General features: G+C 39.2%; 5 protein-coding genes and 1 long non-coding RNA gene across 7 annotated transcripts; 3 read left to right on the top strand and 3 right to left on the bottom strand.

The window, feature by feature from the left end:
• Nucleotides 1-11,743: 11,743 nt before the first annotated feature.
• On the bottom strand, nt 11,744-13,372 carry LOC111323525 (juxtaposed with another zinc finger protein 1). The gene has a single exon (XM_022926903.2). The coding sequence runs from the start codon at nt 13,301-13,303 to the stop codon at nt 12,623-12,625; it is 681 nt and encodes a 226-aa protein (XP_022782638.2). The 5' UTR covers nt 13,304-13,372; the 3' UTR covers nt 11,744-12,622.
• Nucleotides 13,373-14,761: 1,389 nt separating this feature from the next.
• Nucleotides 14,762-18,168, bottom strand: LOC111323458 (heme transporter hrg1-A). The gene is made up of 2 exons (XM_022926804.2): nt 17,830-18,168; nt 14,762-15,894 (listed from the first exon to the last, which is right to left on the bottom strand). The coding sequence occupies exons 1-2, from the start codon at nt 18,164-18,166 to the stop codon at nt 15,746-15,748; spliced, it is 486 nt and encodes a 161-aa protein (XP_022782539.1). The 5' UTR covers nt 18,167-18,168; the 3' UTR covers nt 14,762-15,745.
• Nucleotides 18,169-18,288: 120 nt separating this feature from the next.
• Nucleotides 18,289-22,469, bottom strand: LOC111323459 (heme transporter hrg1-A). Of its 2 annotated transcripts, none has more exons than XM_088741676.1 (2): nt 21,920-22,469; nt 18,289-18,423 (listed from the first exon to the last, which is right to left on the bottom strand). In XM_088741676.1, the coding sequence occupies exons 1-2, from the start codon at nt 22,254-22,256 to the stop codon at nt 18,350-18,352; spliced, it is 411 nt and encodes a 136-aa protein (XP_088597802.1). In that variant the 5' UTR covers nt 22,257-22,469; the 3' UTR covers nt 18,289-18,349. The 2 variants fall into 2 exon arrangements, with proteins under 2 accessions (XP_088597802.1, XP_022782540.2); XM_022926805.2 differs by lacking the exon at nt 18,289-18,423 and adding an exon at nt 19,762-20,171 and having other exon boundaries at nt 21,920-22,427.
• A 579-nt stretch (nt 22,470-23,048) lies between these two features.
• Nucleotides 23,049-43,918, top strand: LOC111323456 (putative ATP-dependent RNA helicase DDX46). The gene is made up of 40 exons (XM_088741675.1): nt 23,049-23,208; nt 23,940-24,022; nt 24,405-24,878; nt 25,034-25,103; nt 25,435-25,491; nt 26,046-26,095; nt 26,556-26,739; nt 27,169-27,205; nt 27,977-28,032; nt 28,344-28,400; nt 28,589-28,684; nt 29,229-29,276; nt 29,474-29,548; nt 30,196-30,292; nt 30,552-30,672; nt 31,045-31,118; nt 31,696-31,797; nt 32,776-32,897; nt 33,238-33,316; nt 33,657-33,739; nt 34,353-34,466; nt 35,218-35,268; nt 35,385-35,451; nt 35,713-35,808; nt 36,357-36,421; nt 37,048-37,151; nt 37,933-37,995; nt 38,092-38,113; nt 38,502-38,579; nt 38,893-38,935; nt 39,261-39,322; nt 39,507-39,566; nt 39,840-39,939; nt 40,047-40,111; nt 40,732-40,797; nt 41,349-41,522; nt 41,643-41,712; nt 42,082-42,132; nt 42,432-42,505; nt 42,880-43,918. The coding sequence occupies exons 2-40, from the start codon at nt 24,006-24,008 to the stop codon at nt 42,925-42,927; spliced, it is 3,372 nt and encodes a 1,123-aa protein (XP_088597801.1). The 5' UTR covers nt 23,049-23,208; nt 23,940-24,005; the 3' UTR covers nt 42,928-43,918.
• A 1,152-nt stretch (nt 43,919-45,070) lies between these two features.
• Nucleotides 45,071-46,020, top strand: LOC148718394 (uncharacterized). The gene is made up of 2 exons (XR_015994200.1): nt 45,071-45,264; nt 45,698-46,020. It is a non-coding gene; the product is annotated as an uncharacterized LOC148718394 (long non-coding RNA).
• Nucleotides 46,021-50,369: 4,349 nt separating this feature from the next.
• On the top strand, nt 50,370-58,075 carry LOC111323489 (uncharacterized). Its single transcript, XM_022926855.2, has 7 exons — nt 50,370-50,585; nt 50,690-50,974; nt 52,512-52,696; nt 53,509-53,764; nt 54,418-54,519; nt 55,351-56,144; nt 56,772-58,075. The coding sequence occupies exons 1-7, from the start codon at nt 50,546-50,548 to the stop codon at nt 56,958-56,960; spliced, it is 1,851 nt and encodes a 616-aa protein (XP_022782590.1). The 5' UTR covers nt 50,370-50,545; the 3' UTR covers nt 56,961-58,075.
• The last annotated feature ends 12,401 nt before the right edge of the window (nt 58,076-70,476 follow it).

The raw sequence follows: 70,476 nt of genomic DNA, 5'->3' as shown, positions 1-70,476 counted from the left end.
AGCTCATTTTAATCGGTAAATTTTATTGATAGTAGTTTTATATATTCTTACTTGTTTATATTATCTTGTATTATATATTTTATCAATTAAATATTATTTGTAATTAGCTAAATTTCTATTTATATTTGTAATCTTTTTTTTTTTTTTTTTTTTTTTTTTAATATATTAATGATTCTATTGTATTTGCATTTATATATTTATTGTAATTAAGAGGACCACAAGTTTATTAGTGTTTGTGCACTATCACGTGCTATCCTCAATAAATAAAGTCTTATTATTATTATTATCGTCGAATAATCCCCGAGACGAAGTCGAGGGGATTATTCCACAATATTCACCGAACCTGAGGCGAATAATTGTTTAAGTCTAATTTCAGAGCTGAACAACAGAGAAATTTCTAAAATCATAACATTTTAGTAACATTTATTAACATTTTATTTTAACATTTCAATATAAACCGCGTGGAGCGGTTTGTATAACGTCATATAAGGAACCGCTCGACCAATCAGATTGCTGGAAACTCTTTGCTCAGCTCTGAAATTATACTAAAATGGCAATAGTAGTATGATAATAATTATTAAAAACTGGATCACTGTATAATGCAACTCAAGACAGTTTATTCAGTGGCTTAGCCATTATGGTATATGAGCCAACACACCATAATCTAATATCTGTACTTGTAACATCCGGTTTCTTCTTACAGAATAAAGTCGAGAAGATTTGTCTAATATCATGGGTGCGTTTTTTTTTTTTAATAAAACAATTATTCCACTCGCGCTTGTTGGATTTGAGATGATTATAGCCAACGAGGCGCTACGCGCCTCGTTGGCTATCTATCATCTCATATCCAGCGCGCACTCGTGGAATAATCGTCCAAAATCGGAAAACGGCCACCAGTGTACAAAATCCCAAATCAGACACCTAGAGTCCAAAATCCTAAATCGGCCACTAGCATCCAAAATCCCAAGTCGGCCACTAACGTCCGAAGTCGGAAATCGGCCACTATTGTCCAAAATCGGAAATCAGCCACTAGTGTCAAAAATCAGAATTCAGCCACTAGTGTAAAAATCCAAAATCGGCCACTAGTGTCCAAAATCAGAAATCAGCCACTAGTGTCAAAAATCAGAAATCAGCCACTAGTGTAAAAATCCAAAATCGGCCACTAGTGTCCAAAATCCCTAATCGGCCACTAGTGTCCAAAATCGTAAATCGGCCAGTAGTGTACAAAATCCCTAATTGGCCACTAGTGTCCAAAATCCCTAATCGGCCGCTAGTGTCCAAAATCCCTAATCGGCCACTAGTGTCCAAAATCGTAAATCGGCCGCTAGTGTCCAAAATTCCTAATCGGCCACTAGTGTCCAAAATCGTAAATCGGCCCCTAGTGTCCAAAATCCCTAATAGGCCACTAGTGTCCAAAATCGTAAATCGGCCACTAGTGTCCAAAATCCCAAATCGGCTACTAGTGTTTCAAGCACTATCCTTAAATTATTTTGAGGTGTTTATCGTTTTTTGTGGTATTCCTAAACAATCAATAAGCAGAATCGGGAAATAATGTGCTAATTCCGAGTATCAATCGAAGCGATTCGAAACTGCTCTGAAACAACCTAGCTTGCTCCAAATGCCAGTAAATTGCTGTGAGAGGCCGCTATAAGAAAATTCTGCCTCAAACACAATTAAGGTAAATATACAAAATGCACAGAGTTAAACGTCCTATAAACGTTTGTTTAAAACGCGGATAAACCTGCGACGCTTTCGAGTTTCATCAGTTTCTTGGCACACTTCAGTTCGTCTCCTTCGACGCAGATTTGACTCTTAACAATCCTTCGACTTTCGACTTAACCCGCGCGGCGTCAGCGTTTGACGGTGAAGGTCATATCCTTCTTCTCCGTTTAACAAACGAGGAGGGGGAGCAGAGATTATTTTTGCCTCTTGCGTAAAGACTAGCGCTGTTTCTCCTCCACAAAATGCCATTCCTCTTTGCCGCATTTGGTCCAAAAACGGCTTCACAGCTCTTCTGCTAGTGCTCTCTTCTCTTCTGTCTTGAATTCGGTGGTTGGAATATCCCTCACTGCTAGCTTGGCAAAGCGAAATACAGTATTCTTGGTGGTTGTTTTTGGTTCTGTGAGTTGCTTGATTGGTAATGCCAAAGTTAATTTAGATCATTACTACTTTTGTTACGTGGCATCCTTTCTATCACGTTTTGCCCTTCAATTTGTTTTTCACTTTATTTAATCTTGGGTGAGCTCATCTCGTCAAGTCTGCTGGTCCTACCAAATTGGACATCTGGACACGCGATTTCTTATTTGTTTGCTGTTTTGTAAGCGCCAGGCGCCACCCCGTGTAGGGGAATGGAACTAGATTAAAGTTATGAGGACATGGAATTAATAATGTCTGAAGTGTGTTTTTAAACCGGGACTTAAAGAAGAATTTCCCACGCCTAGGAATCTCCACATCATCGTCTCCCAAACAGTCTACAGGGCCGCGAAGCTGGCCTATTCGAGGGTCACTGAGATCTTCACGCGGTCGTATTCTTTCAGATCGCTGAATATGTATTTCCCCTCTCTCGAACTTTTAACGTATCCCACTGACTACCTAACAGGTACACAGCGAGAGGTCGCCTCTTCCACAAAGCTCAACGAAAACATCTGAACTTTTATCAGAGGGAATTTCCTGTGTTAAACATGAAGACAGGTCTCTGCTGGTAGCGATGGATTTCCTCTCTGGGTAAGCGAGTCCTGAATTCAAGACTCGTTTCTCTATTCAGTCTGAAAATGTGAATATTTGGGTGTTCTGAACCTTTGGTTTTGCTTAACTTCACTTTGTGATTGGTCCAGGAAACCTAAACTACTCTCTTAACCAATCATATGTAAAGGTAAAACCAATCACGACTTGCCAATCACCCGTGTTTTCCAACGCTTTAGGGAATTTACTTGTTTTTGTTTGTAAAGCGTTCTACTTGGCAATTAGTGACTAGTAATTTGTTTTGGGGTGTATAGGTGATGAAAAGTGTGTTGCCCTAACAAAGCAAACCATTACTGACCATTTTCATTGGTGGAAAGATGTCGGCATCCGTCAGAAGGTGACAAGAGTCTGATAATAGGGAAATCAATAAATAATTTTGAAAAGAAGGACGCAAACACAGCCCCAAACCTTTTCGCTTCAAAATTAGAATCGTTTTTAATTTCAAATTGAAAACAGGAATTAGCTCAAAGTTTATTAGACCTTTATACCATTTGGCTTTAAATTTGTTGTCATTCTAAGCAACAGACCACACTTTCAATCGTCTATCGGCGTAAACTGTAACCCACTTCTTTATATAACCTAGTCGTATATTACTCGACTCTGGCCCGTGATTTACAAGCCTTTTCTCAATATCCTAAGAGGGGTATTGTGCCGATAGCCCGATAGAAAGCGCGGCATATTGCTTTTGTAAAATAAAAAACACATAAATAAAGGAAAAAACAGCATGTGTTAACCGATGCGATAAACGATAACTTTTTAACCAATCTTGGCCCTCGTTGTAATTCAGTTACTTTCGAATTCGCGATAATTCACTGACTTTGGCACCTGTCTAATTTTTCGGCAAAACACAGAAATCTTAAAGAAAAAAAAAGTTCAAACATTTGCATGGAAAGATGACCTGGACATGAAAGCCATCAAAATGCATTCCAAAGCCAATCAGAAAGCGTGTTTGTTGTTGTTTTTCTACGAAAGTTTAGTGCGGAAGTGCGTGGTGATTTTAGGAGGTGTATGTTGATTTGATTGAGTGTTGTCTGTGTCTGGCTAAAAACAATAGAAAATTGAACAACAGAGCAATAGAAATTCACCGTTAGCCGTAGAATGCCAAAATTTTGACCGTTGGCCGTGAAATGGCCGAATTTTAAATCTTACAGGTTCCGGAAGATGTAAAATGTAACAGGTCGATATACAGGATTGACGATAATAGAGAGAACAAGTTTATTTTAAATATTTAATATTAATAATGTTAATAAAGTTTATTTTAAATCTTACAGGTTCCGGAAGATGCAAAATGTAACAGGTCGATATACAGGATTGACGATAAAAGAGAGAACAAGTTTATTTTAAATATTTAATATTAATAATATTAATAAATAATATTAATAATATTAATAATATTAATAATAATATTAATAATATTAATAAAGTTTATTTTAAATCTTACAGGTTCCGGAAGATGTAAAATGTAACAGGTCGATATACAGGATTGACGATAATAGAGAGAACAAGTTTATTCATACACAACTTCTTGTATCCTCGTTCAGAGCTTAAACTAAGATAATTCCAGCGATAGAATTGCATTACGTAACGAGTTAAAAACTAAAAACGGGAAAAAGCAACGAAGTGTAACAGTAAACCGAAAGAAATTTTTGATGAACGAAAGAGCAGCACTGGACATTTAGCAGACAATCAATAAAAATATTTTGTGCTGTTTTGCTGATGACACGGAAGTATGTTCATTATGTATGATTCATTGTAGGCGTGATAAATCCCAAAGGGTTACTAGGCTCTTCAAGATTTTGTAATTTAAGCAATCGCCACTCGAAGGCAAGGGGTGGGAGTTAGTATGCCGCATCCTATTATTTTTGGTCTACACATTCCATATCCCGCTAATTCTTGTGGTTTGTATTCCTGTTATTTCAGGTCGATATCCCGGAATTTCTATTCTAAATATCCTGCATCTCCTTAATTTTTTTCTTTGAGTATCTAGTATTCCTGTAAGTTTTTGCCCCAATATCCCGTATCCAGATAACCTCTAATACAGCCACGTAAGAGGCCAATATATTACTGCCAAGCAACTTTATTAAGATTGGTAAAAATGGCTAGATAGTGGCCCAATTCTTTACTTTTGCGTTGATGAAGGCGAAGTCTATAAAAACGCAAAAAAGGGACAGGGCTGATATCCAGCTATCCTAGTCAATAAATGATCTATTATATGGGAAAAGGATTTAGCCGAAAAAAGAGTAAAAAACGACCTGGAAGACTGGAATGTCTGAGGGAGGGAGTGGAATGTCTTCAGATTACTCAGGACATAGAAATGAAGGCTCAATATAACGATGCCAAGGGTCTTCTACGCCTTTTCTCAACAAACAAGCAGTTGCTAAGAGGGACAAGGGATGGAAGTTAACTAAAGGAGGCAAGCAAGTAACAGGAGAGGGGAGGGTGGGTAAGTGAGTCACCTAATCAAGCAGGAGATAATGTACAGAGATACAAAATGTGAATTGTCATCAACCCTTTACTCCCTAACATCAGTTTGCATATTCTCCATACTGTTCTCCATACATTTTCTAAGGTGCCAGCAAGGAGAACTTGTGTAACCATCAAGAGCTTCTTTAGTAGGTGATCATTTCATGATCTTAAGGGCCCTAGTCAGCCACGCCCATGTTTATGTTTACATACGGAAATTCTGACGTTGCATGTCCAAAAATTTACCTGCAAATCTTTTACGTAATAGTTCAACTAACTCTCACTAATAAATTTTCACTCGAAAGAAGGCTAGTTGCGCCGATGCAATGCGATCTGAAAACGACAGTAAAAATTTCTGAATATCGATGGCATCGAAAATGGCCGATTTCACTGATTCCGCGCGCAATGCATTAAGGGTGACTAGGGTCCTTTAATATTTTATCCAGGGGTGAAATTGTTAGGAGAAATTAGATGCTATTCAATTGTATTGGTGAAAGGGTTAATCTGTAGTGTTTTGGTTGAGTAGGCAAGATATGGTAGTCAAAGAAGAGGCAGGGAAGAGATTAGGGTATGGGTACTGGGAAACTCTCACCCTTCTACCCTATAACTGATAGTGGGAAAGGGGCACAGGAATGCTTACTGCAAAGGGGTCTCATTCAGGCTCACAAATTGTAAAAAAGTTTGCAGATTTATCAAGGTAGAAGAAAGGGAATGAAAATTTATCACAAAGTGTTTGACAGGGTCTATTGAATTGTTCCAACTTTCTTTTAACCTTAAGCCCCTACCATCAGTTTGTGCGGCCTTTTGGGACAACGGGTCAGGGGTCTAGATTCGAGACCTGCCCTGCCAGATCAATGCATTGCATTCCTGGATAAGACACTTTAGTTTCACAGTTGCTTCTTGCTGCAGCAGAGTATAAATGGGTACTGGTCAGGGAAGCCAGATGACTTGCTAAGAGGGGACCTTGCATCTTGCATCCTGTCCAGGGGGGAGTAGAAACACTCCTAATTACTTCACACTATGGGAACAGGATAAGCTCTGGCTGGATGGTCCTCTTAGATTGAGTACAGACTTTATCCAGGAAGATTTCTTCAGGGAAAAATTGAGTTCACTCAAATGTGGTTTTACTGTATAACAACACACGTTTAATGGCAGAAGGTATAAATTTCTTATACCCCTGCACTGCCAGGGCACTCTGATTGGCTTAGTTTCAGAGCATCTCCTCTTACAGACTTATGACACCCTCTTACTCTTAAATAGCGAGCTTAAGATCCGACGACGGCAAACATCTTGGACGGTAAGCGGAAGTGAAGTTACCGCCAGAATTACTTCCGTTTGCCGTCGTTGTGAGGTTTCCCGCCATAGCGGCCTTGTCTGTGACGCGAAGAAAGCCACTTTGCCGTCGCGGTTAAAACGGGAGTAAACCTTAGCAAAATAACGCCATTTTAGCTTACTTTGGGCGAAAATTGTTGGCAATTTTAACAGTTTATTGTTATGAGAGGATGTCTGTGAAATGGCTGAGCAAAAATAAACGATTTGTTCATGGAAATTTTAAATAATTCGTTTGCCTTTCTCATAAATAGTTCGTCACTAAAACTAGCTCGATGTCAATCAACCAACCCAGTAAGTTTTACAATCTCACTATTACTCTTTATTTCGATGGAAAATTCGTAGACTAGTTCGGACATAAATTGATGGCCATGATATTATTCCAGGAGTCTTTTCTGGAGTCTAACCGATCACCGTGAACTATGGTTCGTCTGAGAAAATTTTCATAGTCAACAGTTTCGGTAACGTTTTTCAGCCACAAAAAAACGTACTTGATTAAGCGTGAAAAGTTTGCTTCAGGAAATTGGTTTAACATTTATCATCATGATAAGATTATACCTGTATTATGCTGCTTTGCATACATGTCTATGCAGTGATTCAGACTTTTCCTGTGTTTAAAAAGGTCACTTACGAGTACCAACGAGGGTACGCTAATCTTCTCAACAAAAGAGAGGGGCATTCAATTCCATCGCAAAGAGCCCCTTGTTCACATGTATACGAATCAAGTAGCCCCATTACGTCTGCGAGAGTAGGTATGTCCCTTTTTCGGTAACGAATTTCTGCCAAGCACTCACTTCCGTCGAGTCCTTCTTAGTCAAAATGTTTGAATTCTGGTAGGGATAATCGAGATTAATTGAAATGCCATTCACCAGTAAAAATTCATCTTCTGAATGTCACCATCATCGAAACTTTCGATCAACAATCCACGAACCTTTCTATAGGTAGCCATTGCTTTTCCTAAACTTCGAAGAGGAAAGCGAGTCAAGCCGCCGTCGCGCGCTTTATCTTAAGGCGATTTTTCGTGCCATTGCAACCGCGATCTCTCTGCAAGCCCCCTCGACCAAGTCTGCCGTCCCAATGTCTGCCGTCGTCGGATCTTAAGCTCGTTAATGTGTCAGGTGTGACAGTGACAATACCCCTGTCACTTTCATAAGATAAAAACAATGCAACCTTTGTTTACCCCAATGCAGGCCATGACAGGTAAGGACAGGCTGTGACAGTGACAATACCCCTGTCACACTCATAAGATAGAAACAATGCAACCTTTGTTTACCCCGGTGCAGACCATGACAGGTAAGGACAGGCCATAACAGTGACGATACCCCTGTCACACTCATAGGATAAAAACAATGCAACCTTTGTTTACCCCAATGCAGGCCATGACAGGTAAGGACAGGCTGTGACAGTGACAATACCCCTGTCACACTCATAGGATAAAAACAATGCAACCTTTGTTTACCCCAATGCAGACCATGACAGGTAAGGACAGGCTGTGACAGTGACGATACCCCTGTGACACTCATAGGATAAAAACAATGCAACCTTTGTTTACCCCAATGTAGGTCATGACAGGTAAGGACAGGCTGTGACAGTGACGATACCCCTGTCACACTCATAGGATAAAAACAATGCAATCTTTGTTTACCCCAATGCAGACCATGACAGGTAAGGACAGGCCGTGACAGTGACGATACTCCTGTGACACTCATAGGATAAAAACAATGCAACCTTTGTTTACCCCAATGCAGGTCATGACAGGTAAGGACAGGTTGTGACAGTGACGATACCCCTGTCATACTCATAGGATAAAAACAATGCAACCTTTGTTTAACCCAACGCAGGCCAAGACAGGTAAGGGTAGACAAAAAGCGTTGTTTTGGTCAATGGCTTAACCACTGAATCCAATTTTTTTTCAAATGTTTCAAAATCCCTTTGGTTCTGTCTGTTGCCACGAGCAGACATCTTTCCAATCTTTAGTGTCCAGTGTGTTCACAACCAAATTCAAGAAAAAGTTTTCTATTTAGAACTTCCTCTCCAGGTGCAATCCTAATGACATGATTCATGAAAAAATCACATGATTAACAAAAAACCAAACCAAGTTTATGCTGAAATTGTGATTATTTTTGCATCAAAATGTGGGCAGGGTATGCCTCTGTAAAACTTTCATTGAAAGGGGCTAAAGCCCTCTAATAACTTTCTGGTGGAAAAAGTCTACCCCAAAGGCTTTTGTCAATGCATATATTTCATAATCAATATTTCTACCTCAAATTTATTCACAGTTCTGATATATTAACCACATGCATGCATATTGCCCAATCCTGCTTGCATGGCTCTCATGATTAGCAACTGGGACTCTCATTTAAAAGGCTCATATGAGTACAGACTCAATTGGATTTCAGTCAGCTCAAGTACTATCATAAAAATCTCTTAATGATGAGCCCTCCCAGAAGCATAGCATCACCAGTCACTAGTCTTTATCCACAAATTTTTGTCTGACAGACTCATTTGAGATCTCCATAATTAAATCCCTCAGCAAGTTCTTTTAACCCTTGAGCTCCTGAGTGATGAACATACAATTTCTCCTTAACATGTCACCCTTGAATGAAATTTAAAGGTTATGAGAATATAGGAAATGATCACAAGTTTAGGTGTTGATCGTGACACAAATTCTTCTTGTCATTACCAAAGGAAATGAAAAGAGAACAGTGTAGAGAATTTTAATACTAATGTTCGGGTGTATGTAAAGGGTTAAAGGGGTTAAACAACCAAAGAAGTAGATATTTCCGTTATTTCCTTATGATGCAAGATATGGTAGTCAAAGAAGAGGCATGTAAGAGATTAGGGTATGGGTACTGGGAAATTCTCACCCTTCTACCCTTAGCTACAACTGATAGTAGAAAAGGGGCAAAGGAATGCTTACTGCAAAGGGGTCTTATTCAGGCTCCTAGATTGTAAAAAAAGTTTGCAGATTTATCAATTTAAAGTAGAAGAAAGGGTGTGAGAATTTATCGCAAAGTGTTTGACAGGGTCTATTGAATTGTTCCAACTTCCTTTTAACCTTAAGCCCCTACCATCAGTTTGTGCGACCTTTTGGGACAATGGGTCAGGGGTCTAGATTCGAGACCTGCCAGATCAATGCATTGCATTCCTGGATAAGACACTTTAGTTTCACAGTTGCTCCTAGCTGCAGCAGAGTATAAATGGGTACTGGTCAGGGAAGCCAGATGAATTGCCAAGGGATGACCTTGCAACTTGCATCCTGTCCAGGGGGAAGTAGAAACACTCCTAATTGCTTCATGCTGTGGGAACAGGATAAGCTCTGGCTGGATGGTCCTCTCTGGTCCTCCAGGAAGATTTCTTTAGGGAAAAGTTGAGTTCACTCAAATGTGGTTTTACTGTATAACAACACACGTTTAATGGTAGAAGGTATAAATTTCTTATACCCCTGCACTGCCAGGGCACTCTACTTGGCTTAGTTTCAGAGCATCTTCTCTCACAGATATATGACACCATCTTACTCTTACATGTGTCAGGTGTGACAGTGACGATACCCATGTCACATTCATAAGATAAAAACAATGCAATCGTTGTTTACCCCAATGCCGGCCATGACAGGTAAGAACAGGCCGTGACAGTGACAATACCCCTGTCACACTCATAAGATAAAAACAATGCAACCTTTGTTTACCCCAGTGCAGGCCATGACAGGTAAGGACAGGCTGTGACAGTAATGATACCCCTGTCACACTCATAGGATAAAAACAATGCAACCTTTGTTTAACCCAATGCAGACCATGACAGGTAAGGACAGGCTGTGACAGTGACGATACCCCTGTCACACTCATAGGATAAAAACAATGCAACCTTTGTTTACCCCAATGTAGACCATGGCAGGTAAGGACAGGCCGTAACAGTGACGATACCCCTGTGACACTCATAGGATAAAAACAATGCAACCTTTGTTTACCCCAATGCAGGCCATGACAGGTAAGGATAGGCAAAAAGCATTATTTTGGTCAATGGCTTAACCACGGAATCCAATTTTTTTTCAAATCTTTCAAAATCCCCTTGGTTGTGTTTGTTGCCATGAGCAGACATCTTTCCAATCTTTAGTGCCCAGTGTGTTCACAACCAAATTCAAGAAAAAATCTTCTATTAAAGAACGTCCTCTCCAGGTGCAATCCTAATGACATGATTCATGAAAAAATCACATGATTAACAAAAAACCAAACCAAGTTTATGCTGCAATTGTGATTATTTTTGCATCAAAATGTGGGCAGAGTACGCCTCCATAAAACTTTCATTGAAAGGGGCTAGAGCCCTCTAATAACTTTCTGGTGGAAAAAGTCTACCCCAAAGGCTTTTGTCAATGCATATATTTCATAATCAATATTTCTACCTCAAATTTAGTCACAGTTCTGATATATTAGCCACATGCATGCATATTGCCCAATCCTGCTTGCACAGCTCTCATGATTAGCAAATGGGACTCCCATTTAGAATGCTCACATGAGTACAGACTCAATTGGATTTCAGTCAGCTCAAGTACTATCATAAAAATCTCTTAATGATGAGCCCTCCCAGAAGCATAGCATCACCAGTCACTAGTCTTTATCCACAAATTTTTGTCTGACAGACTCATTTGAGATCTCTATAATTGAATCCCTCAGCAAGTTCTTTTAACCCTTGAGCTCCTGAGCGATGAACATATAATTTCTCCTTAACATGTCACCCTTGAATGAAATTTAAAGGTCATGAGAATATAGGAAATGATCACAAGTTTAGGTGTTGATTGTCACACAAATTCTCCTTGTCATTACCAAAGGAAATGAAAAGAGAACAGTGGGGAGAATTTTAATACTAATGTTCGGGTGTATGTAAAGGGTTAAAGGGGTTAAACTCAACCAAAGAAGTAGATATTTCTGTTATTTCCTTATCTTGTTTGATAAGAGGTTAATTGAGGGCAAAATTATCTTGATGAGCTAAAACACTTTACATACAATTAAACAAACCCCTATATAATGAAAACCTCAGTATAATGAAAGATACTTCAGTTTCAGCCAGGCTAAAGTTACAGTAAAATGTATGCCACAGAACCTTGATATGACGAACCCTCGATATAAAAAACCAATTTCCCCAGCCCCTTGGCACTTCGTTAAATCGAGGTTGCACTGTAATTGAAATACGAGACAATCACTAAACATTCTACTAAAATTAATAAGTTATTTTTTGGTATTTTATTATATTAGGGATCCATTTTTTAAAACTTTGTGTTCACAACATAAGTTAATCTATTTACAATTTTTAAATGGAATGACATCCAAGAGGAAAAAAAGCGAAATAAAACCACGCGTTTAAAAATGTGTCTGTTTCAGTCTAAATACAATCTGGGCACGATGTCGTAACTGTACAATAATTAACACTTTTTCATAAATAAAACTCTCTCTTTAACAAGTAAGAAATCCCACTGATCTTGCACAGTGTAAGCACTCAATTAATCTGGTGGAAATAAATCACAAAGGAAACGAAAACGAGAGGAACGTTATCGCCAACCGTTTCGTGTCAACTGTGTACATTTCACGGAGAAACAACAGACGTAAACTCAAGAACTTAGCAAATACCTTATCGGTTTGGCAAATGCCGCTAGAAACGGTCAAGTTCTCGTTTATCAGTTTTAGAGTCTGGTGAATATTCTGATCAGACAAAAGAGAAATACGTTGTGCAACCGAAGAAGCGACGAAGGAAGTCATCAACGCGTCAAGTGATCTATACATTTGAAATCTGATTACCCATTTCCTACCGCATATTCCCGAAGGATCATGACTCGAAAGCTAAATTCTGCTTGTTTCGTTCTTCTTTGCTGAGAAATTAGTCAGTACGGCTGTGAAGTCCCATCTATAAAACTCAAAAGCCGAAGAAACATAATTCTCAGTCTACATAAGAGAAATAAACGGATGGTAACCCATTTAGGCAACAGCTGGTTCGTGTCTTGAAGACTACAGAGAGCCCCTTTGGGAAAAGAAATGTACACGAAATTAAGTTACCCCAACTTTCGACTCCACAATCTTTCAAAACAACTTCCTTGTTTTCACGCCATATTTTCAAGTTCCTGTGGTAAAGAATGCTTTGGCCCGGTCGGATGTTGCGTTAGTATGTGGTGTCGAAGGCCACTTGGGCTTTTGTAGCTTTTCCCACAATGGCATTTATGAGCTTTCAGCTTTGGTCGGCTCGAGTCTTTCCTGTGGCCATACTTGGCATGGTATTTTATTCCGTTAACATTCTTGTATCGTTTTCCGCACCCAGGAACTGGACAAATATATCGTTTCCCTTCGCCATCATCTGTTGCCACGGCGTTCAATACCAGGTCGCTGGCAAAACTATCAGAAGTCCAAGAATCGTCGCTATTGTCACTCAAATTGCCATCTTCCTCTCCCCCGTCAAGCGTATCTGGTGTATTCAGTGTCGGAATAGGTATTTTAGGAGGGGTTGTTCTCTTCTTTTTTATTACATTGTGGTCTGGGCTTGGCGTGACTGGTTCTGTAGCAGTCAAAACAGGGTCTTTCTGTTTGGCATTGCGTGCTGCATCGGTGAAGAAGCAGTTGATGTACGATAGAGGTAGCGCCGTCGGCTGAGCAGCCTCTTGTTTCTCGAGAACTCTGGGGTCTTTTTCGATATGGACGACTTCGATATGGTCGATTAGATCTAACAAGGAAGTGCACTGCTTACCACAACCGTGCCATAGGCAAGAGTATCGGTAAAAGGCAGCCATTTTTTGCAGCTTGCCTCTGTTTCGACAAGTCGCGCCATTACATCATCGCGAAGCTTTTCAAACCGTTTTGACGTCACAGCAGCTATATTGCGCAAATCATGTTTTCTCCAGATGGTTCTCGCAAAACACGTGGGGCGCACGTGGCGGAAAGCAAAACTCATGACAACAGGTGTATTTGGAGCTAGTAATTATTTACAGACAAAAGATCGATTTGCCATCACATAAATTTAAATAATGAGTTTTGTCATCAAGTAACCAACTCTCTAGTTCTTCCACTTTTCCTCAATGGAACTTTTCTTCAAACTTCTGCCTATAGTTTTGGGAGCCGTAAATTTTTATTATCAAAGAACGAAGTTCCACCGCTGAAAACCTCTGGTAAAACTTCAATATGTGACATAAAGAAAAGAAAAGAATAAAAACACAAACGTAAATTTGAATTTAATTATCTTTCTAAGCAGGTGGCGTTTCCTTTCTTTATTTAGGAACAAGCGGTACTACCCTCTCTAACTTGAAAACCTTTCTTTTTGCAGAGGTTGGGAGGACTTTGTATTCCTTGTCATGGGGAAATTCAAGGTGTAATAAACCTTTTAACATTTTTGATGGATTAAAATCCAGTTATTGCCAACAACATGTCACGTTACCAGACAATGTTTACACAACTTCCGTATGGCAGTTGTTTGTTGCGTTCTTGGGGAACACACTTTTTTCTTACCAGGCCTCTCTCCTCTCGGGAGAATAAATGAGTACCAGTGAACTGTCAGGTGGAACTTGAAAAAGTGCTGGGGGGGGGGGGAGAGAGTGTAACCCACCATGGACTAACATCCCATGGGGTAAGGAAGCTTGGAAAAGCCCTTGCAATTGTGTGAGTTGATGTTGCATGCAGACCTCTCCTTATTTTGCTTCATGTTGAGCAGCAAGGCCAGTTGCAAATTTGAAATCTGATTAAAATTCTGAACTCAAGCCAGGTGATACACACTGTAGGATTTTATCTCAGTTTTCATAGCATGAAGTGAACAGGGGTATAGCTACACCCCCTGGAAAAAATACTAGTCCATTGCATGTTGGGGCCTCTGTGTTTTGTCAGGTTTCAATAAAACTTTTCCGATACCCATTCATACTCCTGGGTGGAGAGGGGCACTGTGATAAAAAAAGTCTTGCCAATAAAACAAAGCAAAACCAAGCCTAAAAACAAGACCTCAATGATGCTAGACTGCAGAACAGGTGAGCATGAAAGGTGAGTCAGGCACATAAGGATGAATACAAAAAGTAATTTATTTAGTCCATTTTGGTGCATTCCCTTCCTTGTCATGACTAGTGCTTGCCTCGCCCTTCCCTTTGTTTACCTGAAAAATGCCTAAAAAATAATGTCTGTTTTGCAGGCTGCAATAATTCATGGGATTCAAACTAGGATTAGCGATCAGTGCTGGTCATATGTCAACCTTGAACAACCATACAGTATCAAATAGTCACATTTTTTTATTGAAAATGTTTTTTAACGCAGATTTCAGCAGGTCTGAGTGAAAATAGATAGTTTTGTACTCCTTTGAATGACAAAACAGAATTATCATTAAACGAAATCCTTGAGGTACTCCCTGTTTTGTACTTCTTCAAGAGACTAAACTGAGTTACTGGTATTACTAAAAGAAAAATCTTTCACAGACATCCCATGCTTTGTACTTCTTATGTTCTGTACTTCTTTCAGTGACAAAACAGAATTATTACTGTAAGAAATCTTCAATAGACATCTCACACTTTTGCACAACCGAGCATCCTTGTGAGCAAAAGTTTAACTCCCTTGAACTCTGTACCATAAATAATAAATAATGAAACAATGCAGTTGACAGTATGACTGCTGAACATACCCCACCACTGCTTCTATTCACCAAAATTTTTTATCAACTATTAGTCCTAGCTTGGAGAGCTGACAGCTCCTTCGAAGGCTGGCCCAACTTGGCCCCAGCACCAGTATTCATGAAGTTTTTCTGAAACTATGTACTCTGTCGCTGATGCTCAATGGATCTCTGTCATCTTAATAATGTATCAGAGCTTTTTTGTGTACAGGTTAGCTGAGGTCTGAAATAATTTTTGTACTCGGATACCAAGTCTTGATTAAACACTTTTGTTTCAACTGCCAAATGGTATACTTTGGTCACAAAAACTTGTGATTTGTAAAGTTTTCAAAGGACAGAGAAATAAAAGAGGTGCAGTCCTAGAAATGCTTTTCTACTTAAAACATACTAGTTCCTTTTCATCATCAGTTCATGATTGTTAAACAAATTCTCCTTGTCAGCACCTTAGGAAATGCACAGAGAACAATCTCAAGAATATGTATTCTGATGAAAAAGTGTAAAGAGTTAAACAGTTGTTTACTTCCAGCAAGCTTGATCATGGTTCAGGTCAACTCCCATGGTTTATAGTTGAATTCAGCATGTCCTAACTTCTTCATGTACTCTGTACCAGACCTCCACTTTCAGGATCAAATTCAAAGTAGATCTTTCTGTATTTTCTTGAAGCCAGGAATGTGAACAAGCCCCACTTGAAAGTCATGAAGTTCCACACGCAAACTATGAAGTTCCCTGTAATAACAACTCCTGTGAAAAAGAGAATCACAGATCAATTATTAAATGATAATCATTACTGCTTAGAAGAGGTACAAGATGATTGTCACTAGATTGACAAAATGCTTTTTCTTTCCTACATTTTCAGATCATAAAACATGTTTCACAAATGGGTCAAAGATTAATGATGGTATTAGAAATGATTGGATAGTGATTTGATTTCTTTTCACAAGTCAGAGTTTACACCAAAATTAAGAGCAATTAACCCATTCAGCCCCTAGATCTCATAAGAAATTCTCCATAATGTCTGCTATACAATTCAAATAAAGTTAGTTCAGAGAATTTGGTTTGGGATCAACTAATAATATCCTAAAAGATATTTTCATTATTCTCATCACTTGTCTGCTTGAAATTATGTTGATAATGTAAGGAGAAATTCTGTCTTGGTCAGTCATGGGAGTTGAAGGTTCATATTGGCCTTCAATATTCTGTTGATCTGCTGGCAAAAAAGTGAAAAGTGGGATCTGGGAATAAATTGTCAACTAACCATCCCAAGTCATCCAATCCCCTATTGGGTGCAACAAGGTTATTACGTAGGAAGAAAAATTGGTTTACTGTATGGTGCAAGTTGCTTTGTGTGTTTGCAGACAAATACTATTAATACACGTATTATTATGCAAGTAATGTGAGTAGGCGCAAGCAAGAAGTGAAATGTAAGAAAGAAGGAGGAGAGAGAAAGGGCGGCAGTTATTTCATAAAATATTTAATCACTTTCACCAGAGTGTGGTGAGGGTCGCACAACAGAGCGAGGCTCCAAATTAAGTGCGCCCTATATCCCACCCATCCCACCCCAGGGGAGGACATCCATCACACAGTAATCTCGTGTGTGGGAAATTAACGTCTCCTACCCCAACCCTGCAGGAGACGGGACCTCCATTTATTCGTCCCTATCCGAGAAGACTAGAATATCTAACCATTTCTTGATGTTATAGAAAGGTAGCAAATTCTTCTCAATTATTTTAAGACCCTGAGTGTTGGTCCGGCTGGGGCTCGAACCCTCGACCTCCCACACAACAGTCCAGCGCTCTATCCATTGAGCTAACCGGGAGGCGGTTAAATAGTTAAATAGTTATTGGATGATTTATTTCAGGCCTAATAATATACATAAAAAAAAATACTCCGTTCTGATTGGTTAAAATAAATGCAGTTTACAGGTAATTCAGTGCAGAAGAGAGTTAATTCAGTGCAGAAGAGGGTTAATTCAGTCCAAAGAAAGTAACAAATCAGACATTCTAATGGTCAATAATCAAACAAATTCACAGAATTACCAAACTCACTGAGCAATTTCTTGAACTGTTTGGCCGGACTTTGAACTTTTATGCACCTTAAAGATGTGAAAATGTCATTTTATCTTATTGTTTTGATCGTACACAGTTGTTTTGATCGTACACAGTTGTTTTGACCGAGTGCAAAATGTCACTTGTAGGGTTTGAATAAATTATTTTTGCACATGATGCCCGTGCTTTTCTCCTGCATAATTATGATAAGCTATCTCGTATTTTTTCATGTATATTACTATTACATAATCACACGACTTTTCACGTGCAATAAATAAGCATTGTAAATTTTTTCAAAGACCACAGATTGCACTCGTCCTATGGGCTCATGAAATTTTGTTAATCTTTGAAAAAATTTACTCGTGCTTGTCTATTCCAAATTGCACGAGAAAAATCATGTGATTACCTACACAAACGGGAAAATATTTGACTCTCGATCATGACGTACGGACCAAGTGCATGATCTCGAACCGAATAAAACGGCCTTCGGCCCTCCCACTTATTCCATAATGTTATTGTTGTATCAGAAATAAAAACATGGAGCAAATGCTGAACAAACTAGCACTCAAAAACAAAAAAAAGAGAAAATTCAGGCACTATTAAAAACATGAAACATGCACAGTACACCAACCTGTTTCGTGTCTTGCTATTCCAAAGGCAATGTTTATTATGAAGGCGATTATTCCAGAAATCATGCCACCCACACCGAAACTCTCGAAAATGGTAAATTTTCTTTTTGAAAAGAGCCTATTGACATCGCGATAAACAGCTACAGTCAAATACAGGAAAGTACTCGCAAATATTGCTGACACGCCAGCCCAACTAGCTGCGTTGTGGTTGTGGTAAATCGCAGCAAAAGCTACACACCCAGCGATTCCAACAAGAATACCAATAACTGCTCCAATTATCCGTAAAACTGTCTTGTACCTCTTGTATCCTATCGACACTCGCGTTAAAGTTTCACCCATACCGTCGTCACTGTCTCGAGAAAGACACTCTTTGGAAAATATCCTTATCACCAGGCACAGTTATTACCCATGTGGCTCTTCGCACCATGGTAGGGATAACGCTTATCCACGTAGTTCACGCAACATTTCAACGCGTGACGTAACGCAAACAAAAATATGGAAGCCGAGTATGATCTTTCACGATCAAGTGGAATTGTAGCTTGTTCCAAGCGTTGAGTAAGTCATACGGAGTGCCACAGCAAACAGTGCAATGGTAGCTTCAAAGTGAACAAAATGAAAGAGGATTTAGGTGTTCTATAAAGTCGATCACTCGGCCCTCTTATCATCACCTGAGGCATGAGGCTGTCTCAGAACAACCTCGTTCCCAGGGTCTCTCATCTTTCCGCCCCCACGCACGAGCGATATATAGAGGTACCCCTCTCTCGCTCGAGGGGGGCGGGAAGATAAGAGACCGTGGACACGAGGTTGGTTCGAGAACAGGTTTAAATGGTGCATTCGTTTCGAACTCAGTCTAATAAAGGAGGAGTAAGGATTGCAGTTTTAGTTTCATTAGCTTATCATACTTTGATAGTTTATTCGTTTGGCTGTGTAAGATTTAGAGGCAGTTTTGGCGTGAAAATAAGAGTGATATGAGATAGGGCGTTTTGCGTATTAAGCCTTGGCAGAAAGAGGGGGTGGGGTGGGGGGTGAAGGGTGAAGGGTGCTCACTGATTTTTAGGCTTCCTAAAGGAGGGCCTGTCTGAGGAGGGGAGCTTAATGTACACCGTAATGCGAAATACTAATTTCTTCTGAGCCAAGGCATCCCCAGCCTGAAAGGACAAGAATCCCAGATTAGCGAATGTGTTTTCAGATGAACAAATCCCCTTCTACAATCGTCCCGAGAATGATTGTTCGGTGATGTTATGTTTCAGAAAAGAGAAGAAGGCACTAACTCGTTCAGCAGGAAAAACCAGGTTAAAAAAAAAGGAAAATGAAAATAGTTACTTATTACATCCATTTTGAAATCCCTGGTGGTCCCTATAATCTGATTGGCTCTAATTGGTGCGATTTATTCACAAATTGCACCATTTTTTGCGCTAAATCGCATCATTTTACGCTTGACTGAGTTTTTGACACATGACGTCAAAGTCTTTCTGTTTTGCGTACAAAATAAGATGTAAAATCATTTCTGGTTTCACTTTTTATTTAAAACCGGCTCAGTTCTGCATCAGTAAGATATTTGAATTGACCAAGTCCTGTATTTGGGTGATTTCATAATGGATGTAATAAAGTGGTAATTGAACCTCGTGTCGTGTAATTTTGGTCTGAAATCATACTTGTGATTTCAAATAAAACTCGCGCTGCGCGCTCGTTCGATTTTAAAATCACGCATATGATTTCAGACCAAATTGCACTCTACTCGGTTTAATTACCATTATAAATCCTTGTTTATTTGAGTAATGTGAAAAATAAACTGTAGCGACTTTCGGGATATCGTTTTGAGCAACTTTTAGATATTTGAGCAACTTTCTATCTAAAGAATTTTGAGTATTGAAGCCCTACCAACAATTTCTGGATCTACCCTGAAAAATAAGATTGGAAAATTCTACAACACGTACACTATAGCGATTTTTATTGGGGTATTCTCCCTAAATAACTACTTAATTAAATTTTGCCATGATTCCTCCCTGAATCCTCTTCTACAGTACATACTTAAAACCAATCCTTCCTTGAAGTTCTCTACTCAAGACGTGTAAACTCTTACATGTAGTTATTTGTACGTAACGATCCACTAAAATACAGTATAATAAACATAAAAGCATGCCAACATTTGCAGCCTGGTTCTCACTAGGTTCCGCACTAAAATTCGTCAGCCTTTAGGTCTGGTTCATACTTTGCACCAAACCAGGAGAAAATTCAAGGTACTTCTTTTTAAAACTCCGTGCAGACATGAAGATGAAGAAACCCCAACTCAAGCACTTAACAGTCCAAATACACACCACCAGGTAGCCTTTTGCGGTTATTTCTGCAAAGATTATAAACGTTTCATAATTTCTAACTAAATATTTGGGAGGTTTTAGTTGAGTGAGTTGCGGGCAAAAGTTCTGTTCTCGAGCTAAGTGATCCATCAAATCGGAGCCTGTCCCGAGGCGCGAGGGGGACATTGAGGGACTCTAAACACCACAAGACCGCAAAAAAAAAACAAAACAAAAAAAAAAAAATTCGGCAAATATTGCAATGTCGCAAAATAAAATCGCCGAGTAACGCAATACTTCAATAACGAGTTGAAACTCGATTTTGATGACTCGATGCATTTTTCAATGGGAAAAACTTTGGGAAACTGGAAAAGGCTCAGAAAACTGTGGAAGACTAGGAGGATAATTTTTAATACCGTCCAAAATGCTAAAAAAAAAATACCGCAATACCGCAATTTGAAATCAAAATCACCGAAAAACCGCAAAAAAAATTGTTCAATACCGCAATACCGCAAACCCCAATGTCCCCCTCTATTCCGGTATCTGAAGTAGTACTACTTCTAATATTACTCGGTTTCTCCTCTGTGATCTTGAAAGAATGAAAAATTTGAGCAGAGGAATGGCTTCCTATGCGAATATGTAATCGACATGCACTGAAAATGTCATCAAAAATTTACCTAATAAAGCTCACCACTCTTTTAAGGTCAGAAGATCTGCATAATTCCTTGATCGTTAAGTGCAAGGCGCTCGTTTCTTAGCCCAAGAATTATTTAGATGAGTCCAGGAAAAGGTTTGCTCGAGGTCTTGCATAGATTTGAAAATCAGAGCTCGCGTTGTTTAAATTTCATACTTCCCTGGGGGGCGAATAAACGCTCTTAGTATAATTTCAGAGCTGAACAAAGAGTTTCCAGCAATCTGATTGGTCGAGCGGTTCCTTATATGACGGTACATAAACTGCTCCGCGCGGTTTATATAAAATGTTAAACTAAAATGTTAATAAATGTTACTAAAATGTTATGATTTTAGAAATTTCTCTGTTGTTCAGCTCTGAAATTATACTAAAACAATTATTATCCAATTACACCAAGACGAGTACAAATAACGCCATAGACGAGTACAAATATCACGTGGTATTTGTACTCGTCTATTGTAGAGTACCGGTTAAACAGGTTTTCTCGCATCGCGCAAGCGAAGAATTGGATTGTAGTTACGAAAAAAAAAAAAACAAATGGCGGACAATTTGAATCATATTTCCGACGACGAAGTGTCAGAATGGCTGGCAAATATAGATCCAACTTCTTTAGATGAATCGAACGAAGAAAAACAGCTTGACGACCAGAAAAGTTCTTCATTTAATGAAGAAAATAGAAACAGCAGCACAACAACGCGCCAATTCCGTTCCGCTTCGCATACTTCTGTCACGCACTCCTGTAACTCCCGTAAATAAATATCCGCGAAATTCGCCCGCAGAAACAACAGTTTGGCGTGTTGGATAATAAATAACTTATTAGACGTTTTGTTGCGTAGTACGCTGAGTATTTTTACTCATTATTTGTATTTTGACGAGCCCGTAGGGCTCGTCAAAATACGACACAACTCGCAAAAATACTCAGGGATACTACACAACAAAACGTCTATACTGAAGCGGTAATAACGAGGCACTACTTCCAGGCTGCCGCGGTTTCCGCGCCCTAATGCTGTACCATTGAGCGTCTCAAGTACTGCAGGAATTAGCTAAGTCGATAGCGTCGCATGAATAAAATTTGGATTCCATAGCTCTCTTATGAGTCTGTCTTACCTTTTTCGTTGTGTTTCACCCCAAGTACGATGTAAGAGATAGTCGCAACCAATCCAGCTACCAAAGCAACTACACCAGCGCACATGTACAACGTAAATGTTTCCCTTGGAATGAGTCTTTCGTGATCGCGTCGAACGGAGAAATTAATGCGGAGGAACAAAATAGCGAAGACTGCAGAAATGGCGGCCCATGTTGCAGCGTTGTAGTTTTGGTAAACTTTGACGTAGGTTATGGAGCCAGAGAATCCCGCAATCGCACCAGCGAAGGCTGCGATAATTCGTGTTATCAGTTTGTACTTTTGGTAAGCTGCCCATGCTCGCTTTAGCTTATCGCTCATTGTTACGCGAAGCTGGAAGTAAAGCGAGTCTTGTTTCGTGATTCTCTGCGTCTGGTACAGTCAAGTAGGCCGGGAGCTGGTTAGTCACGCGATCATAGGTGACTGACGCAGAGATAGCTACGGGAAGATATAAACAAACGCTTCACGGTCGCAATCAGAAAAACTGTTCGCTAATTTTTCAGGTTCACTGTTGTAATCCGCCTTAAACTTCTCCAAAAAACATTGACATCACTACAACCTTTCTTGCTTTTTATAAATACCTTCCCAGTGTTCTCCCAACTTACTTTTTAAACTTTCTGCTGTTTAAATCAGTGAAGAAATAATTTCATAAAATTTGACTAAATATTTTAAAATAAGCTTCATAATAGACCGTCTATTTTCCCTGTAATAATATACATGAAAAAATTACACGCTTCTGATTAACTGAAAACGAGTGCATTTTTCATGTAACACGAATGCAAATTACAAATGGCACGCGTGCACTGTCAATATTTCGTTTGTCTTAACTTGTGTTACGCTTCTAAATACACTAATGTAACGTAAATCATTTAGAAGTGGCATGATTTCTCGTGAAGTGAAGTGGAGAGTGTAATCGTCATATAGTGGTACGGTAGATTAGTATCGAGTGCAATTTGGTGTCAATAAGCACGAGTACACTTTTAAATTTTAAGGACTACAAATTGCAACTAAAATTTACTCGTGCTCATTGACAACAATGATATTGCACTCGATACTAGTCTACCGCACAACTATGCGACGATTACACTACATACTTTTCAAGTGATAAGTCCACCGCTGACCAAAAGTGTGCTCTGTCGTTTACAAATCGTTTCATCCGTCCCTAACTTTCCCCAAGTTTCTCCGTTCGATTATCTGAAAGTAGCAAATTTAACTTAGGAAAAAAAAGGCAATGATATAAAACCGTCGATTGCTGCTGGAGACAGCGTTTCTTGTAAGTATGTGTGTAATCTATTGGTGAAATCTCGTGCTTTGAGTGGCCTCACATATGGTAAATATGGCTGTCCATAAGCGTTCGTGGCAGATTGAAAATGTGTATATTTGATGGATCGTGCTACATGTTCATTGATCATGCCTACTCTAATTACTCACATGCCTTAGCTAGGTTTAAGGCCTTTCGCCTCTCAGGGCTCTAGTTAACCTTTACAGTGTAATACGACCTGCTAATTGACCACCAATTGTACACAGAAGAACTGAGAGATACAATAATACCATCTATAAAGTCTCAAGTGTAGGAAAATCTTAGTAATCATGTTATTATTGGATTACGTGTTGATTTTAATTTTGGGGCAAATTTTTTGACTGATCAAAGAGAGTATGAAAGCAAACCCAAACAACATCCAGACTGCTTTCGATACGAAATTGAATAATGTTCTGAGAGAATTTCAGTTTGGCTGTCATGATCCCTGGATGGTTTCACACGTGCGAATAATTTTTATAACTTACTAGTTAAATTAGAAATTCAGTTTTGGCTAGTGGTTTTTAGTTCCCACTAGCCAGTTTGGCTAGTAAACAAACTGAAATTGTTGCAACATTAAGTTATCATTGGCCACTTGGCTAGTAAGTTGAAAGTTAGTGTCAAGCCCTGCCAGAAATATAATAAATACCTTACTAACCTCTTTTTTTCTAACCATGTTTTGTTTTGGAATATTTTACTTTTTCTAGAGCCTCCTTCCTTTAAAGAACTCAAGTTTAAACATTAGTTTGTCCTGGTGGCTCTCTTTATGACACATGGGTAGGGACAGCAGGTATGTGAACACTTAGTCATAGCATACTAGCTCATGTCTAAAGAATAGTTTACAATGATTGTAGAAATTCTTGGACGCTCATTGGTCAAGAGCCATTATTATTAAGGTTAAAGATCATAAAAATGACATAACTTGAAATACATTGCCCAGCAATCTATGCTATGTCAAGGAAAAAATTTCTTACATGAAAACAATTGCAAACTTGTGAATTATGGACTGTGACACAATTTGACCTATATATTGTCAGTTTGAAGGTACAGTTTATAAATATACAAGACAACCACTCAAGTTTTGATTTCTTCTCTTGTATGATGAATGATTCATTTTGCTTCAGATAATAGCTTTGATAAAGACGAAGTGATAATTTCCTGTATTTGAATAGGTCACACAAGAAGAGATCTCGTTCCAGATCATCAAGTAGAGATAGAAGTCGGCGCTCTCGAAGTCGAGAAAGAAATAAGGAGAGAGATAAGAAGAGGTCTCGTAGTAGGAGCCCAGAAAAGGGAAAAGGTAAGTCAAGCCGGAAGCCACGAGAGCGAGAGAGAGAAAGAGACAGAGTTAGAAAAAGAAAACGATCAGAAAGTGGTTCATCTCACAGTGCATCGTCAAGTAGAAGTCGCAGCCGTAGTCCAAAGAAAAAAGAGAAGGAGAAGGATAGCCAGCAGCGCAAGCGTCGGTCACGTAGCAGGAGCGCGGAAAAGAGATCAAAGAAGGAGAGGCCTCGCAGTAAGGAAAGAGACAGAGAAAAGGAGAAGGAGAGGAAAAAACGTTCAAGGAGCCGGGATCGCTCAAGTTCTTCTGGGGCAAGATCAAAGAGTAGGAGTCCAGAGAAGGAGCAAAAGAAGTCTAAAAGCAGGTTAGTGGAAGGAACAATGATGTTTCTTTGTCTTGTCCCAAGCATTGGATGAATAAAAAAATTCTGAGTCCGTATGAGGAATCAAATCTCAGACCTTCAGATTAAGCCTCCCAACATTCTAACATCTAATGAATTGATTTTTATTCTCATGTCAGCCGAGACAAGAAGAGAAAAGAGGAGGATGATAGTGCAGATAGAGGCAAAGAAACTAAAAAGTCAAAGGAGGTGGGCCTATTTGTTTACCTTACTTAACCTTTTAATCCTAAGAGTGACTAACATCTAATTTCTCTGCACAGTGTCACCCCGGAATCAACAATTAAGGTCTCAAGAATAAAGGAAATGATCAACAACTACAGACTCTTGATTGATAAGCAAAATCTCTTTGTCAGAATCCTAAGAAATGTATAGAGAACAGCATGGAGAATATGCATATAGATGTTGATATAAAAGTTGTTACCAGTGAAACTGTACTTTTTCCAAAAAGAGCTTGATAAAAGGAAAGTATTTTTAGTTAGTGAGAGCGTTTCTCTGCCTTAACAGTTGATTTTATTTGTAGTCAAAAAAGGAAACAACAAGTTCAAGTGTTGAAGAAAAACGTGGAGAAGACGACAAAGTTAGTTCAGGAACTCTTTGTTACAATTGATAACTTAACCCTCTGACCCCCTAAGAGTGATTAAAATCTGATTTCTCCTTATAATATCCTTCCTGAATCACACACTGAGGTCGTCAGAATAGCAAAAATGATCACCAACTAAAGAAGTTCTTGATTGTTTAACAAATTCTCCTTGTCAGCACCTTAAGAAATGTACAGAGAAGAGTATGGAGAATATGCATACTGATGTTTAGGGTGTTAAGGGTTAATGGAAAAAAAACGTTTACAACAAAGCATCCAGCTGAAGCTAAATTCTCAATGTGTACCATGTTTTGTTAAAACAAAATTGTCGGCTTATGATATTGTCTTGCATTGTGACATTTCACCCTGAAATTAATTATAATTATAATTTTTTTTACTATTTGTGTCTCTTTGACTTGATCTGTGAGAGTGATTCTTTGTATTGAAATATTTATATAGCTTATTTTTAATAGTGGTCAGAAACCAAACTCAGTTCACTTCTGGTTGGGAATTGTATTACAACCAATGTTGATTCAGTCGTAATTTTTTGTTAGGATGCAGAACAGAAAAGATTAGAGGATGAGATGCAGAAGAGGAGAGAAAGGTAACACATTTTGAGAGAATCTGAAATATTATTATCATATTTGCTGTGTGCGCAATCTTGTATAAAAGTAGAATGAAACTTGAGTGTGTAGGGCAGAGAAAAATGATAAAGTAAGTTGTTTTTTCTGATGAATTGTGAGTTTCTTGTTCTGACTAGAAAAATTAAGGAAATGTTTTTTTATCATAGAATCTTTTTTTGTGCTTGTCCTAGGTTGATCTATCCTGACCTGTTTGATTTCAAACAACATTTTCGAAATTTTTAACGCTTAATGGCTATGTGATAAAATGCTTTTTGTCTGAGTTAAGCTGGGCCTGAGGGAAAACATTTCGCTCTCAGACTCCAAGTCAAATTCTCCCCTTGTGGACTCTTCTCAGGCCCTCTATTGTTATCAATCACTCTGGAGTTCTGGGTAATTTTTTTTTTTGGAATATTGTCATCTCGACATTTGGGAATATTTTAGAATTGAGGCCTGGAGGGCTCAGCGTAAAAAGGAACAGGAAGAAAAACAGCAAGCAGAAAAACAACAACAAGAAACAAAAAGTGATGATCAGCAAAAGAAAAAAAAAGCCTGGAGCCTAGAAGATGATGATGACGATGATGAAGAGGAGGACGAGGTGACAGGAGGAATTAAGGAAGAGGCAGAGGTTAGTTCAATTAATAATTAATAAAAATAAATAGGTAATAATAGATTAATAAGGAATAATACATCTATCATTCATAACAAATTGATAATAATTTATAGATAAATAACAATTAATGATTACCAACAATAACTAGCGTAGTTTTTAAGAGATGGGCTGCCTGATGATTAATGCTCTGGACTTCTAAGGTCGAAGTTCATGCCTCGGCTGTGTCATTGTCTTGGATTCTGAGGCACAGAGCCATCACAGTGTCTCTCCTATCTAGTGAATCTGAAGGAATTCTAACAGGTAGCAGATTTGATTAGCAGTTGAGCAAAAAGGTGGCTGCATATATGACTAGATTTTATTTTAAAGAAGAACGACCCATCTTAATTCATACTCAAAAGATAAATTGTTGGTTTGACTTATTCTGATTTTGCGTTGTAATTGCAGGATGAAGATGATGAAGATATAAAGAAGTCCTTTGGCGGTAAGTAACATCATTTGATAAAGGTTCCATTTGGTCTTAATAAAGTTTGTATCAATGATGTATTCTTAGTAAACTTAGTTCAATATTTATCATGAAAAAGTCTCACAAATGAAGTCCATCAATGCAATTTAACAACATCAGGAATGACACAGGTTTCGATCATGCTTGTGAAAACTTTGGTATGAAATGATGGCAATGCCTATTTTCAGACTCTTTTTCCACATTGTGCATGCAGAGCATGTCAGAAATTTTAAATCGATTGACCCCCAAGAGGAATTAGCATCTAATTTCTCCTTACAATATCAACCCAGGATCAACCATAAAGGTAACAAGAATAAAGGAAATGATCACCAACTAAAGAAGCTCTTGATTGTTAAACAAATTCTCCTTGTCAGCACCTTAGGAAATGTATAGAGAACAGTATGGAGAATATGCATGCTGATGTTAGAGTTAAAATGGCTCATGAGACCTGCGACACATCGAGGTCCTTGTTCTCATGATTTTTCTCCACTTTCTCTTTTTTTCCTCCTTCTAGAAAAACCAACATTCCAAATTCCAATTTGAGCTGAAAAAAAAAATGCACACTAGCTCAAATTCAATTGAATTCCATTTGCTTTGCTCAGGGATTTTCTAAAAAACTATCAAGTATCTACCATAAAATGTTTACATTTAGTTTAATTGTCAAAATAGTGACTAAAATATGAATAGTTATCCCCTATTTTAACGAGAAGAATAAAAACGTTTAGTATTTATTGCAAATCTTAACTTCAGTTGCAGACAAAAAAGAACCTGCAAGTGTCGCAAATGGAAAAATCAAAGAAGAACCAGTAAGTCCACTGTGCTGATTTTTCCACTGAAACCAAGAATGTGCTTTCATTATGATTCCCATGATTTTGTCAGTAATTCTTCTCACTGTCTGCTAGACAATTCTTATGATGTTACATTGTTAAATTTTGTGTAGGATCAACCAATAATCCCCTAGTCGATATTTTTCTTTATTCTCCCCACTTGTCTGGTTGATATTGTATTGATATTGTTTGGAGAAATTCTGTCTTGATCAATCATGGTAGTTAAAGGGTCAAGCCTTGAATGAACCACATTTAAACTGAAAGGTAGCAAATGTTCATGTTTTTTTTAGCCAGAAGATGATGATGTGGATCCCTTGGATGCATTCATGGCTGATGTTAGTAAAGAGGCAAGTTGACTTTGTAACTTCAGTGTATGACTTTGGTGAACAGAGAAACGAAAAAAAAAAATGATTGCACCTGTTCTGCAGGCTAACATAGAGCTGTATGTCCCCTGAGTAGAGATACCTGATTACGAAAGTAAACTAGCGTGATCACTAACATGATCTGGTCACCATGTAACTTGTTATTTTGCCAGGTGAAGAAAATCAATGCTGTGGATCAAAAGAAAAAAGTTGGAAAAACTGGAAAGGCAACAGTTATAACTCATGTTGTAACCAAACCAAAGAAAAGGGTATGTGAAGAATTCTATTTCGATCTGAATTTCAACAGAGAGTCGTGAGACGCAAACGTCAAAAGTGACCACGTGATATTGTTTTTTCCCGCCATTTTTTTACGGTTGCCAATTGCGCTTCGCCGTTTTTACGTGAAAGTGACCTGTTTTGCTTTTGCCGCGAGAAGTTCATTGCTGGACAAATGGAGTCAAAACTATTCCTAATTTATATAAGGGCACCCGCAATTCCACCAGGATGTGAGCTCTCGCGAAACTAAAGCAGCAAGGTTCTCGCTATTTTACGTGAAACCTGAAAGGAAAGGCTGACGTTCCGTTTTATGTAAACACCGTGCTAAATCTCTCAATTGATAACATGATTGGAGATGCGGTAGTCTATAGTTAGGTTACTGAATTCTACGTTCAAAGGTCTTGGTTTGAGCTCTGGCAAAGACATTGTTATGTGTTCTTAGGTACAATAATTAATTGTCTCCAGGCCTCTCTCCACCCGGTGAGTAAAATGATTTTAAAAAATGTTGACGATGCTCTTTTCAATTTTTTTTGTTAGGATCCAACTAAAGGAGAATTAATGGAAAATGATCAAGATGCACTGGAGGTAAGATGCGACCTCACTAGTTATTTGTAGTTGCATAGTCCGTCATAGGAAGTCGTGTTCTATCGGGCTCAAGTTTTGCCAAGACTTGCCCATTTGCGCATGCCTCACCTTTGACCGCTGTGCTGTTTAGAGGCTCATTTTATGGAAAGCTTGAACTTGGCGCTAAACAACTTACACTCATGTTTTGTTGCCTTTAGTATTCCTCCGAAGAAGAAAAAGAGGACGAAACCATAGAGTCAACCTATGCGCACTTTAAAACCAAGAAAAAGAAGGTATTTTTGAGACAGTTCAGTCTTCTGCAAAAGAGATGATGGTATTTAAGCGTTAATTTTTTTCTTTAAGGCAAACCATGCATCTTTTGCGCTTACCAAACTAGCTTAGTGTTTTTCGATGAGTGTCGTTAAACCAAAACCAAAGAAGTCAAAATGGCCAATCAGAAGAAAAAAAAATGCGTTGAAGAGTCATTGAGAACTCAAAAGTAAAACAAACAAACCGCCTTGAGCGCGGGAAAACACGGACAACTGCGTCGTGAGTGGTTTTAGTTTTGAATCTGGTTGGTTTGATAAAGTGACGCGAGTTTTCTGAACCAATCGCAGAGCGAAGGAAAGCAAAACCAAAGAAATCTGGATTACTTTCGACGCAATTGAAAATTGCTCCATCTCGTGGAAGGCATGTTGACGCTTGAAGTAGTTGTTATTTTGAGTTACTTTCAGGACCAAAAATACGCCTAGTAGCCTCTTTGAACTACAAAAAGACGAAAAAACAAAACAAAAAAACAGGACATTCTCAGCTGGAAATCTTGTGTACTTATATGGGGTTATGATGACAAAATTGTATTGGTAGTAACTTCAGAGAGAAGTCTCTCCAGGTGCATTTGGCTGTTCTCTTATGAATGTGTTTATTTTTTTATATCTTTTAGGATCTACAGGCCGTTGATCATGATAAAGTGTATTACTCGTCATTCAGAAAGGATTTTTACGTCGAAGTTCCCGAACTTGCAAAACTGACCCAAGAAGGTATGGTACAATATAAGTAGGTCATTGGATCTTTTTGTTAGTTTGATTGATGAATCAATTCAAAAGAGTTCTTATCATTTTCAGTTGATAGGTGTTTCGTGTAAAGTCTTCACGATTTGAACGACTTAATTGCTTGGCACAGCCTTTGGCGAAATCATAGTTTTTCTAGAATTGACTGATTTGTTCCTTACAGGTTCTGATGAAATGGCTACGAATTATGAAAAGATAAAAAGAATGTGTTTTCCTTGTTTGTTTCCAGAGGTAGATGAATACCGTGCAAAGCTAGAAAACATCAGAGTTCGTGGTAAAGATTGTCCAAAACCTGTAAAAACATGGGCCCAGTCGGGAGTGAGCCTGAAAATTCTTGACGTTCTTAAAAAGTAAGTTTGTGTCCATGTTTTTTAACAAGGTTAGATTTAGAGAAAGATGATTTTTCGTCGTGTCACTTGGCACGGTTCTCAAACCAGTCGCGACTTAGCTGCTCGCTTTTTCCCGCCCTTGAGTCACGCCATCTGCTTAACCAATCGTAAGCGATTGTTTTGAACTAATTATGACGTGATCAGCCGCGCCACTTTTCCCGCGCTTCAGGGCGGTTACTCGCATTTACCTGGAGTTCTCATGGGCTCCTCGTACATTGTCCTTTGTTCTGAGTGGCCGTTGTGAGCACGTTGCTCTTGGCTTCACGATCCCCCATGAAGGAGCCCCCTATTGTCACTAAAACTACTTAAATTGCTGAATTGTTTCGTTCAAAGGAATGGCTATGAGAAACCCACACCGATTCAAGCTCAAGCGATACCCGTTATTATGAGTGGGAGAGATATGATCGGTAAGAAGAGATATCATTTGAGAAACCTATAGATTCTAATAGAAGTTTGATTACGAGAATTGAATTTACACTCAAATACTAACAAAGTACATACTGCACCTCACGAGGCATCATTCTACTATTTGTGAGCAGTTGAGTATGCGAATTTAATGTTATTAAACGTAACGGGGCCTTTTCTTGATGGAAAACCTAAAAAGACTGCTAAATGTGCTTGCATATTGTTGTCCTGCCATTTTTGCAGAGGCTAATCCTTCACCATTCACGAGTCTTGTGGTATCCCGCCAAAATGACGCAGGCTCGCACGCGCCCACTGTTTCACAATGAAAAAATCTCGAACTCAAAGTCGCACGTGTCATACAGCTCCCTGGGAGCATTTTTACACAGTTTTGGTTTACATTTTATTTGGGTGACAGAAGGAATCTTGGGGATCTAGTCGCTTTATGCTGCAGAAACCCGGATAAGCCCTCTCTGTCCGTCTCATAGGCAAACTTGACCCCATGTGTCCTATCCTAAGACACGTTTTTCTTTATGCTTCACAAACTGCTTGACAGTACGCTTATCTTTGATCTTCTTTCAGGAATTGCTAAAACAGGAGGTGGGAAGACATTAGCGTTTCTTCTGCCAATGTACCGCCACGTTCTTGATCAGCCTGAACTTGATAGGGAGGATGGACCGATAGGTATTACAGATCAGACTAGAGCAATTTCAAATGAGGGGCGAAAGTAATCTGGGATCGGATTGGTTTTGCTTTGTTTCGCTCTATGATTGGTTCAGAAAACTCGCGCCACAATTTCAACCAATCAGATGCAAAACTAAATCCCGTCACGAATTGGTCGCCCGCATTTTCCCGCGCTTTAGACAGTTTGTTTGTTTTTACTTTTGAATTTTGATTGGCTCTTGAAGTTATTTTCCTCTCTTCTGATTGGTTCCTATCATTACCATCGTTTTGATGTTACCATGGTCATTCGAAAAGCGCTCCAAAGATCAATTTTCTAAAGCATTGTGATACATTTGTTTTGCTTTACTTCGCTCTATGATTGTTCTACCCTCTCAAATGTAATGCAGTACTGTAAAGTTCGCGACTTGGTCGCCCGCGTTTTTCCGCGCTCGAGGTACGTCAAGTGTTTTTACTTTGAATTCTTATTGGCGCCTTGTAAAGCTTACCTCGGCCCTGACTGATCGTGGTAGCTGCAGGGTTCCTACGCGTATTGAAAACCCTTGAAAACCCTTGAATTTCAGGAGGCCGATTTCAAGGCCTTGAAAGTACTTGAATTTCGTTTTGGGTCCTGGAAAGTCGTTGATTTTTTATTGAGCAACATCGAAAAATATCTGCTTTTGTTTTGCACCATCGTTAAACCCAAAACATAGATGTTAACAGAAACATTTTTCTTGGTTTTGAGGTAAAATTGTCATTTCAAAAAGCCCTTGAAATTTCTAAGTAGGGTCCAGGAAAGTCCTTGAAAAGTCCTTGAATCTTTGGCCTGAAAAAGTGTACGAACCCTGTGGTTGATTTACCATTGTTTTTTAAGCCGTTGGTTCCCCTATATTAGTTTTCCCCTTATTCAAGTTATATGATTCGAAAGTACGCGGAGATTCGATAGAAATGCTTTAGTAAGCATCACGTTGCATTTACTCGAACTGTTTTCTTAACTTACAGGCATAATTATGACTCCAACAAGAGAACTGGCTCTTCAAATTTTCCGGGAGTGTAAGAAGTTCTGCAAACCTCTTAATCTTCGAGCTGTCTGCGTGTACGGTGGCACAGGAATCAGCGAGCAGGTTAAGAGTAGAATCGTATTTTAAATCTTGCATTATTGTCATAAATGTATCAGGGAGAACTCGGTTTTAGTAAGGGAATTATCAAGGTGTGAACCAAAAACATCTCATTTGTTCTTGATAAACAGTTTGTTTAGCGATCAAAGCTTCTTTAGTGGATGGTCATTTCCAAAATATTCTCAAGATCTCAATAAATGATTCAACAGTATTACTGTGAGGGGAAATTAGATGCTGGTCACACTTGTGAAGAAATATCTACCTGAAAGCCGTGTGATATTCTTTGCTGAAGCCCCCTCCATTAATATATTTTGGCCCGGCCATACCTTTTTCTTTCTTCAACTAGATTGCAGAGCTCAAACGTGGAGCAGAAATCATTGTTTGCACTCCGGGCAGGATGATAGACATGTTGACAGCGAATAATGGTAAGTTCAAAAGATAACCAAATGTTTTGATTGTTGCTGTTAGTTATTAACTGGACCAAGGCTGCGTTCGCACTTGGTGCTCGAGCACGGTGCCGAGTACGATTCTTGATGGGCACTAATGTGAACACACCTTTTTTTTCAAGTAACCACGCCAGAATTCGGGCACCGTACCCGTGCACAAGAACTTGGGCTCGGGCACAGAACCGAACGCTTATATATCGGGTACTCAGTGTCTGAACAAAGTACCATTTTGTGCCGGTGCCCTGGCATTAATGCTCGGCTACCAAGGGTGAACGCAGCCTAAGAACCCGAGCTGATAACTCGAATGTTTTTCTTCTAGGTCGGGTGACAAATTGTCGACGTTGCACGTATTTAGTTCTGGATGAAGCCGACAGAATGTTTGACATGGGATTTGAACCTCAGGTAGAGAAACAGCAACAACAATAATAAACTGTAATCGCAATATTTGTATCAGAATTGAACTCGGGACAACGAAGAGAAAAGCTAAGGGACCTCTAGACATTAAGTCTCGCGCCTTAAGCCACCCAGCTGTTTCGCCCTCCAAGAGGTGTCCTTTTAATTTTTAAGTCATGAACTTGCCGTCATAGTCTTAAGGAGCTTTCCTTTGCATCTGGGCAGTCTTTGTTTTTTCTACTTTAAAAGAATAGAAAGTCATTTCCATTGGTCGTGAGGTCAGGGTAGTTTTTGCAAGTTCTCTCACGCGAAGAGTGGTTCCAGGTAAGAGGATATGTAAAAATCACTCCCATGATATGAGTGACCAAGACCGAATTTCTCCTTACAATATCAATACAATATCAAGCACGTAAGTGATGAGAATAAAGAAAAATATCAGCATTGGAATTATTAATTAATCCGAAACCAAATTCTCCGACCTAAAATCGGAAGAATTACAATTCAGATCTTGGGAGCGGAAAAGTTAAAGCCATTTGAAGCTCGAATCAAGTAATCAAAAGCAATGCAAAAGCGGTGACAGGCAGATTAAAGATGAAAAATCTTGTTCCTTTCTCCTACTCAGGTGATGAGAATTATCGATTGTATCAGACCAGACAAGCAGACGGTTATGTTTTCCGCAACTTTCCCTCGTCAGATGGAAACTCTAGCCCGAAAGATCCTCACAAAACCAATCGAGGTATAAAAAAATAAAAAAAAAAACAAAAAATGATACTAAAAATTGTCTCCTGATATCATGACTTGGTTTGCCTTTGTTTTGCCTCACCACGCTCTCTGATAGGTAAAAATAAAGTAATACTAAAAGAAAAATCCCTGGTCAGCTTTTCAAGAAATCGTGGCTCGCCAGTTAGTTTTTGTTTTTTTCAAGTTCTCATGGGTCTCTTGTGATATTTCTCCTTTTGGGGTTGGTCGTTGTGTTAGAACAGCTTTCAACTGCGTATCGAAAATAATCCAGGTTTGCATTGGCTCTGTATTGGCATTGCTTCACTTCGCTTTTTGATAAGCGCAGAAAATTCGCGCCATCCGTTTAACCAATCAGATACAATACTAAAGCAAATCGGGACTTAGTCGCGAGCTTTTCCCGCGCTTTAGTATCTTTTAATTCTCATTGGCTCCTTGTTACGATCACCTTCGTTTTGATCAGCTATTGCGTTTACTTTGGTTTTGGTTTTGTAAAATTCAATCGAAATGCTTTTTAGAATGTGAGCGCGGTACATTTGCTACTTAGATTGAAATGGAATAGCGCTCAGGCTTTTTGTTAAGGAACTCTCGCCGTAGTTCGAAAACGGATGGTATTCAATTTACTTTGGGCTTCATTCCTGACCTTGAAGTCCCTGTATCGATAAGATTTTTTCATGAAAGCTGTTGACATTTCTGACTCGCAGATTGTTTTGTAAATTGACGTTTGTAAATTTTTTTTGTTTTTCAAGATACAAGTTGGCGGCCGAAGTGTTGTTTGCTCAGATGTTACACAACATGTGGTAAGGATTCTCCTTAAGGCCAAGTGTAGTTTGTTGATGCGGTTAACTAAGTGTTTTTATGTTCATAAAACCGAATGCAGTTATTAGTTTAACGTGCGCGCGTGTCTTTTTGTTAGATTGTTATTGATGAAGACGACAAATTCTTAAAACTACTTGAGTTGCTCGGCATTTACCAAGAAGACGGTAAGCGTTCTATAGCTATCTATAATTATTATATAAATTTCGGTGTTTTACAAGGATTTCCAGCCCTGAGAAAAGCCGTAACTGTACTCGTGTAAAACAACGATAATTTTTTACGTGTGTTTGGGAGAGAACGCATTGAGCGAAACGAAAAAAAGAAATGAAATCAAATTTATAAGTTTATCCTAATGAGAAAGTTTTTATAATCTTATGCTGGGCTGCCTGGGCGTTTGGTTTCTCACCGTGTATGTTTCGTCTCTTTAGGTAGCGTTTTGGTGTTTGTAGAAAAACAAGAAAACGCCGACGTGTTGTTTAAAGATTTACTGAGAAGGTCCTATCCATGTCTGTCTCTTCATGGAGGTAATGTAACGCGCATTTCTTTGTTAGGTTTTGGATTGAGCCATACTTGACCACGTACAAGCGACCTTAGCAGAAAAGAAACTGCGATTTTCAGAAAGAGTTAGCCTTCCTTTATCCCTATGGACTTCAAGATTGTGGAGCGAACGCAATCGAGAAGAGGCGAAGAGTAGATTCCTCTGTATGGGGGGCTTACCTCAAGCTGATAATTTGGAACGCATCTCTTCGATTTGATATAGATCATCACATTCGCTCGACGAAGGGGTGTCCTCTATCAGGTACCTTTCTCTGAGGACAATTCAAGGGCCACCAGGGACAATGATGAATGAGCATTCCTTCCCCCACCCAGGGGGAGTAGCAATTTTCAATATATAAACCGAGCAGTAGTCTTAAAGCCTAATTTCCTCGCAATCGCCACCCTCTTCTCCCCTTTTCTTCACGCAGACGACCAGAGAAGCCACGTCTTCACTAATTTCCAAACTGCTGTCAAAATGATTTTTGACAATTGTACCTTTGGGATTCGAATTAAAACCTGTACTTCTTTTTGGCAGGCATGGACCAGTTTGATCGTGATAGTACAATCGCTGACTTCAAAAATGGCGTCTGTAACTTAATGGTAAGACCACCGAATATCATGTTAGAAATTAAGTGTATAGTAGACCTATATTTTTTAAATTTGGAAATTATATTAGGAATTTAGTTTATCACAATTTAGCATGTAAGACCCAGTCAGATCTGAACAAATTTTCAAGCAGCACATCTTAATTCATGTACGATCTAAGCCACAATTTCAGTGTGCCACTTATCCACAAGTTTAAGACTGTGACTTAGTATAACCACGATGGCGGAGTCTTTATTGTTGGACAGCTTGACAAAATTCTGAGACGTGTGTGGATGTATTAAGTCAACTTTTTAGGTGTGAAAATACCTTCAGTTTAAAAATGACTGTGAAATATTAGGTCGGTAAGAAAGCAAAACACCAAGAAGTAAAAAGGATGCCAGGGATGGAGAAGATTATAATAATTGAAAGTGACGAAATTCGGCTTTACAATGTACAGACCAGCTTTCCCTAGTTTAGTAACAACTATCCCACAAACAGGCTTTCGACCTGCTAGGAGGTGCTGTCCCCCTTTCCCCTGTTTAATTTCTCTCCTCCCCCCCCCCCCCCAAGAAGTCTGCCCGCGTGTTTCTCAAAGGGCTCTGATCCGATGCTAACATTGAATTTTCTCGGTTGTCCCACAGATTGCAACTTCTGTGGCAGCGAGAGGCCTGGATGTGAAACAGCTGATCTTAGTTGTGAATTATGACTGTCCGAATCATTATGAAGATTATGTTCATCGATGTGGGTGAGTTTAGACTTATTTTCTCCAGACGTGAACTCTTTAACAAATGGTAAACACCACAGCGTACACTATTGAGTTATGGTGCACGCGGGAGGTTGCTAAGCACGAAAGAAGCGTAAGAGTCGCTCGAGGCGATAGCCGAGAGCGACTCTAGCTTCTTGAGTGTTTAGCAAACTTCCCAAGTGCATCCATAATTCAATAGTGTACGCTGTGGTGTTTACCATTTGTTTTATAACATAGCATTGATACATTGTAGCTAAAGAGTTCCCTTTAATTTAACAAATCTTACGCGACCAGAAAAAACAAGCGCGCGTGGAAAAATAGTCTTTGTATTTGCTCACGTCAGCGCCTTACACCCATGGGCTAATGGGGGACGCTAAATTGACCAATCAGAGCGCGCGCTTTAGTTTGGTTATGTTATAATATCTTTTCCGCTCTTTTCAAGCGAAACAAGATGAGAAAATAGTAAGACGCAGTAAATTTTCTCGTTCATAGTGTAGCAAGACAACTGAGCGAAAAACCAGCGGGAAATTGGCTTTGCGTGTCACTTTTCCCCACCTTAATTTCGGGCCAACACCAAGGAAACGCTCTTTAAAAGAAAGTACAGCCGTTCATAACAGGTGTTGTTTTAGAGATACCATTGAGTTGAAATTTTTGCTGATCTCAGAAGGAAAAGCTAAATTCTCTACATGTTTCGGGTAGAATTTCTCTTTAAGACAATTATTTGAGGAATATTCATATTGTCCTCATAAGCGTTCTCAATATAAAAACAATTTTTTTTCAGGCGCACTGGTCGTGCTGGGAGGAAAGGAACCTCTTATACGTTTGTTACTCCTGAACAAGGACGGTAAGACCATCGTTCACGCAAAAGTTATCGAAAATTTTGTTCAGCTTGTTATTTGACATCAACAGCTCATGTCTTGTTTTCTTTTTCTTCCAACAGACATGCGGGGGACGTCGTGAAGGTACAAACTTAGAAATTTTAACCATACAGGTTTGTGTACAAGAGTACGCAACCAGCTTAATTGAGCCATGGTGCATTGTTATGGCCATATGATGAAATGGAAGCGCTTATTCTTCGGTTGACAAACATATATCCCAGCTAGAGGGGAAGGCGCTAGTTCAACATGCATTCAAAATCGCAATGAATTTCGTCAGTATTTAGCGACTAGGTTTGATTTCAACATGGAATGGCATTTGAAGCAAAATTGGAATCGTCAGGGGACTTTATTTAGGGATTGAATTCCTACCTGTCGGTTTGGTAATGTAAGCTTTTTTTTTTTTTACTTAGATATAAACAGTTTAATGTGGTTTTTGTGTGTGTGCCCATCCCTCTCATCGTTAAATCTTCAGGCTTTAGAACTGTCCGGCACAGAAGTTCCGGAAGACCTTCGGAAACTTTGGAACGACTATACAGAGGAGAGAAAGGCGGTAAGAATTTTCACATGAATGGTATCTTTAGATGGACTAACCCTTCCCGTCTTTTAAGGGAAGGGTGTACTTTGTTCGGCTAATTTGAGATTTACTTATAGAACAGTTTTCTGCTTTGGTTTTGTTTTAACAAGCTCTCTGATTGGTCCAGAGAACACGCGTTGTCCTCACAACCAATCAGACGTGACATGAAAACCAATCGCGACTCTGTCACATGCATTTCCTGCGCTTTAGGCCAGTTACATAGTTATTATGCAACTCACATATAGGAAGTTCTCTATTCTAAGTGACCCTTGCGTTAATTATCTTGCAGGAAGGAAAGAATGTAGTTAAAAACAGCGGCTTCACTGGAAAAGGTTGGTGTTTTAATTAAATTAAAGATTTAATATATTGGGTAACATATTAAGCCTGCGCAGCAGGAGTCATTTTTTGCGTTATCAGTCTTAGTAAGGCGAGCGGGGGTGCGTGTATCGTTGCGCACGCTTACCACGCAGGTAAGTCACGCTTACAAGCCATGCGTTCTAGCCACACGCTGTTCTGCAAGTCAACACTTCTTTGACTGCCTTCACATGAGCTGAAGCCCTCTTTTGCAAAGTTGCTCTAGAGCGAAGCTTTAGTGGAAAAATACTTTTTCTTTCATGCTTTTGAAATTTTTTCCCCAAAACTATTCTGTTTCTTTAGGATTCAAATTTAACGCGGAAGAAGATGCTAAAGTTAACGAGGCGAAGAAGATACAGAAATGGGTATGTACCTGTTCTGGTGCCGTTGTTTAAATGATGTAACGACGTAAACATGCCAACGTAAGACCGTGAGTGTGTCTGTGTGAAGGGGGCTTTATTCTGTTTTTTTTTTTTTCGGCTTAGAGAAATTTCTCCTCATTTGCCGCCAAGTTTGTATGGGTTGAGTTTTATTCTTCGTTGTTTGCAGGCTCTTGGTCTTCAAGACTCGGATGATGAAGCGGAAGCCGAAGAGAAAGCTGTAGAAGAAGTGAGTGTGAGGTTATCTTACTGTCATGTCACTTTCTCTGAACGCGGGATCCCAACACGCTTTGCGACAAGGTCATGGTAAACTGTCAGGCAGAACAAAGCAAATGACAAGGAAAGGGGGGGGGGGAGTTATCCAGGAAGAAAAGGAGCACTTCTAGTTACTTCCTAGAATGTTCTCTAGCACCTGGGTGCTACGCCCAAAGTCAGGACAATTTTGCCACACAAATCCATTTTCACTGTCATAAACGTGTATTTTCGACTATTTTTCAATCAGATTGACAAACAGTTGGATGCAGTATTCAGTAAAGGCAAACCTCACATCAAAAAAGCAGCTCCTGAGGCAAAAGGGGAACAGATCAAAGGCGAGCAGCAAGGTGAAGATGAACGTGTTATTCCCTCAAATTGATTTATCGATATATCCAAGTGTCAGCCACCGCCATTGATCGAATAATTGTTTTATCCGTGTCTGTATACTTTTCAGCAAAACTTAACCTGGCCACAAGTATTGCCGCCAAAATAAACCAGAAGATCATCGCCGGAACAAACGTAAGTAGATGTTAAAGAAGGATTTGTTCAAATATCACTTGTTTTCCCGACCTTTTGTGGTTTTGCCGCTGAGCACCGCGGGCTTCGATGCTGTTTTTTTTTTTACCCTGCAGCGGCCATCTTGGTTTTTTTATGTTTTGAGCTCGAAATAAATTATTTCATTTGACGACTTGTTCCTGTTTATCCAATTGTTCTGGTATCGAGAACAGGACGGGAGTCCCTCTTTAGTTGTTTCACTTTTTTGTTTTCTCCCTTTTCAAAAGAGAAAGACGCCGCGGCCCAACGATTAGGGTGATTCCTTGAATGAAAAAACGCGACTGTGAATTTGAGAGGAAATCTCAAGATGCTACTTCACTTATGTTGCGTGAATCTTAGAGTCAATAATAACACAGCGAAACCGACCAATCAATTTAAGGGAATCGAACTTGTATAACACTCGAACGACAGAAATTTTTACTTGATCACTTCCGCTTAATATGTGTATGTGCACGATCCTTCGCAGTAAATAATATGTCGAAAAATGCTTAATATGTCGAAAAGTCAGTTAACAGTGCTTCGCAGTATTATTTTTACCATATGTCTTTCAATAAATATCAAAATGATTTTGTTGTCTTTTGAAGAATATGGACCCGACTCAGCAAGCTGCCAGTCAGATTATCAAAGGAGGAACCGTTACCGCTCTTACTGTGAGTACTCAGCCACACCCAAACGCCGCCTTTTTGTATGTCACGCTGTGTTGTGTGACATCTCCATGTCACGCTGTGTTGTGTGACATCTCCATGTCACGCCTGTTATCGATCAGAGTATTAATTTCCCTCACAACAACAAACAGTAGAGGCTTACATGAATAGAGATTGTGTAAAAATATTTGCGACGTGTGTGGGGTAAAGCAAAATCTGATTTTTCTGTAAGGATGCCAACCCCAGAACTTCCAAATACGCGGTCGAATGCTTTACTAACAAGCTCTCAAGAACTCAAGCCATTATTAGGTTTAACTGTGATAGGCGTCCATCACGCTGCTGAGATCAGCAGTGCCGGAAAAGCTTCATGTCGAGAGAGGGAATGTAAGAAAGCTCGTAAATTTGAAAATGGATGGTGGCAATATTTCCTTCGAGCGTGGAATAAACAGAACACCTGACTCCTGCGCTCGAATTAGAAAGTAAAGGGTAATCTTCAAACGCGTGAGCCATATTGCAATTCACTTTTTTACTTTTTGTTATCTGCGATTTCTTGTTAGGGCCTGGGTCTAGCAAAGCAACTCGCCGAAAAGATTCATGGGAAGATCGGCTACGAAGCTCCAGTGGAGGAGGTGAAACAAGATGAGAAGAAGACAGAGGAGGAACAGAGGTACGAAGATGAAGTGGAGATCAACGACTTTCCTCAAACAGCTCGATGGAAAGTCACTTCTAAGGTGGGTAGTCTGACAGTGAACCAAAATCGCTTTCGAGATATTGTTCCGGGATTGCTTTGGTTTCGCTTGTTGTCCATAGTTGAGCCAACTTGTTTATTTATCTTTTTATTCTTCCCTTAGGAAACAATTATGAACATCACCGAGGTTTCTGAGGCAGCCATTACTGTGCGTGGAACCTTCTTCCCTCCAGGTAAAAACTAACTTAAGAATCAGGTCTTGTATTAATAGACCTCTCTAACTTCATGTTTTATTTTTTTTTCCAACCCATTTCAGGTCATGTGATGATACTCCAGAGAACTCTTTTTTTAAAATTTCCCCTTACTTGCAAGCATATATATGCAGACCAAAGATAAAGATGGGAAGTCCCTTGATACCTGAAATGGGTAAACAAAACATACAAGCTAAAGGGATGTACATTATGAAGAGTGAAACCATAAAATGCGTTTTAAGTTACATATGAAGCATATAACCTAGGATGAATGCTTCTGGTCACATTTAATTGATCTCAATAAAAATTCCAATAAAAATTCTTCTCCAATTTCTTTACCTTAATATTCAGGGAAAGAACCGAAACTAGAAGGCGAAAGGAAAATCTATTTATATATTGAGGGTAAGTAGAATAATTTGTTGAAAAGTTATTGAAAATCAGATAGGTTAAACGAAAATATGTTAAAATGAACAGTTTGTAAAGGACTTTTACGACCTGATTAGAAAGATGCGATGTGTGGGCGAAGGTCATGCGCTAATTGTCAATTTTGTTTACTCATTTTAACAAAGTATGATACGTAGAATGTTGTCGCCCTCGCTAACTATCGAGAAGGAGTCATTTAGCAAATGAGGAAGGCCTGGTATCGACTAGTGCCTTGATTCTGTTTGAAATCTAATTCACGCCCGTTGGTTCGTTTCCAGGTCCTTCTGAACGTTCAATCTATCTGGCAAAACTGGAAATAAAACGAGTCGTTAAAGAAGAAATGATCAGATTGGTAAGTAAAACGAATTACGCCCAAAAGTCTCTAATTCTGCTTCTGTGTAACATTTGTTTGAAGAAAAAAAAAACCTGTTGCCTTCCCTTGTGCTAGCATCAATCTTTGGAACAGCCTCCTTGTCATCTGAATTATCACATCTGTAATGTTTGAGAAACCTTTTTACTTCTAATTTGCACCTAATGTAGCTTGACTAGCAGCAATGCATTGGCGATATTTTATTATTAAATTGCGTAATGAATGTTTACTAAATTTGTACCACAATTCAAATTCGTACTATATTATAAAAGGCGCAACTCCAAACCTACTAAAACTTCACTCTTTCTATGACTTCCACGTATGTAACAAAATTACTCTTTTTCCTTTCTCCTCAGGGTTCTTTCCGTGGTCCTCAGTCTACTGGAAGATACAAAGTTCTCTGAGAGGAAAGTTGTGCGCTTGATCATACTCGCTTTTATTCACCGATACCTCCAGTTATCTACTGGGCGTGTCTCGCTTTCTAATTCTAGGCTGTCTTCTCAAGTTGAAGAAAATTTTTGTAGTCACACATCACCACTGGCACTTCTTTGACGGGCTTCTTGACGGCTAGTGAACAATTTTTTCAAGTTCGTTGCTTCCAATCTGTTAGAATCTCTCCATCTTCGGCCACCTGCGTTCCTTCTTGTTTAAATATCGTGTCTTGTGTTCCCCTTTTTCCAGCAACCGTTTTGATATAATTTAGCCCCTTTCAACCCAAACGTAGTTTCTCACGTTGCAAAATAGCCCAAATTTCACGACAAGCTCTATAAAAAGAGTAAACCATTTGAAGGAGATAAAAGTTTGTTTTTTAGAATCGAAAGAACAGACATACGCTTGCTCAGACAACTGACCATATTTTAAATAGATTAGATTTTGTTTTTGTGCGCTACACGTAAAATCATCCCAGTTATCATTGTAGCATTTTGTAAGTCAGCCAAAGATCTGCAATCAAGCCAGAAGGAAATCTTGTTTCTTTCTGTCATAGTGAAGCTATTCAATGATTATCAACTGTCCTTGAGAGAGCGCTTTTTTATTAAGAATCGTGAAACCAAAACCAAAGTTATTAAAACGCACAGTCAGAGCGAAAGTTATTTTTTAAATAACCAGTGAGAACTTCTCTGAGTGAAAACAAGCGAACTGCTTATAGCGCGGGAAAACGTCAATACCTCGCCGCTGCTGGCCCTGTGATAACTTGCATCTGATTGGCTGAGTCGGTATCAAAAGTTTTCTGGACCAATCACAGAGCGAAACAAAGCAAAGCCAATGCAATCCCGGATTACTTTCCACACTTAGTTGGAAATGTCTGTTAAACCCTACTTTCTTAACAAAGTACTTACAAGTTGTAATCGCACTCTGTGGTTTGTAAACAATAAAAGTAAGTTATTGCAGCCAGGATGTCTATGTGTTTGTAATTTTTTGGTAGCCTGTTATCTCCTTGTCTCATTCCGTGCGAGCGGAAATGCCAATCCTCGCGAATTGTGTGGTATACCTGACGGTAGTTTCTATAGTCAGCAGAGCGGGCGCAATTTTGGTGAACGAGTGCGCATTGTTTTCTCTGCGAAAATTATGGCCGTCACCTTTCATTTTAATGGCGGCGGAAGGCTGGGGAGAGAAACAAATTTGTACCAGGGGGTGGTGAGTGACAGTGAAACTAACTCCAGTGAAACTAACTCCATGGAAACTAATTCCAGTGAAACTAACTCCAAATCAAACACGGCCGGTTGAATAAACGGTCGCACGCTTCTTAAAACTCACCTTGATAAGATGCCTGCACTTCTGGCGATAGTTTCTGGGAGAGAGCAAGTTAAAAACCAAGGTGACCCAGGCTGCGAGCTGACCAAAATTCTTCAAACTTTTTTTCACTAATAATAACGTAGCTTTCCGACGTTGTAATGAGAAAAGAGATTTCGTATTTTCTTTAGGATTATGATATCTTAGAAAAACACAACAAAAGAACAATAAAAATAGAAACAAAAATTAACGTGCGCCTTTGAGATTGATAATGTCGATAGCGCCTTAGTCAGGCAATTAGGTGGGTACTTCATAAAAGGTAGACCAATTTTAACAAATGGTAAACACTGCAGCGTACACTATTGAGTTATGGATGCACGCGGGAGGCTGCTAAGCACGAAAGAAGCGTAAGAGTCGCGCGAGGCGATAGTCGAGAGCGACTCTAGCTTCTTGAGTGCTTATACTCAATAGTGTACACTGTAGCGTTTACCATTTGTTTTATAACATAACATTGATACATTGTCGCAAAAGAGTTTGATTTTATTTAAAAAATCTTACGTGACCAGAAAAAAAAAAACAAGAAAAAAACGCGCACGGAAAACCAGTCTTTGCGTTTGCTCACGTCAGCAGCGTACACCCATGGGCAAATGGTGGACGCTGAATTGACCAATCAGAGCGCGCGCTTTACTTTGGTTATGTTATGAATTCAATTATGCCCACCCCACCCCCTCGAAAAAAGACGATGACGCACTAGTCTTCGAAACATTTTCTCGAGAAGAGATACAAAAAGATAGTAGAGAGCTTAAGCATCGGACGTTTTTGTTCCACGGACGTCAACCGGAAGTTTAAATATGAGCTTCGCAATCAGTACGCATGTGCAGACGTTTTTGACGTGAGGTCGCAGACGTGAAAGTGGGATGTTTGCCGTGCGTGTTGTTTTGCTCTGTTTCAGGACTGTCTCAGTACAAGACTGACACCATGTCTTCATTTTCAATCGTCAAATCAAACCCGTAAGTACATTGTAGGTTTCATAAGAAAGTAGTTTTTTATCTGCACTTAAACAATAACTTTTAAGAATGGGACAAAATGTGCCTAACTTCGTGTTTGGCACAAGTTTCCGCAGGTTCTGTTACTTGGTTTTGTTTGATCGTGAATTCTTTTTTGTTTGTCGCCATTCTTTTAGTTATCCTCCGAGCAGAGGTTTTTTCCAGAACAGGAAAAATACTTATATAATAGCAAGTTATCTTGCCATGTGTTTGTTTTTGTTATTAGTTGTTTTCTTTTTGTCGAGAGGTTTATGTCGTTGCCGTATTTCACGTTCAAGAAAGTGCATTAATTTCCCCGCCATTAAGCTTTTTATTTTTAGTGCTGAAATGTGATCAACTATTTTATACAGCTACTACCCACAGTAACACTAGCTTCTATCTTTTTTCTTTTATGTAGTGGGCCTATGGAATGGTCTGAACAGCACGCCGTAGCACTAATGAAAGAAGTCAGAGTGCAGAATCCGTTTAAAGCAAAGAAGAAAACGAGCAACCGAGCGCAAATATGGCTGTCGATCGCAGAGGCGCTAAGTGGATTACAAGATCCGTTATTCAAGGATTCAATGACAAAAGGATCAGTGCAAGATCGTTACGTTTTGTAGTGCAGCCCCTTTATTCGATATAGCATCCGTGTAGGTGTTGAAGTCACGTGGATTCAGTAGATCATGATTCCACTGACACAGTTTGTGACCATGTATATCGTAAATATAATTCATCACCGTATTTGATATCATGCTAAGTTCAGGAACCGGTCGGCCGAATCGTGCGAGCATGTCGCTATATCGGCAAGGAAACGACATTCGCCTGAGCAAAATACATAGCCCCTCTAACTTGTCGGCAGTGGTTCTCTGATTACAGTGCAAGGTGTCCGGTAGTCGAAGCGCATCAGCCAGCAGTGGAAGGTCCTTTTTTTCAACTCTAAACTCGGACTTGCACTCAGGTTCCTCGATACTCTCGATACTAAACCTCGCGTATTTTTCGTACGAAAACTCAGGGTTTTTTGTCGAATTCTCTTTCAGTAATAGCAACAGTTCCTCATCTGACACCAGTCCCTGGTCATGAGCGATTAAAAGTGATTTTCTCACATCCTTTAAATACGGCATGTTGCAAATTACGGCCACATTTCCTTTGTAAACAATGACCAAAAACGTGACAACTGTGATCAGCTGTCACGTTCGTGGTGACGCAGGTGTCCAGCTTAAGTAAAAATTTCGCGCCTAAAACGCCGTTGTCGATCCAGTCTCCCCCGGTATTCTGACGTCCGTGACATCAAAAACGTCTGATGCTTAAGCTCTCTAATAAAAGAATTCCCGATAGACTCCTCCGAGGAAGATTCCAAAGATAAAGGCTTTCTCTCCTTGTCAACTTTCCTGATGGTCTGTCTTTCCCAGTAGCAGTTGCAAGATGGAGACGCTGAAGTCGTTGCGTTCAAGAAATCACATCAAGATTCGTTCTACCTTGGATATTTAAACTGTCTTGTCGTCTAAATATATAGCTATTTCCACTTCCGAAAAAAAAAAAAGCGACCATCTGGAGCCCTCAAACACCGAGTTCTGTCGCGCAACAGTTTCTCATGGAAGTAACTTCGCTGAATCTTTTGGAAATTTATCGAATCAATCGTCATGACATTTTACGTAGTTAATGAAATAAAAAAATTCTTTTTGGGGTGATGATTCAGAAAGATGTGGAAAGCGAAGGGTTAGGAATTCTCTTTCTTTACCCGCTAGTTGTCACGCGAACTACCTCCACTTCATTGCGTGACAAAGTCACACACGCAGGACGAAAACCGATTTCAATTTCGAAATTCTTTATTCATGAATAGTAGTAAATACCAAAAGAAACATGCCCAGAGTCATACGTCTGGACTTACGATTTCATATAACTAACTGCTATATAAAAAAAAAAAAACTAAATACAAACTATTTACAAATGTATGAATAACAATTAGATGAAATTGAAAAGGCATTTGTTGACAAAACAGTGTTTGGGACGTTCAGTTCTTACACGTGGCAGGACATAAGGGTGTCCCCTTTTCCTAAGGCGCCTTATTCTCTGGGGTGGAAGCAGTTCATGAAGGGGATGATTACAATCAGTAGTTATATTATATCTTTGATTTTAATGACATCAGTCAGGGGTATATGTTTGCTGGTGTAACCATAACATAGAGCCCGCTTGGAAAACCTTTCAATTTGGGAGAGATATATACTCTAGTGGGCACAATCGCATAGGTGACATTGTAAGACTGTCAAACAGCAGTGTAAGCTCTTGTAATGAGTAGCCGTAGTATTTACAAACTCCAAGGATGTACAATTTAGAACTCGCTTTGCTAAGCATATTTTCGAATTGAGTGTCCCATTTACATGGATCTTCATTTACTATAACTCTTAACAGCATATGATCACTCTTCCAAACTATTCCATCCATGTAATTTGAATATATCAACAAAGTTGAAATGGTAAATTGGCCACCGTTACGGTTATAAAAGCTGACGTTTCGAGCGTTAGCCCTTCGTCGGAGCGTTAGCCCTTCGCTCCGACGAAGGGCTAACGCTCGAAACGTCAGCTTTTACAACCGTAACGGTGGCCAATTTACCATTTCAACTTTGTTGATATATTCAAATTATTTCATTACCCCCCACCGACGCAGCGCCAAACAGTTTCTTTAGAAACTATCAGCCTTTATTCCATCCATGGACTTTGGGAGGGGCATTCTGGTTTTACTCTTAACAACCATCTCAAAGGTCTTTTTAATGTTCAGTTTCACCTGGCTATCATCAGCCCATCGTTTGATGTTTGCTAGTTCCTGATGTGATGAATCAGTGTGATCGAAGCCAATTGTCACTGGCACACTGGCTGTGATACCATCAGCATATTTGATCCGTAGGGTTTGGAGGATTACAACTTTGATGTCATTAACCGTGATAGAGAACAATAAGGGTCCAAGGTGAGTCTCCTGGGGGAACCCCCATTCCATCAACCACTTCTCTCTGTTGGCGATCATACAAGAAGCTCATTATCCAGTTCGTAATGTATGGGTTAATGTCGAACGACATTATCTTTTGCACAGAACGCGATCGGAGACTGAGTCAAAAGCCTTGCTAAAATCAAATGAAAAGGCTCTGACAAAATCCGCATCCCTGTCAAGTTGCCCAAGCCAAAATGTTGGCACTTGACGAGGGCCATAGTTGTATTGTGTCCCTTCTTATAAGTGATTTGGTCAGGTCCACTCGCTGACTAAAGGATAGGAGATAGTTCTTGTTTGCAGACAAGACACTCAAAATATTCTCATTATGATGTTGGTTAATGAGATTGGTCTAAGTTGATTGCATTCAGTCAGAGGAGATTCGTTAGGGACGGGCGGGATATTTGCTAGTTTCCAAAAGAATGGAACAGTTTGATGCTTGAGTAACAATTGAAATTTTGGTGGCCACTGGTGAAAGATAGTAAGAGTAATCGCGCTAAAGCCAGTGGGGAAACTCATCAGGCCCCAAAGCGATTCGATTCTGATGTGTCAGTAAGTTTCTTACATCACATTCATTCACAGTTGGGAGACGGGAGACGAGTAGGCTACTCAAGGCAAATTTTTTTAAAGAAGAATAGTCTCCTTGGTTTGTTCAAAAGTAATGATAATTTTTGGTGTGTTTGCCTAATTCGTTTTCATTTTCTTAGTTTAGTATCATCTTTATGTCGAAAAGAATAAACATCAGAGTCTTCTAAATTTAATTAGTATAAATTCAGAGCTGAGCAAAGAGTTTCCAGCAATCTGATTGGTCGACCGGTTCCTTCTATGACGCTTTATTATATGACTGTGTCTCATAAGGACCGGGAACTACCGAATTCGCGAATTTGATTGGCTGAAATCAATATTGAGGGCGGTCTAGATTTTCCCATCTAGACCGGCATCTAGACCGGTCTAGAAAAAAAGGTACAAAGAATATAAAAAATTGGCATATAAGACACAGCCATATAATAAACATCTTATTAAGCGAGCTAGGTCGATCTGTATGGGAGAATCTTGACCTCGGTCGCTGGTACAGACCGAACGCAGTGAGGTCTGTACTTGCGAGCTCGGTCAAGATTCTCCCATACAGACCTCCCGCTCGGTTAATAAGAACTAAATATAAACCGCTCCATGCGGTTTATATAAATTGTTAAAATAAAATGTTAATAAATGTTACTAAAATGTTATGATTTTCGAAATTTCTCTGTTGTTCAGTCCTGAAATTATACTAAAACCATTATTCGCCTCGGGTTCGGTGATTATTGTCGAAGAATCTCCTCGACTTCGTCTCAGGCGTCCCATTTTACGTCTGTTTTCCTTTTACAACTTGTCTTTATACATTGTTCGTCCGCAAGTGCTGTGTTAATTCGATCTCCCAACTTCTGTGTTTTATTTATCTCTAGTTGGAATCTGCAAGGTTTTTTTTTTCTCTTTTTTTCTATTAACATTGCTTTGCCTTATTTATTATTCTTCTTCCATAACTTGTTATTTTAATGACGTTCTTGTTTTGCCCCGCCGCGACTAGCTTCTTAGCTATTTGCGGGGCAAACCATTTTAATTATGTATTTTTGTAATAAGAATTTTCAATTATGTATGTACGTATATCGGGGATTATTCGACGATATTCGCCTCGCCTTCGGCGAATAATTGTTAAATACGAACCGAAAAAAATACATGAATGCAACCATTGACCAGATCAATGGTTTTCGATTAACCTGTCCAGGCATAGTTAGAACAGGACACCTGAAACGGGTTTTGATAACTACCTTTCCTTGGTTTAAAGATTTATTGTCCAGCTTTTACGCCACTTAAGTTTCTAGCTTTAAAAATTCCAAAACTCAAGCCGCTGAACAGAATCGATTTTTATGGTAAACGAGAGCAGAAGTAAGTTGATACTGTGTAAATTTAAATTTTGATCGTAAGTTGTCCATGCGAGGAATTAAAAAATATATGAATAACAAAAGATCTGGCGGGAAATCCATGAAAGCCCTTTGTTTTACGTGAGCCAATTGAGAGAAAAAGCCATTGTAGTGTTATCGTGATTGACAGATCATGACTTGTCTGTATGAAGTACTCGGAGCTAGGGTAACTTCACTCTGGGCTTGCATTTCTACATGCTCTGGAAAGACTTGTGGCAGACTGCCACTGCGATCGTTACACCTCAGACTGAGCTCATAAAACGCTACTAGACGTATAATCTCTCCGAAATTTTATCGTGCTTCGGTACGGCTACCCTAGAGTCGCAGAAATGGGAGTCGGAACTCGTTCGTCGGCGAAGAAGAGTAGAGGTAATTTGGCATGTTACAGAACGCGTGCTTCGAACGCGAGATGTTTATGCATTCCTTTACAAGCTTGATAGCAATTTGTTTATGTCGTGGTGTTTTTATTTTAGAGGAGAAAGAGTTGGAGGCCAAAAAGGTGGATAAAATTGATGCAGAAACGCAAACTGACCCAGAGATAACTGGTGTAGACGCGGACGATTTCGAGGAAGACGATGGCGAAGGCGAAGAATCGGGCTCGGAGAGTAGCGAAGAAGAGGACGATGAAATGGAAACAGAAGAAGACAGTCAATCCAAGAGTGTCGACCGGGGAACGTCCTCGAAACCAGTGCGCCGAAAAATAATCGAGCTGAAGTATTATTTTGGGGAAGATTTGCCAGATGCTGAGCTAACGAAACGTGAGTTTGGTATTGATAATTTTAGACCAAGCACATGGTCGGCTCGCATAAATTAGCAATAAGATTTTCGAGTTTTAGTCCAAATTATTCTCGTATTTCCTCATTAATAGCCACTCTAGAGGAAAGAATTTGAACATCGTGACCCATCTAATTGTTGCATAGGGCAAATGACAAAATTTGAGGGCAAAATAACTCAATTATTGTGTGAGTCTGTGATCTGGGAATTCAAGCTCATTTATATGCGTGTTCTCAATAATTGCATACAGTACAGACAGGGCAGGACTAAATCTTTGCCACTAATCTCTCATGATTTATGGTGTGAAATATTTCTTCCGTAACTAAAGGTGTTAGGACCAAGTCTCAGTGTGGCACTGTCGTGATTCTTAAAACTTGCATCTCAAACTGGAACATTTCCTGAAACCTGTACTGCGCTCTCGATGCGTTTCGAGTATTTACATATTTTATGCATGTATTGGTTTACACTTACAGCCAAGCGAATGAAACCAGCGAGTTGGAAAGAAAACTGAAGGAACAATCACACATTATTCTATTATTAGTCGGCCTCTTTTTCCATCATAAACGGAGCGCCAGCGTTTCGAAACGCTTTCATGAGTACATTTTCAATTTTGCAACATTTTCGCCGCGAATCGCGTGATATTTGAGAAAACCATTGAACTGTCAGCGGGGTGACGCTCAAATGTCTTCCTTTCCTGCGATGAATATGTGACCTTGTTAATCGGTGCAGTCGGAGTTTTACAGATATAGGACTGAGTTTAAGCATAATCGTGACTGATGCGCAGTTGCTCAGTGTAAATTTATGTTTTTTTAGGTTCATATCCTAGAGGAGATTTCGCGAATTCAAACTTACATGCGCTTTAGTGAGGAAAATAGACCTAAGATAAAGTAGTTTCTGTCTCAAAAATTGTGAAAAAAAAATGTTGAAATTCCAGGACGAAAATGTTTTCTTTCTTTGGTGTATGAAATTTTTGGAACGGTGTGGTAGTGGTGGTGAAAGAGCATCTTTTCTCTGATGTCCTTGATGGGCATGATGATAAATGTGAATGTAACAAAAAAAGAGTCAACAATTTTTTTCTGTGAAAGAGACGACTCTGTGTGAAAAAATTGAGACCACTAGTTGGTGTTGTAGGCAGATGAAGACTGGAAATAAAAATTTGGTAAAAGTCTAGTTGGCCAACATACCACTGCTTTCAGTTGAAACCTCGATTGAAAAATCTGATTACTTTCAGTCATTATGATAGATTTTGACTTCCCATATTTTAAGTACAGGCTGTTGGTAATTTTTAATTAGCAACATCCCAAAGCCTGAAAGGAAAACTTGCCACAGAGATAAATTTTTTAAATTTGTATTTCTTTTTACTTAATGCAATACTTTAGAACTTCACAGCTCAACAAATCACTTAAAGTTGCACAGTTTCTCTAAAATAACTCAAGATGTAACTGATGCTGAACAAAGGAACTTATGCATATGTATTCTAATAGTCCAGACGTCATAATTTTTTTTTTCCTGATTTCTCAGTTGCTGAAGCTGAGGTCATTGTTCCTCCTGGACTTGAAGTGAAAGAATCTAATATTCCAAAGGCTGGAAGGGGTGTGTTTGCAAAGTGTGTGATCCCCAAACATGACTTTTTTGGACCATTTGTGGGCAAAAAGGTGACTGCTGAGGAGGCTAATAACTACAAAGACTCACCTTATGTCTGGGAGGTAAGATTTCAAGGCTTTAATCCTTGAACTACCAGAAGTGATTAACATGTAAATTCTCCCTATAATATCCATACATTATCCAGCAAACAGGTAATGAGAATACTCAAACTTATCAGGTGGAAGTTGTGATCCTGATCTAGCACCAATTTCTCATAACAAATTTAGAAGGAAATGTGTGACAGCTAGCAGGGAGAAATAACGATTAGATCTTGTGAGCTGAAGGTTTAAATGTTCTCTGTTTATTAACAAACATTTGCTTAATTTGAGGCAAAGTGAACATTTTTTGAATGATCTTGAGACAAAGTCCTGGGGACCATTCCACACTTTATGCTATAGAGGTTATATTATATGATTAAGGAGAATAACTCTCAAAAAAGAAACGACAACTTTGAGTTTAAATTTACAAGACATGTTTTGACATTCTCATGTCATCTTCAGTTGCAAATGAGCATTTAACGGTTGTACATTTGAATTTATATTAAGGCACGTTACAAACTACGTGTCAGGGCTTACGGATTAAGGAGAACTAATTTACTATAATCTTAAATAATCTATTCTCATGGTTAATTTACAAGAAAATGTGTAGCAGTGAGAGGAGAGAATTTAAAATCAGGCCTAGTGAGTGTAAGGGTAAAGGTAAAAGGAGGAACTAATTGATTGTGTGTTAGGCAAAGAGTTCAAAGTGACATCTGATGGATTACTGGATTCTCCTTACAAATTGTCTTCTTTTTCCTCATCAAATACAGAAGTTACATCAGAAGTCGTAGCTTCCTTTCAGACTTCCTAAATTCTGTGATGTTTTTGTTTTTTAGGTGAGAGATGATTATGGAAAACTGATGCACTTGGTTGATGGAAGAGATGCATTTCAGTCCAACTGGCTGCGCTACGTCAACTGTGCCAGGATTATAGCAGAACAAAACATCCGCGCTGTTCAGTATGATGGAAATATTTATTATATGGCCACCAAGCAGATTGAGATTGGAGATGAGTTGCTAACATTTTATGGCGAAAAATTTGCCAAGATTCTAGGGATAAAACCTCCAAAGAAAGGAGCATCAAAAAGTAAAGGTGAGGATCCGGTGGCTTTCCCACTCATTTTCTCTTCCACTTTCTCTTTCACTGTTCATATGCTAATTCTCTTTCTTAGTCTTGCAGGAGAGTTTTGAAGTTTAGTGCCTCCTAGCTAGTTTGATCTATGCTGTAGTTAGAATTGGTGATACAAATTTCAAAGATGGCAAATGATCCCTAGTCCAAATCTTAATCCAAAAAGCCAACCTCTTTTACATTTTGACGATACTTCTGACTGTTACCTTTTAAGGCTGGTTTCCACAAGTAACAAGGTTAAAGTTGTGATCAGAAGCTCAGTGAGATACTGTGTTTTGGAAAATAAAATTAAGGCATTAGGAAGCAGAATAAGATAGCATTTATGTGTCTGTGGCTTATGTTCCTTTGAACATTTTGGGTCCTAGACATCATAATATCTGTGGCGGGCCCAAACAGCTGGTTTTTCCACTTCTGCTTGTGGTTTTAACAATATAGCTTTCACTTGGTCTTAGTTCTTGGAGTTGAAAGAAGAAATTGGAATATTCTGCTTCTTCCTGATAACAATTCAACCTCCATGGCTGGGGAAATTACAGAGAAAATCAGACTTGACCATAGGCAGTTACTGTTACTAGTAGTTTTACAAAATGCATTTTATTATCCTCATTCTCCTCCTTCAGATCCAGAACCTTCTGGTGAGAGCTTTGCTTGCAAGAATTGTGGTAAAATGTACAGCAACCCTGCATCCCTCATCGGCCATCTGAAGTACAAGTGTAACACAGGTGTGATCATTACCTTGGGGTTTTGATACTGGCAGGTACAAAAAGCAGGTCACAGCTCGCAGGTCACAGGTCGCAATTGTATATTATATGTTCATGTATATTATATGTTCATGTATATTATATATTCCTGTATGTTATATGTTCATTTCTGATGACCGGAAATGGAACACTATAATGCAACGCCTTTACTCTATCCGGTGTATAACTCTTTAATTGTGACCTGTTAATTGTGACCTGTGACCTGCTTTTCGTACCTGCTGGTTTTGATGCATATTCATTCTTTAGTTAACTGCTACTTTTTAAGAAAGTTCAATTCAATGAAAGACTGGCATTTAACCCTTTGATGCCGAGGAGTGACAAGCAGCTAATTTCTCCTCACAATATCACTCCTGAATTGCACATTGAGGTCACAAGTATAGAGGAAATGATCACCTAAACAAGCAGTTTGCTATCTTAAAATCAACAGTTTAAATCAGAAACCTTAAGTGTGAGAGAAATCTTAGTTTTAGCTTAGGATTGCCGGATTGAATTTGTTTGCACAAGTCTTGTGCCCTATGCTTTAGACTTGAAAACTCTGCATTGTCCAGCCAGTAGGTGATAAGAAAAGAAAAACTCGTCAGTTAGAGCATGTTCCATTGATATAGTATCAGCTTCTCTTGACTAATTTTCAAGAAAATGTAGCAAGAGGGGAGATTCACAAATCAGAACTCAATGGACATAAAAGGTTAAATATAGGTGGTTTGCATCTATTTACTTACACTGTATGTCTAAAGACTATAGAGCATTGATCATATTGAGTGAGTTACTGACCTAATTTTCATTAAAAATCAGGACAACAGAGGAGCATTTTTGTCCCCCAGCCTGTTGGTCCACGGGCTTCAATTCCCAAGATCAAGGTCACAGAAGAATATGCGCGTCAACAAAATGAGAAGTTGAAGAAGTTCAAATGCGACGAATGTGGGAAGGCATTCATTCGCAACTACACACTGCAGTGCCATAAGCTTATTCACACTGGAGTGAAAGAGCACAAATGCGCAGAGTGCGGGAAGGAATTCACTCTGCTCAAACACCTGCAGCGGCACCAGCTGGTTCACACTGGAGAGAAACCATACAAGTGTCATCTCTGTGGTCGTGCGTTCTCACAGCAGGGAAGTCTTCAAGCCCATAGCCGAACACACACTGGAGTGAAGCCATATTCTTGCAAGATCTGCGGGCGTGCATTTGCCTTGCAGTCACCTCTGTTGTCCCACATGAGGACACACAGCCAGGAGAAGGCCTTCAAATGTAAGACGTGTGGAAAGGCATTCACGCACAGGAACACATTGTCCAGGCATGAGTTAATCCACACTGGCATACGCCCTTTCAAGTGTGATAAGTGCGGTAAAACCTTCACACAGACCAATGACCTGAAGCGCCATAGCCGTATCCACACTGGATTACGCCCTTACAAGTGTCACATTTGTGGCAAGGATTTCACGGTGGAGTTCACCTTAGTGTGTCATGTGCGCACTCACACTGGGAGTCGGCCATACAAGTGCGACTATTGCGACAAGACATTCACCCAGCCTGGTGCCCGTTTGAAGCACGTGAGGAAGAATCATCCTGATAAGTCAGCACCTGTGAAGGCAAGTGTTGCAACAATTATTTAATGTAATTATAGGGCTCAAAATAATGGCCTATCAACAGACAATGTCTGTTCAAATAAAGGTTTTTTACATGGGCGGCGAGACATTTTGTCTAGTTGTTTCAAGTGTAAAGAAGAATTTGATACTAAGTTCAGGTTTTAATGCAACTGTTTGGAGTTCCAGGCTGCTTAGACAAGAAAAGCAATGTAAATATACTTGTTTTTTAATGCAGGGTGTGGGGTGAAAGGTATGTATTGAGACATGGCATAAAAAGTTTCTATGAATTTCAAGGTTTACTGTAAACCAGAAAAAACCTGACTAACTTGATATCAAGCTCGACAAAAAATATTTTTCTCTCCCAGGAGTGACAAAAAATTAATTTCAATTAATTAGAATCAAATTTTCAAGCAAAAAGGTAAGGACAAGTAGGTCAAATATCAACCAAGAATTATTCTTTAATTTAACACCAACTTCCTTGTTGTAAAATTATTTATTGCAAACAGTGTAAGGAATTAATGTTCTGATCAAAGGAGGTGAAAGGGTGACAGATTGTAGCAGTCAATGTCCATTTTTCTCATAGCCTGTAAGATGCTTGCAGGCTAAGTTCCCTGCTGTTTCTTTTTTTAGGAGACAAGCACTGCCACTTCAGCCAGTCAGCCTAAAAAAGACGCTGAAGCAAGCAATAAGACTCAGCCAATGATTACTGTTGATAACAACGGAACATCAGAAACCAACAAAGAAGTTGAAATGTCAGCCATTAAGTCATCTGGTGTGGTGAAGGATGTTGTTATACCAAACCAAGAAGCAACAGCATAGTGAGATGGTAGCTAAGGCCATCAGCATCAAAACATACTGGAGTAAGAAATGTCCAGACCAGCTTGGATTGTTTAAACTTTTTTTTTTAACACTTAACCGTTGAACCCCTAAGAGTGATAGGTTGCATGTAATTTCTCCAAACAGTATCACCTCTGAATCAAATGTAAGGAAATAATCACTGATAAAAACAATCCTTAACTAATAATAAAAGAAGTTTTCCTTGTCAGGGGTACCGGCAAATTCAAGTTTTGAGAAGGAGGAGGGATGGGGTCCAGGTCGAACCTTTGATTTAGAATATAAAGACATTTTTTTTTTGTACATATGGCAACTAGAGAGGAGAATCACTACCAAGCAGATCGGTTGGTTTAAGGGCTGTCAGGAGAGATGGTTCTGATTTAACCTTTTAAATCTTAAGAGTGATCAAAGTTTAATTTCTCCCAACAATATCACCCCTGAATCACACATAATGGTCATGAGAATATAGGAAATGATCACCAACAAGATAAGCTCTTGATTGTTAAACGAATTCTCCTGATCATCACCTTTTAAATTGTATAAAGAACAGTACAGAGAATATGTATAGTGATCTTAGATTGTAAAGGGTTAAAAGTTAACTCTTCAGAGGAGAAGTGATGGAAATGCCTTGTTGATGGAAGGGAGAATTTTGGTTTCTAGCTTGTAATTCATGAGGTCCTGATTGCCACTGTGTGAACCAAACATGGCAATTCCAGTATATATGTAATTTTTTTAACTATTCCTTAAGTTGTAGTGTGGGCTTGTTAATTTTCAAATGATATTTTTCAATTGAAAATGAATCTAATTTGCTCCTTGTAGCTGGTGTTGTAGCTTAATGGTAAATCACGTAAGTGCGAAAAGATTCAATTTGAGAAAAAACTAGGCAGGTTATGAAATTTATAATTAATTCAACTCAATTCATTACCATTAAGGTTAGGAGTGGGCAGAATCTTATACAATTGTACGTGCGATTTTCTGAGTAACAATAAATAAGGTAGATCATCTTAGGTCTGTTGGCCTGCCTTTACTTTAAATTGATTTTGTCAAGGTTTTACTAAACCTTTTGAAGAAATAAAAAAAAGCATTACACTCGATAAGAAGGAATTGTGACTAAATGTTTTCGTTTTCGCCACCTGGGTAGCTTGTGTTGTAGAGCGCCGGATTGCCGTGTGGGAGGTCGAGGGTTTAAGCCCCAGGACCGGAGGAACATTTGGGGTCTTAAAGTAACTAATGAGGATGTGCTGCCTTTGATATGACATCTGCAAATGGTTGGACATTCTAGTCTTCTCACATAAGGACAAAAAGGCCCCGTCTCCTGCAACTTCTTTGTACCGGTTAGCAGGAGACTTTAAAGAACCCTCACTCTTGAGGTGACTGAACACAGTTTTTGATACCTGTGTTTCTTCACCATTTTCTCTAAAACCCTTGATCTCTAGGTTGCCAAAACTGGCAGGAAGCAAGTTAACACAAACTTTGTTTTTTTTTTGTTAGTTAAGTTAACGTGTGTGGTTGCCATGGCAACATGAATAAATATAAACAGGCCTTTAAAATCGGTTTTGTTTATTTGTAGAAAATCTAATCATTAGATTTTCTTTATAATTTGCATGCAACAAGCTTGTAACGATACTCACAAGCTAACACCATTTTGTTAACAATTTAACAGAGATATCCCTTGATGAAGGTTCACTCAATTATCTAGAATTTCCTTCGTTAAAAATCAATTTGTTCTCAGGACTCCGGTTATTTATTTCCTAAAGTATTTTTCTGCCAAATTTCGTGAAATTCTAATGAGAGGTTCTCATGAAATAGGCATATTTGCGAGAAAGCAATTTTCCATTCGATCGCAAATTTTTTACTTACTACGCATGCGCTGCATTTAACTGGATTCTTTCCGTAACGACGAAAACGCTGAGAATTGCTGGGTTCTTTGCACCGTTAACTGTTCTAACATATCTTTAATAAAAGATTAAAGGCCTCAATACACTGCGCTAGCTATAGAGAAAAATAGCACAGATAGTGCGGATACGTGTTGAGTAAATCTTGTGCGCGCGCTGAATTGCATCAGCAAAAGCGCGTGCAAAAACTGTGTTCAGCCCCCTTAACACAAAGAGTAGGGAACGTAGCTTCCGGTAGTGTGGTCTGGCCTTGATTCTGATATTGGTGGCGCCTACAAAAATTTCATTCAAAAATTGCCATACAGTCTCACCAAAGTATCCAGCAAAGTGTTGTAAAGCGCCCTGAGCAATAGGATATGGCACAAAAGAAGTACCAATAGGCCATTTTACAGTTGTGTACTTAGTTGCCAAGCCTTTGATTCAGAGTGAGGCTAAAGATGACCTTGTTGTGATAGAGACCTGTATCTACTTAGTATGATAACAAAGTGATTTACATTTGAAAGGCAGCAAGGTTTGTATCATAACAAGGTCATCTCTAGCCTCACTCCTGTTCAAAGGCTTGGCAACCAAGCACACAACTGTAAAAAGGACTATTAACATTATCATAATTATTATTATTTCTAATGCCGGGTTACCCCTTTGTTGGTTGAAATCGCAAGACAGTATAAATTAAATTAAATTAAATTAAATTTATTGAGTTGTCTTTCCTATTTTAGGTCTCCTGATGCAAAGTGCATCCATTCCTGTTGCAAAGTGCATCCATTCCTGATGCAAAGTGCATCCATTCCTGTTGCAAAGTGCATCCATTCCTGTTGCAACTGCAGTCGACTCCTGATAAAGGAAACCTTCAAGGGGAAAAAAGTTCGAATTATGAGGATAAAAGAACAAATTACAAATTATTAGAAATTTGGAAAATAATACGTTCAATCTTAATGATCCCTGAATTAGTACAACTTGATCCAAACAAACAATCGTTTTAGGCATTGCCAAAATGACAAAGAATCGATGTTCTCAACAAAAGCATCGTTTGTTTTGACTTATCGCGTATTGAAAAACCTGATTGCAGTTACACGCAATTAACCTGGATGACGAGCAGAAAAGAAACGAAAACTGACTCGGCCCTGAAGCTGACGGCGCGTTTTGGCGGTAAAGATATTTCATGTGAACATTAAACGGACTTGTAGCCGGCGGGAAAATCTTTTACGTATTTTAACTTTATTTCTTCACACATCTCTGTGTTTTGGAGTCGCGATTCTACGACTGGCCGTGAATTATCCGCCCATGAAGCATGGTTTGCAGTCAACTCGCCACCACAAAAAACTCGTCATCAACACTGAAAGTCAAGTCGCTACCACCGCTAATCTGAATTTTGTCGTGTTTGTACGCACTTTTAATTTTGCGTCATTAACACCAAAAAATGAGAAAATACAGAATGTAAGCTTTTATATCATGTAAGTTTCATTAGATTTGGTTTCGAATTGCGTTCATAAGAACAAAGCTCGCGTTAAAGGTCACCTTGGCTTTCGGTGCGCTTAACACAAAGAAAGGACGCTTGGGTCTATGAATTGTAACTTCTCGGTTACATTCATTAAATCTTTAAACCAGAGTAACATCAAACCCTGTCAGAAAACTGTCTTCCTTGAGTGATTTGTCATGTAGTACAACCGAAGAAACTTGAAGACGCAATGTGAAAACAATTCGTAAATTATTAAACCCGTAGCATAAGAGTGCAAAATACTACTCTTCTAAAAATGTCACGCCACCTTCACGGTACACTGAGTCACGTTCTATTCACGTGATCAACATTAATAATAATCAGATACAATGTATATATGAAGTTCATATATAATAATAATAATAATTTAATATTTATATTGCGGAAGTTAACATGTGGCTATAATCAAATGCGCATCACAACACTTTTCGGGGGACTTTGGCCGGACTGCATCAGCAGTTTACAAACAATCGAAGGAAACTTATTTAAAGATGCCCCCTCCCCCAAATTCCCAGTAAACAAGCCAGACCACATCACAGTAATCTCGTGAGTGGGTTCTTTAACGTCCCTTGCCTAACCAAATTAACTAATTACTAGATCCAGGAGACGGGACCTACGGTTTATTCGTCCTTATCCGAGAAGACTAGAATGTCTATCCATTTCTTGATATTATAGAAAGGTAGCGCATTCTCCTCAGTTATTTTAAGACCTTGAGTGTTGGTCCGGCCGGTACTCGAACCATCGACCTCGACCTCCCGCACAACAGTCCAGCGGTCTAACCAATCGAGCTAACCGGGAGGCGGTTACAGTCCGCAGTTAGCCTCTGACGTCATGGCGACTTTTGACTCGAAACATTTTCATTGTTAGATGTCAGGCAACATCAAACTAACCAATAAGAGTGTATCAATCTGCAATCTGCGGTCTTTCCTTACACTTAGGTAGCACGGAAAGCCGTAAAAATCTTGAACAAAAGCTCATCTTTCAAACCGGCAGTCTAAATCCCACAGGGATCAACGAACGCTTTTCATTCCACTAATTTATTCGTGTTTTTCTCGTTGCCATGTTCCCACCAATAACGTAGCTCCATTTTCTGCCTTTAAAAGCACACACAACCCACAATTCCTCTATTCGCTCCGACTAACGACTAACGCTCGAAACGTCAGCTTTTGTAATCGTTACGGTGGCCAATTTACCATTTCAACTTTTATGACTTAGTTTTAAGTTCGTAATTTTGGATAGGCGATGGAAGACGCGAAAAGCAGCAGAATAAAGTCATAACAATGAAAACGTAATGGACTCTCGTGAGTTAATTGTGTTACAAATACAAGTGGTTTTCTTTCCCGGCTCTGGAATTGAACAAGTCATTCTTGATTCTTAATCAAGCGGAATCTTTTTGCAGTACAATAAATCCTTAATTGACCAAACTCGTTCGGTAAAATGGCTATATATATGCTCGTTACTTTTTTTTTGGCATTTTTATGGGCCATCAACGACCAGCCACGCTTGGTCAATAACGCATATATCTTGACCTTACGCTTGATCAATAAAGCTATTATTCATTTGTTACTTATACGCAGTTCGTGAAACAAAACTTAAGTGTTGATAGGCTCTATTAGCTAATAAGGCACCACCTGCCTTGTTAGCTTTCGTTTTCGCGTTTGGTGAAATTTTCTCAAAATATCAATGAAACATAAGTTCTGGACCCATTATTTTTGAGCTTCCAGAACCTCAAAGTATCCCTGGGAAGCTTCTATTACTTAGTTTTAGCGGACGCGACTGCATCAAATTTTATAAAGTAAAGCTTACTTTGTGTGGTGCTTTCCTTGTCCAGAATATAATTCCAATCAGAAGATTTATTAGATTCCACAATTTCAGCCTCGCCAGTTCTCCCCTCGGATATAGACTTTTCTTCCATCTCTCGTTCCTCGATATCTTCCTCTTCTATTGGTAACTCTTAAAAGTCCTCTTACTGTAAAATGTTTGTCAGCTCTCAGCACTTCCGGGATAATTAAGTCAAAAACTTTGCTGAAAAAGAAATATGAAAAACTTCCTTTGTAACCAGCATCTAAAGCCTGTTCTATGCGGTCGACTTACTGATAGTCACTTTCGCGTGTAATGTGTGGCGACAAAAAACGAGTCACACAGAAATAATGCGAGCATTCGAAGGCTGTACGGAAGTAAAATGATCCGATACGACGAGCCCATCCAACCAGCTTTTCCGAGAAATCGATAATAAAGCCGCGCTTAAATATAAACGAAGCATATCAGGACCGATGAAACAGCATACTCCACAAAATTGATATCACGATGTACATAACGGCAGCAACGGAGTATAGAAGTATTAAGAAAAATCTTAAAAGTGTGAAAGCTAAAGCACAAATAATGCACTCAGCGCTCATCTTTGCAGGGCTTTGACTTGAAGGGAGGTGGATAATAGATCGATTTCGTGTGACGTCACACATTATTGCGCCCGCCATGTTTGTGCACCTCCGAGAACATATAAATCTATGCCAAAGCTATAATATTAGTAGTTTAGCTCACGATTATCATGGATTCCGGCAAAAATACAACAGATAAAAGTCGATTCCCGGACCAAGAACCGTCTACACCGTTGTCTGACTACGCAAAGAAGCTTGATGTGGCAATAAAACAGCGTTATTTAGAGAAAATCGAGTGTATTGGTATCGATCCAATATTGATACAAGGGAAGAACTTCGACCCCCATTGTCTACCTCCCGTCGAATCTGCAGACATATTGACGTATTTTGTTCTCGAAACAAGTTACTATACAAAGGATCAATTTAAAAATTTCCGAAGTCTGGAAGCTTTTAACCAGCTGGTTAGCGGTTTTGTCACTAGTGTTCAAGGTCACAAGATCTCGGAGAAATTTGTTGTCCTTGCGAAAGTTCGTCATTCACAGCGAATGAATGACACATTGATAACTGTGTGGATTATCTCCGAAGAAAGTAGAGTCATTATTGGAGCCCATTGCTTGGGTTGCAAAGCTGGTCTTGCTGCATCCTCGGAGACCCAGGGGCTGTGAGTCGATTTCAAGTCAAGGGAAGAAGAGCCCCTGGGGACATTGTCTTACAAGACCAGTTCCAAACGGTCGCACTCGTTCTGGCATCTGATTGGTGCCAGAAAATCTTTGTGTTTTTCTGCCCAATCAGAGTGAAGTGTCGTTTGGAGTCCTTTCGTGTGTTTTAACACGCACATATACAACAAGCTCTGTTGCTCGCTATGTTTGTTTGGGCCGTGCGACGAAGCTTTGCCCGAGGTGAAAAGTTTCAGTCTCAGCATACAATGTAAGAGAAATCGATCAGATTGACCGCGAAATCTTACCGGAAAATTATACTGAATACTTTCGCAGGTATCACAAGAGAACGTGTTTAAAAGTTTGCGAGGTTCGTGTAAAACATAATGGTTGCAGGCATTGATATGTCGCTTTAAACGTTAGATGAGATGTAAGCCTAAATCTTTCAATATTTTTTGTACACTTTACACACTTACACACTTTATTTTTCTTTTTCTTACAAAATAATTTAGATTATGTTGACCCGCAGATAGCAAATTTGCTATTCGAGGCGGGTCAATCATCAACAAACATTATTTACAATATATAAAGAAAATTAAAAACTAAATAATTAGATATTGTTAAATTATAAAAAGAAGCATAGCTGGCAAATACATCAATAGTTGTTCAATAAAATATAGAAGCAAATACATTAGTACTGAAAGCAATCGGTTGTGAAAACAATTTGTTGTGACTGAAAATTTTCCAATCCCGTGAAGTTATTTCGTCGCACGGGCCACGCAGGTATGTCAAGCAACTGGCGCTTACGCTTACGTAGCTTTCTGTGCGCGCCAAATTCTAATCGTTGCTTTGTAGTAAAGTCTTTCGCAGTATGACCAAGGTTGCAGAGAACGTTAAGTACGTGGACGACCTCCAGCAAGCGCTTAAAGAAAGCTTACCTGTGTTTCCGATTAGCTAATTAAAATCTTAACAAAAACTAATCATCGAGAACATCGTGGAAAGGAGATGTGTTTCGGACAGTTACCGGAGGGGTTTGGAAAAAGTTTAATCTTTCAGCTGCTGTGTACAGTGTTCAAATTCTTGAGCTCGAAAGGCCACGGATTCTCTTCTAGTCCCTTGGTCATTGTCATTTCACCTCATTTGTCGATTGTTGTCAAGACCAAGTTAAATACCTTTACGTATATGAGAACGATATACAACAACAAACATATGTTTCATATGTTTGTTGTTGTTTAAATACCTTTGATCATTGGGAATCGATGCTGCTTTCATTGGGGAAAACAAAACCAAAGACCAAGAAATATTAGATGGAAAGGGCGGGCTTCCTTTATTGTAAATGTCAGCTTAGTACAGGGTTATCTACCCACATCTAATAAATAAAAGTTTCCACGTTTAGCCTTTTTTTTTTCAAGCGAAGATTACATTAGATTTTGGCCGGGCGTGCACAAAAAGTTGCGTAAGCGCCAGTTGCTCGACATACCTGCGTGGCCCGTGCGACGAAATAGCTTCACGGAATTGGAAAAGTTTCAGTTACAGCAAATTATACAAAAAATCTTGAAAGATTTAGGCTTACAACTCATCTAACGTTTAAAGCGACATATCAATGCTTGCAACCATTATGTTTTATACGAACCTCGCAAACTTTTAAACACGTTCTCTTGTGATACCTGCGAAAGTATTCAGTATAATTTTCCGGTAAGATTTCGCGGACAATCTGATCGATTTCTCTTACATTGTATGCTGAGACTGAAACTTTTCACCTCGGGCAAAGCTTCGTCGCACGGCCCAAACAAACATAGCGAGCAACAGAGCTTGTTGTATATGTGCGTGTTAAAACACACGAAAGGACTCCAAAGGACACTTCACTCTGATTGGGCAGAAAACACAAAGATTTTCTGGCACCAATCAGATGCCAGAACGAGTGCGACCGTTTGGAACTGGTCTTGTTAGACAATGTCCCCAGGGGCTCTTCTGCCCTTACTTGAAATCGACTCACAGCCCCTGGGTCTCCGAGGATGGTCTTGCTGAATCGTGTTCTCATATTGCTTGTGTTTTGTATTACCTTGAGTCTTGGACAAAGATCCTCGGAAAACTTGCTAGCATACAAATGAAATGCCAATGGATTCTTCCCCCTTTCGTTAAAGATGTAGAATATGCAAGGGTGAGAGACACAAATTTCAAATCTGAACTTGGTGAAAATATTGAGAATCTCGTGAATGATGATTGTGAACAATTTGATGAAGAAAAGAAGAAATCCAAAATCAAAGATAAATCAGTTCCAGTACCAACTCAGGAAGATATGGACGTTCTTTTTAGTGAGTTGAGTGAATGCAAAATAAAGCCTGTTGTACTAAGTCTTGTTCAACCTTATGCTGAAAGCTACCTCAAGTCAAGTCGGTACATCACAACTGTTACAGATCTTTTCGACAAAAAATACTTAGAGCTATCATATCCAGAATTACTTAAAGTCTGCATGTCCATAAAGCATGTCCATCTTTTAACGTTGGCGAGGGAGACAAACTGAAGCCCACAGGCGAAAGTGGTTGTTGAAAAGATTTTCATACCCAGTGAAATGCCAAGCACGACCAGTACATGGTCATCATTCTGAACAGACGGAATAATGATAATGTCTACGAGTATAATCGCGACATTGCGTAAAATCCCCAAAAGGAACCATGACCAAGCACTTTTCTACTTTTGGAAGAGCCTTCACGAAATTGCCAATCGCGCCATCGCGCAGAATGCCTGGATATCAGTACATTTTTATGATCACTGAAGCGGGAGATTTGAATGCAACCGCGCCTTGAAAAGCCCAGAATAAGAGAAGAAATGAACGAGACTAGTGCAGCAGCGTTGATAAAAGTCGCTTTCCCAATTGTCAGAAGCAATAAGTGAGAAACCCAAGATCGGGTTTATGAAGAGGAAGGGTTTACCTTTAATTTAAGCTTGAAAATAGGAAGTTTGAGAAAGTATAAGGCTATTCCTGTGCCTTTGAAAATGACAAAAAAACGGATATTTTTAGTATGAAGGCCGATTTCATAAGCGATTTTTTAGAAACTCAAACCAACTTCCAAAAACCCCAAGTGCTGGAAATGAAAGATAGATCTTTCCTAAAACAGAATCCGTTTTAACTTTGAAAATTGGTGAACGACAACCCCTCTTCCTGACAGATTTAAAATCTCCAGTCCAAGGCGTGTTTCGAATTCGACTCCATTGTTTTCAGCCCATCCTTGAATAACAATGCTGTCAAACTAAATTCAAGAAAACCACTCATTTGCAAAATAGACAATTCATCGCGAGTTTTAAAATCGACCTTAGTGCATCAGCTGCTTTATACCACGAGACCAAGCGATGATTAATGATCGAAGCAAATATGACCGTGATCGGGAGTTCTTTTCAGAGCTCATAGAACCCACGATCGACCCTCTTCTTATACATGTAGTGCCACCTTTTCTTGAGGAAAGCAGTCCAGTATATGTTATTCAAATGAGCGATGAAGCTGCTTGGAAATGGGCGGAGTTTTACTGGCTGCCTCGTTGAGTATTTGATTCACTCCAAGCGAGCATCCCGCTACTCGGCTACGAGCTGACTAAAACCTCCCACGATCGCGTTGGACGCACGGTCGGCGAAAATATAAGAAGATTCAAACGAAAGATGAACTCCATCACCAGTGACAAACAGAGGCGAAAAGTGCGAGCCGAGACGTAAGTGAAAATTACATTCAACCCCGAGGAGATCGCTCTATCACTAAGAGATGTGCTGGCGAGGGTGACGGAAGAAACCTTCGGACCACAGTTAAAGAAAAGGCCGCCGAGTTGTACAATTAAGCACCTTATATGAACACGAAGTGAGCACGAGGTGAACACGAAGTGAACACGAGGTGAACACGAAGTGAACACGAGGTGAACACGAAGTGAGCACGAGGTGAACACGAAGTAAACACGAGGTGAAGTCGACGTGGAAGTCTATTTATAGGGGTTATCGCCGCCAAACCCCTGTTTCAAATTCTACGTATGATGCACGATCCTCGCAGTAGATAGCGCTATTTATGCAATAGCGAAAATCAGGCCTGTACGGGACTCGAACCACTGACCTCTGCGATACTAGTGCAGCGCTCTACCAATTGAGCTACCAAGCCAACTGGGAGCAGGCCGTTAAGTTGATTCGTAATAAACCCGTGAAAGTGATAAATGAGATACAATGAATATATGAAGTTCATATATTTTGATGCACTAGTATCGCAGAGGTCAGTGGTTCGAGTCCCGTACAGGCCTGATTTTTTCAGGTCTGATTTTCGCTATTGCGTAAATAGCGCTATCTACCGCGAGGATCGTGCATCATACATATCTAATACCGCAGTTCAAAATATATGAACTTCATATATTCATTGTATCTCATGTTTCAAATTCTGTTATGTAGAACCTGTGCAGTTAACACATTCTTTGCTGACAACACCAGAGATTAAACAAACGAAATAAAATTTGGGAAGACGGAACTAAAATTACACAAGCATTAAAATTCATAAATCAAAATGTTCAACTGGGTCTTTCTCAGGCTTCAATATTTGTTTCGTTACGTTTGTGATGTTTTAAATTCCGTTCAGGTTGTGTAAGAGATGATGACATCATCAATCGATTTGTCAAGAGCCCCAATGGGCTAGATAGATAGATAGATAGATAGATAGATAGCTTTATTAGGAAGTAAAATCATTGCAGCCCCCGGGCCGGCTGAAATACGACTTACTTTACCATGGGAATAAATTATCTCTTACTCTAAGATAAAGGAAAATTGAGGTTTTCGGGTGACAGGACTAACTAACTTGAGTGAATTGTTAATTATCACAACAGACACTTAAAGACGCAATGTGAAAAAAAAATCGAGAATTTATTCATAGATATTGATAGTCTATAAACGTGTAGTAAAGGAATAGAAAATACCACATTGTCGGCGACATCAAACTAACTAATAACAGCGTGTACTGTTGGAGGAAAAACCCTCCGCAATGTTTAATATTTACCTAGAGTTCGTGAAACAAAAAAGCATCGCTGATTGGCTCTATTCACTAATATCCTCTGCCTCGTCGTTCCGGATTCACTTTTATTTTCGCGTTTGATTAAATTTTCTCATAGTGTCGATGTCTATATCGAAAAAACGTCAAACTTTTTCAGAAGAAGAAAGGAAAATTACATCGGGCTCCGCCGGACAAAGAAGTTTGTCGTATTTAGAGCACACTCTAAAATCTAGGAAGCTAATCTTTTTCAGAATTAAAACAAAAGAAACTGTTTGTACTAATTCAGGAAGGAAATTTGGGGAAAAAAACATAAGCTAGACAAAGATCTAGCGGACTAAATATGAGTTCTGAACGCGTTACTTTTAAGTTGACAGAAAACAAAGGAAGCCTCAGTTTTGGATCTCAAAGTATCCTTGGGAAGCTTCTGTTACTTAGTTTTTGCAAGCATGACTGCATCAAACTCTATCTTACTTTATTTTGTGCTTGCCTGCTTCCAAATATCAATTCAATCAGCAGATTCAGCGTCTTCCAAACTTTTGGCCTCGCCGGCTCCTGCTTCATCTTCAGGCTGTTCTTCCATCTGTGGTTCTAATACAATACTTTATTTCAGAACAACATGTAAATACATAATTATTAAGAAAAAGGAAACCCAGAGGTTGGCCCTATATCAAGGGTCTCCTATTTATGTAAAAATATTACAGAACTAGTTAATAAAAAATAAAAAAGTCAAATAAGAAACAGCTAAATATCAATTATTAAATGACGATTCAATAAATATTCATATATTTCTTCAATTTTGATTTAAACTCACGAACGTTAGGGCTGTCACAAAAATTAAATAAATTAATAGGAAGATTATTCCAGGGTTTGATAATTCTGACAAAGAAAGAATTTTTGTAACAGTTCAGTTTTGCGAGTTTGAGTTGTAGTTTATATGGGTGGTTAGATCTCGATTTAGTGTTTTTACAAAGTTCAAAATAGTCGCTGAAATTCAATCCATTTAGATTGAATACAGTTTTATAACATTCCACTAAGGAAAGGAAATCTCTCCTTTGTACTAAAGAGTTCCATTTAAGAATTTTACACCTCTTCGTGTGCGCCATCTCTTGTCTTCTTTGGCCTAAGGCAATTCGCGAGGCTCTTCTTTGTATCTTCTCAATTTCATCGATGTCTTTGATGAGGTGTGGTGACCACACCGGGCAGGCGTATTCCAAGATTGGACGAACCAAGGTTTTGTACAAGTTTGAAAAAATATCTTTGTTTTTACCGCCTACTGTGCGTTTAAGTAAGCCAAGAACCTTATTTGCTTTGTGAACTATTTGTTCAACATGTTTTGACCATTTCAGATCACTAGTCATAATAACTCCAAGATCTTTGTAATTAGATACATTCCTCAACACTGTACTCGATATATTGTACCGTGTGGACTTTTTGTCTCTGTTATGTGTAATTCTCATGACTTCACATTTGGTAGAATTAAATTTCATCTGCCAACGATCCGCCCATAGGTCGAGGGTGGTCAGATCTATCTGTAAAGCAATAGAATCATCGATATTATTTATCTGTCGGTAGATTTTGGTATCGTCGGCAAATAATTTGGCAGTAGACGTGATGATGCCAGGTATTTCGTTCAAATAAATAAGGAACATAACCGGTCCCAGTACTGAGCCTTGAGGGACACCAGATGTAACTGGTGACCAATCCGAGTAGGATCCACGTACCATAACTCTTTGTTTTCGATTGGTTAAGAAGTTCGCCTTTCGGGCGTATTATATCGAGTAAATTTAATCACGTAGGGCCTTCGAATGCTCGCATTATTTCTGTACGACTCTTTTTTGGTCGCCAGACACATCACACGCGGAGGTGAATATCGGCAGGTTCTTCGATATCTTCTTCGTGAACTTCTTGTAACTGGAAATGTTCATCGGCTCTCAGCACTTCCGAGATAACACAGTCAAAAAATTTGCCGAAAAAGAAATACGAAGGACTGCCTCTGTAACCAGCATCCAAAACCAGTAGTATGCTGTCAACCTGCGGATATTCACCTCCGCGTGTGATGTGTCTGG

Source organism: Stylophora pistillata, chromosome 12 (genome assembly GCF_964205215.1).
Source record: "Stylophora pistillata chromosome 12, jaStyPist1.2, whole genome shotgun sequence".
In the NCBI taxonomy this organism is placed as follows: domain Eukaryota; kingdom Metazoa; phylum Cnidaria; class Anthozoa; order Scleractinia; family Pocilloporidae; genus Stylophora; species Stylophora pistillata.
This window is presented reverse-complemented; position numbering and strand designations above follow the sequence as displayed.

Excerpts from the sequence above, each read along its gene's own strand:
- LOC111323456 (XM_088741675.1), top strand. Across the intron at positions 27,206-27,976 it reads TATAAAGAAGTCCTTTGGCG|TTGCAGACAAAAAAGAACCT; the intron begins GTAAGTAACATC and ends TCTTAACTTCAG. Across the intron at positions 39,940-40,046 it reads GATCAAAGGCGAGCAGCAAG|CAAAACTTAACCTGGCCACA; the intron begins GTGAAGATGAAC and ends TATACTTTTCAG.
- LOC111323525 (XM_022926903.2), bottom strand. The coding sequence starts at position 13,303 with ATGGCTGCCTTTTACCGATACTCTTGCCTATGGCACGGTTGTGGTAAG.
- LOC111323489 (XM_022926855.2), top strand. The coding sequence starts at position 50,546 with ATGGGAGTCGGAACTCGTTCGTCGGCGAAGAAGAGTAGAG. Across the intron at positions 50,975-52,511 it reads AGATGCTGAGCTAACGAAAC|TTGCTGAAGCTGAGGTCATT; the intron begins GTGAGTTTGGTA and ends CTGATTTCTCAG. Across the intron at positions 52,697-53,508 it reads ACTCACCTTATGTCTGGGAG|GTGAGAGATGATTATGGAAA; the intron begins GTAAGATTTCAA and ends TTTGTTTTTTAG.
- LOC111323459 (XM_022926805.2), bottom strand. The coding sequence starts at position 22,256 with ATGAGCGATAAGCTAAAGCGAGCATGGGCAGCTTACCAAAAGTACAAA. Across the intron at positions 20,172-21,919 it reads GGTGAAACACAACGAAAAAG|AAATAACCGCAAAAGGCTAC; the intron begins GTAAGACAGACT and ends TAATCTTTGCAG.
- LOC111323458 (XM_022926804.2), bottom strand. The coding sequence starts at position 18,166 with ATGGGTGAAACTTTAACGCGAGTGTCGATAGGATACAAGAGGTACAAG. Across the intron at positions 15,895-17,829 it reads AATAGCAAGACACGAAACAG|GAGTTGTTATTACAGGGAAC; the intron begins GTTGGTGTACTG and ends TCTTTTTCACAG.